At 32.5% G+C, this 72089-nt stretch overlaps 7 protein-coding genes across 9 annotated transcripts; 5 read left to right on the top strand and 2 right to left on the bottom strand.

Annotated features, from left to right (window-relative positions):
• Positions 1 to 14688: 14688 nt before the first annotated feature.
• LOC126781646 (low-density lipoprotein receptor-related protein 6) lies at positions 14689 to 29285 on the top strand. The gene is made up of 23 exons (XM_050506589.1): positions 14689 to 14950; positions 15033 to 15256; positions 15456 to 15646; positions 15731 to 16021; positions 16147 to 16328; positions 17012 to 17241; positions 17669 to 17839; positions 18058 to 18291; positions 18978 to 19125; positions 19723 to 19887; positions 20412 to 20556; positions 21123 to 21250; positions 21833 to 21986; positions 22260 to 22534; positions 22957 to 23190; positions 23591 to 23729; positions 24145 to 24420; positions 24665 to 24847; positions 24924 to 25098; positions 25204 to 25376; positions 25458 to 25613; positions 25728 to 26030; positions 27034 to 29285. The coding sequence occupies exons 1-23, from the start codon at positions 14860 to 14862 to the stop codon at positions 27281 to 27283; spliced, it is 4518 nt and encodes a 1505-aa protein (XP_050362546.1). The 5' UTR covers positions 14689 to 14859; the 3' UTR covers positions 27284 to 29285.
• A 1924-nt stretch (positions 29286 to 31209) lies between these two features.
• On the top strand, positions 31210 to 42700 carry LOC126781641 (cubilin-like). The gene has a single exon (XM_050506577.1). The coding sequence runs from the start codon at positions 31234 to 31236 to the stop codon at positions 42418 to 42420; it is 11187 nt and encodes a 3728-aa protein (XP_050362534.1). The 5' UTR covers positions 31210 to 31233; the 3' UTR covers positions 42421 to 42700.
• A 1985-nt stretch (positions 42701 to 44685) lies between these two features.
• On the top strand, positions 44686 to 47610 carry LOC126781712 (dolichyl-phosphate beta-glucosyltransferase). Its single transcript, XM_050506699.1, has 6 exons — positions 44686 to 44951; positions 45393 to 45567; positions 46086 to 46294; positions 46423 to 46637; positions 46894 to 47031; positions 47333 to 47610. Exons 1-6 carry the CDS (start codon positions 44880 to 44882, stop codon positions 47523 to 47525), a joined length of 1002 nt encoding a protein of 333 aa, XP_050362656.1. The 5' UTR covers positions 44686 to 44879; the 3' UTR covers positions 47526 to 47610.
• Positions 47611 to 47688: 78 nt separating this feature from the next.
• Positions 47689 to 52275, bottom strand: LOC126781754 (programmed cell death protein 6). Of its 2 annotated transcripts, XM_050506786.1 has the most exons (6): positions 52146 to 52275; positions 51778 to 51839; positions 51593 to 51699; positions 50924 to 51192; positions 50268 to 50363; positions 47689 to 48983 (listed from the first exon to the last, which is right to left on the bottom strand). In XM_050506786.1, the coding sequence occupies exons 2-6, from the start codon at positions 51831 to 51833 to the stop codon at positions 48972 to 48974; spliced, it is 540 nt and encodes a 179-aa protein (XP_050362743.1). In that variant the 5' UTR covers positions 51834 to 51839; positions 52146 to 52275; the 3' UTR covers positions 47689 to 48971. The 2 variants fall into 2 exon arrangements, with proteins under 2 accessions (XP_050362743.1, XP_050362744.1); XM_050506787.1 differs by having other exon boundaries at positions 47689 to 50363.
• A 3207-nt stretch (positions 52276 to 55482) lies between these two features.
• LOC126781690 (uncharacterized) lies at positions 55483 to 57616 on the top strand. Of its 2 annotated transcripts, none has more exons than XM_050506659.1 (2): positions 55483 to 55567; positions 55969 to 57616. In XM_050506659.1, the coding sequence occupies exons 1-2, from the start codon at positions 55483 to 55485 to the stop codon at positions 57264 to 57266; spliced, it is 1383 nt and encodes a 460-aa protein (XP_050362616.1). In that variant the 3' UTR covers positions 57267 to 57616. The 2 variants fall into 2 exon arrangements, with proteins under 2 accessions (XP_050362616.1, XP_050362617.1); XM_050506660.1 differs by having other exon boundaries at positions 55507 to 55698.
• Positions 57617 to 58094: 478 nt separating this feature from the next.
• Positions 58095 to 59431, bottom strand: LOC126781891 (60S ribosomal protein L27a). The gene is made up of 5 exons (XM_050507012.1): positions 59315 to 59431; positions 59076 to 59139; positions 58848 to 58945; positions 58454 to 58606; positions 58095 to 58251 (listed from the first exon to the last, which is right to left on the bottom strand). Exons 1-5 carry the CDS (start codon positions 59429 to 59431, stop codon positions 58123 to 58125), a joined length of 561 nt encoding a protein of 186 aa, XP_050362969.1. The 3' UTR covers positions 58095 to 58122.
• A 367-nt stretch (positions 59432 to 59798) lies between these two features.
• LOC126781665 (protein SPT2 homolog) lies at positions 59799 to 69619 on the top strand. The gene is made up of 9 exons (XM_050506622.1): positions 59799 to 60017; positions 60329 to 60502; positions 60786 to 61008; positions 61918 to 62028; positions 62183 to 62476; positions 63080 to 63934; positions 64643 to 64763; positions 65744 to 65832; positions 66743 to 69619. The coding sequence occupies exons 1-9, from the start codon at positions 59958 to 59960 to the stop codon at positions 66826 to 66828; spliced, it is 2013 nt and encodes a 670-aa protein (XP_050362579.1). The 5' UTR covers positions 59799 to 59957; the 3' UTR covers positions 66829 to 69619.
• Positions 69620 to 72089: the final 2470 nt, after the last annotated feature.

Here is a 72089-nt window from a genome sequence, read left to right as displayed (position 1 = left end):
AAATTTGTTTTTGATAGATGCTCTATGAATTCTGAACTCTACTGCGAACAACTGGATAAATTGTACGTTAAATTATCAGAGCGTTATCCTGCTTTGACCAACCGAAAAGGAGTTTTGTTCCAACAAGTTAATGCTCGTCCTCACACTTGCCGTCGAGCCAAAGAAAACCCCTACCTCATCTACCATATAGTCCAGACCTCGTACCATCAGATTACTACTTCTTTCGATCCATACACCATTTTCTTCAAGGGAAAATATTTGATAATTTTGCATAAGTTGAAATTGCGCTCCAAGAGTTCTTTGACAGCAATCCCAAGGAATGGTATCAACGTGGGATCGTGCAATTGGCTAGCAGATGGCTAATGACGGTTGATAACAATGGACTAAACTTCAAGTATTAATTTTATTTTATATCAAAGAAATAATAATACAAATATTTGGTTAAAAAACGGTCATTTTTTCTATTAAAACAAATGATATATATTTAATATTAAAACTATATATAGTTAATATTAAAACTATATTCAGAAACGACGTATTTATTGACAGACCTCGTACTCGTAGTAAAAGTTTACAGTAAATAGTTTAAAATAAATATATACGTAGTAAGTAACAGCCTGTGAATGTCCCACTGCTGGGCTAAGGCCTCCTCTCCCTTTTTGAGGAGAAGGTTTTGGAGCATATTCCACCACACTGCTCTAATGGGATATGTATTACCGAATTAAAAATGCCAATATAATATGTTTTTTCAATATAATCTCTCTAAAGGTTTTGATGCAATATTGAAAAAAAAATAGATACATGCAAAATACACAATATTACAGACAATATCTTATACCATATTTTCAATAGTATTGAATATTCGTATAACATATCGTAGCTATAAACTTTTAAACTACATAAACGAACAGTTTCGTTGAATATTATTATTTTAAATTGCGAAAAGAATGAATATTTATCGGTAAAATATTACAAAATTAAATAAAAAAACACAATGAATTCCTATTTAATCGATAATAATTCGTAAATGAAATAACTACGGAAAGGCAAACGCAATGATTTATTCGAACCGATTTCGATAAACGGAAACTAAATTAAAGTTATTATATTTCTCTTAGCAAATAGTTGATGGATTTACGGAATTAATTAATAAAACAATGTATATTGAGAAGGCAATATAATGTACACGGTCGTTCAAGAAATTAATAAACTTAAGAGAACCCAATTGTTGGAATATGTGGCTATACGCCATTGCGTTCTATGTAATTACTTTCGTTCATGAATATTACATAACCTGTACTCCGTGGAAAAATGGTTGGTATTTAATAGGTGATTGTTGATAGCACAGTAATAAGTACGTAAATGCCTTTAAGTATATTTGGGTCAAGTTGTTTTTACCTTCAACAAGTATTTCCAATTAACCCGTTTATTATTTCTCTGCTTTTAAAAGATATACATGATAAGGGGGTAACCGCTAACCCTTATTATTAAAGTGTATCGGTTGTATATTGTTGTAGTTATACATTGACGGCCTTACTTATAAGCGTTGCTTAGTAGCTGTTTAGTTAAACACTGATTTCGCTCTTTTTGTTATTATACATATATATATATATATATATATATATATATAAAACAAAGTTAGGTATATTAGTCTTATATACCTACTCTGAAGCAAAGTAAGTAAGGCCGACAGTGTATATATAGATATATATACAGAGCTCTCGAAAAAACTGCCATGAATGATAGGCTCCTCATAAACAAAGCAAAGACCAAGTACATGAAGGCGTCAAAAGAACAAATGCTATTGAATATTGAACATATGATATTTTCACTCAAAACTATTCTCAAGAAGAATAAAGTTGTTGATATACAAGGTCCTACTGAGACCCATATTAACGTACGATTCGGAGCGCTAGGCTGTAACCAAAGTAGACGAAAACCCACCACTCAACGTTACCTATAACCTATGTCGGAGAATGACCGATGGCGATTCGATACAACAAAGACCTGAATAATCTGAACAACGAGCCGAGCGTAAAGACAGATCGTTGGCGTATTTAGCAGCAACGCTTCGTGCATATTATTATCATTATTAATATATATGATCATTATTTACAAGAGTATAAATATTTAGAAATAGAAAAAAAATAAATATTGAGCGGTAGAGTAAATAAATCATGCAATTTGACAAGATACGTGACTTGGAATGTAATTGTGATAATGACCTTAGGACTTATTTATAAACGTTACTTAGCGACTGTTAAGTTCAAGATTGATTTCGCTCTTTCTATCATTATCGATTTCACATACGAAAGAAGAAAACACAGCATTGTTTAAATAATCACCCGCTAAACAACATTTATAAGTTAGGCCGTTTAATTTTAATACGAAGCTTTTTTCGTAAAAGCGTAGAGCACACATATTAAACAATTTTGAAGTATTTTACCAAAAATTGGAGACTGTTGCGAGGAGGTAGGACAGAGATAAAAATTATTATTACATTCAAAAGAGGCATTAAGTGAACCCATTTCAGATTAAAAATGTGTTTCTAAATTTAAACTAAAATTGACCGACTTAAATCGCTCTATCTCCCTAACAACAGCATTGAAAGACCAAATGTATTTATATATTATTATTTATATAAATTCATGAATTTGTATTATAATAACTTAGATAAACGTAGCACAGTGCATTATGAACATTAAAATAAAGAAACCCTTTTTAATAAAATAAAGCAAATGAACAATGAACTACATACCAGTATACATATCTGCGTGCCTATTTGATATTTTTTTAATTGCATATGCTTTATATTCATAAATACATTTGAAAGTTGTTAAAATATCTTTGGTAAATACAAAGAGCTTCGTAATAATATGTCGATATAGTTCGATATGTAATTGAAAATTATATGGCATACGGCTATTCGGTGAGTGGCTGCACTCCCGTTAGTGCAAATGGTTAATTAAAATACATGACGTAATACGTGTCCTCGCGCTATGGAATCATATCGTTGGTACCGTAAAGAGCCAATGAAAGCCAGTCGGTTTCTGAAGGCGAATTTTGCCTGTTAACAATGAGGATAAAAATAATTTTTGAATAACAATCCAATATTGATCAGATTTTAATTACTTTATCTGAGGATATAAAACCAGAACTATCAATACAGCTTTATAGATATTAAAACATATTGTCAATACATTGTTTAACAGAAACTGTCTGTGTGGATAAATTAAAAAAAAATGCTAAGTAACTTTTGTGTGCAAGAAGTGTACTATATTTAAAAAAAATAATCTTATATATTTCATATATTTATATTTTTATAAACTTCTGTATAACTAAGCCTACCCATATTTACTGTTACAACAATAATTTAACACTATTCTATATTATATTCAAAAAATAGATTTATATCGAATAATTCAAACACAGTAATAGCTCATTTTGTTGATGTTAATTAACCAATAGCACCACTTCGAGGAAGACAACTGGCATACGACATTATTGGTCCATGAAAAAATTATCGTTGTTTTGTCCAAATAAAGCATGTGTCAATAGTACCAATAATCTTAAAATTCTCACTGTGAATAAAACCCGTAGACACGTTAAAAATAATAAAAAAGATGAAAGAAAGCCACGGACAGAACATCTGTGATAATTTAATTATTTGCAAAAAAGAGCTGTTATTGTTAATTTATACAATACCATAAGTAGGAATGTTTTTATGACTTTGTAACTTAAGTTTAAATTTACCCGTTCAGAACGTTCTCGTAGATTCTAATCAAAGGAAACAAAAAAAACGAAATTATCCTTTCGCACCAGTTAAATGAAATAGAGAAATTTAAATTTATGAATTAATTGTCAAAAAGAGATTGCACTTCAAGGCCAAACCTGTGACCTGAAGTAGCGATCAACAGTACAGGATGTGGAATGATCGTTCGTCTCAGGTTTTTCCGGAGTTTTTTTTCCAATATTTTGCATGTATCTAGGGGCTGCGATGACCATGACCAATTACCATCAGGCCTCTTTAATTTTTACCCCCTGATGATATTTAAAATATGTATTATTATTAAATAACTTTATTACACACTCACAACGAAAAAAGAAACGACAAACACAAGTAAAAAAGAAAAAATAAGAAAAGCAAAAGTTCAAGAGAAGCGATGTTATATAAATAAAATTGTGGACCTCAACATGATGCGTGCAAGGGCGGTCTTATCACTCAAGTAGTGATCTCTTCCAGACAACCCTGCATTAAGATGCTGGCAGGACCTAACGGGCGAGTGCATTGTACATACATATATATAATGTAAACAATACATACACAAAGATACATATATACATTTATAAACCATATTTATTACATATGAAATTGGCGTTTTGTACGGGAGGAATATAAAGACAATTTTTTTTTGTAAAATATATTTAATTTATCAAAGTATGCACCGTTATTATCTATACACTTTTGCCATCTCATAGGTAGTTCATTGATCCCTTTGACTATGGACCACATCACATATAAAATTACACACAAAGATTTTGTGAAACCTTAATTACAAATCTAAGACGTATGAATATTATAAAATTAGTTTACTATAGAGAGACTATATATATATAGGATAGCTGTTACAGCTTTTAATTCGTTTAAAGACAACAGTTACAACTAATTGCTTTCCTCGTGTATCTCCATGGAGGTTTAATCTCAAATCACATAAGGAATGCCATTCAGTCGTCGGTGTATAATAGCGTAATTCCCCGCATTGATGTTGAATTTGCTCCGTCGGTACTCACTAACGAAATACGACAACAAACCACATTAACAGATGTTTTTGTTATTATTTCATTTATAATCAATCCATAAAAAACGTTTTATTGTATATCTTATTTAATTATTATTCCTTATCATATTAAAAAAAGAAATATTAACATTAGGGACTTCAATAAATCTATAGTGCGCTTTGACATTTTATTTTGGAATAATGCAGCCCTTCAGAAGATGACTAATCGCACAATTTATAACCTAGGCCATAAAAAAATATAAATTAATTAAAATATTAACTGTCATATGTTGGTAAAAATATAAAACAAAATCTGAAAATTGTCAAGTACAAACATTCTATTAATATCAACAGAATCCCATAAAACGTAAGGAACAAGTATTTTTGTGGCAATTAATTTTACAAAACGAATGACTTTTCAGGAGATATTTTATCGACGACGTCTATATTCTTTTCTATAATAATTTCAGAATAAAATCTTATAACTTATCTTTGTATAATTTTCATAACTAGTAATCGCTCAATTGTAAAACAAAAGACCGTAATCATTATTGATAGTTTGAGGAAAACATGTTATGCGAATTATCATTTTTGAACATTTTCTATTCTTATATCTGTTTTTTCTTAGAAATACTAATCCTCGTTAAAAATCGGTTGACAATCAGAGGAGAAAAGTTACTGAACTGTTTCGTCTTTACCTATAAAATAAATAGTTTTACAATAAACCTTGTATAAGTTTTATTGAACTAAGTGATCACTAAAACAGTTAAATCTTGAAGTACTCAGCGGTACCGTATTAAGTAAGCTGTATGTATATGAGCCTATTTTCCGGTTCGGTTCACACCGTACGATCCAGTTTCAAAATTAACGGTCTGCCTATAACCAACCAATAGAGAAGAATCGATTAGTATTTTCCTCTACATATATATATATATATATATATATTCCATTCCCACATATATATATACATATGTGTACCTGATTATTGTCAATTTAAATTTTTATTTATTTGTTTAATAGTTTATTGTACATTACATAATAAATATATTTCAAAAGGTGATTTCATGCTAACAGCTTTATAACCCAACTTTAGAAAGTGCATTATGGGACGATTGTATTGTGTGGTATATGAGCTAACTAAACAGAAATAATATTACAGAAAAAAAATTTAATCGTACTCATACATATAAATATATAAAGAGATAATATTTATACCAACACATACAAAAGAAATATTAAATGACAAATAAATTTATCATTTAAAACCTACAATTGTCCACAAAATTCCTAAATGCAGTACACATTCGGTCACAATTCTTGTATAACTGCACACATTGTGACAATATTCACAACAGATGTCTAGACTCTGCGCAGCATAAATGGTAGTTTTTTGTAATCTGAAATTTTACGAGCATGTCTAGCGGCAACATACAAATCAGAACTGTCACCCTATTAGCATTAAACTAGCTTTTGTAAGCAAAATTCCGTCGTTTTAACTGATTCATAGTAAATCTAATTCAAAGTACTTTTAAAAATAAATATAATAATTCATCATCATAATAATTAATATTAAAATTAATAATAAATTAATATCATATAAAATCATTAATATAATGATGATTTTTACTATTTTAAAGTGCAAAAAAAATAACTGAGCGAATTAAAAATTCCTTTGTTCCAGATATTCTCGATAAAAAAGTAATTTATGATTAACATTACTATTAAAATATGTATATCAAATTTGGATTTCATTCCCGTTATTTTTTTGCACTATTTGAATTACTTATAAGTTACACACATTAGTATCTTATTTCGAAAAGTAATGAATGAAATGCATTTGAATTTATTTATACACGTATCACAATAAACCTGTACTAACTTTTAATTAACAGCACCATTAGCCAGTAAGACGTTCCTTCCCGGCTATAATCAGCTATAACTAGCTACAACCGGTCATAACCAACTAGACCGTTACTGGATTAGTCTTGATGAAACTAATTCAAACACATATATATAATGGATAAACACATAATCTAAGATGATGTAAAGTAAATAACAATAATGATTTTTATCGTTGTAACATATATATTATAAAAAAATTATAAATATATTATTAAAAATATCATCCGTCTTCTTATATTTAATTTTCTTTTATATGCCTAATTTAGTTATGAAAATATAACTTTAGAATCAGACATATTATTGCCAGGTTAAATAATTAGATTTATATAATAAATATCATACAAACTAACAATATTTATAAAAAGTATACATATTTAAAAAATACATAGTGATTTTATCGCGCTTAACGAATCAGTTATACAATTTCCTAGCATAACTCAAGCGGGAATTTCGTTGCTAGTATTACTGCTCAAACTAACTCAGTAATTCCTTTACAAACATTAAACTTATGATAGATGTCTTCCCCGTCTCGTAATGACTCGGGATCTCTAGTCGTCTTAGGCTGTTTGTACCTAAAACACCCATTACTATTTTAATTAAATAACCACTCGCTTAAGATACAATTCCAAGCTGATGAATATAATGAAAGTAAGATAGATAGATTCTAACCTTTTTTATTTTGTTTAAATAACTTTCTCAATAGATTTTAAATAAGAACAAACGTCTTAGAGTTTTTCGTGTAGATTTGTGCATTTGTGCTTTTATTTCATCACTCGGTCGTTCACGTGGTTGGTGCTGAAGGACCTTTTGCATTTGTCAATGTCAAGTTCTAACACATGCAGAAAGGTATTTACCCAAAAAAGTAGAAGAAAATCGCCCAAAGCAATTTGGGCTCCAGATAATTTTTATTTGTTAGTCCTTTTTTTATTTATTCATAACATACAAAATAAATTAAAATTTATTGGATTTTTTTTTCAAATACTTGTAGGTAAATAAAAACAAATATTATATAAAAAAAGTAATTACAATAGCAAATATCATTCACAGTTCGATGTATGTCTAAAGTATTTTGATGTGCAAATAAAAACATTTAATATTTCGTTTAATCTTTTTTTTCTCTTTTCATTATTTTTTTTTATCTGTCTGTTAACAGTTAGTGACATACATAAAGTTATACTCTATTATATTCTAAAATATGTATTCAACAACGTAATTTAGATTGGAAATCTAATTTAAATTTTCATCATAGAATGGTCAATCTCACCCAATAAATAACCAATAGCAATTACACAAATACAAATGATAGGCGTCATTGTTAAACGATTATTACTGTGGCTCCGAATGGACTGCGATTATTTCAGTAGTTACTGGATTTAGTGAACATATTCCGCTTTAGTATACCACACTGTAATCTCGCATAAAACATTTATTAAAATAAACCCACTTATTCAAAGCGACCGCATTGACCCTAAAATATTTCATAATTATGACATGCCTTTTGAACTTGCAATATAACATTGAAAATTTAATGACGCTATGAATTTGCAATAAGCCTAAACATCGCACTGCCACGCACGACCTATATAAATTGTCAGTTAAAATTAGTCTGTGTATGTCGCTAAGCCTAGAAAGTGCTCAGTTGTTAATCTCCTATATAACTTCCTAATAATTATGTTACTCCCTCAAAGCGACTGATTTGAATAGTGTCCTTGTAAATTCCATAAAGCTTAAAAAACTATAAAGTTAAAATAATATAACTTTTCTCAACGTTTAGGCGGTTTTAATATACACGATGTAGCGATCTCTGCAAAAAAAGTACTTATATCGTCATATATTTTATATTAAGTTTATCCAATAATTACTTTTTGACAAAAAAATAAATCTATTTACCTTTTCCCTCCTTTATAACCTATAATAATATAAAAACACGTTTTCCTAAAATATCGCAAAAAACTTCGTTCCCTTACGAACTTTCAACGTAAAACTATATACTTTATGTCAATTAATATCCTAGGAGTTATGGCAAAATTAAAATTCTCGCGAAAAAAAATATTATGTCCACCACACCAACGATGCGATGGCGAAGTAGCCGGCGCAAAGATTACCTATGTTCCATTCGTATGTACCATGTACATCACATATTCTACCGCCAAACAGCAATATTTAATACTGTTGTTCCGGTTTCAAAGGCGAATGAGCCAGTGTAACTACAGACACAAGCGACAATTTAGTTCCCAAGGTTGGTTGCGCATTGGTGGTGGTGACCATTTACCAAAATTAAAAAGAAAACAAATAACGGGCCACCTTTACCAAAAGGCCAATCTCATAATGTGGGACGAATAAACGATGAGCCACCACTCACACAGAGAAGCCATAGACAGAACCTAAGAAAACATTAATAAATAAACGCATGAAAGAATACGCAGAGCGGTGCTTTATGTATTATTATTATATGCTCCTAACACTTTACTGTATGGGTGGTGTAATGGATCGATTGGCGAATGTTTATACATTTGCGGGATAAAATCCTTATTTTACGCGTACGAAACCTGGGCGGGCAGCTAGTATTAGTATAGAAATGTTAATACAGATCGCTGTATTTTACTATAAAGTCGTTCGATAATGCTACTTGTGTTGAGCTTCGTTACGTCATTTGAATGTTTCGTGAACAATAAAATGCATTTAATTCAAAGTCTTTTACTTAGAATTTGTCGGATTCACGAGCGATCTTCCGTGAAGTCGCATTGTAGCATTTCTAATTAACAGCTTAATATTAAATTCTAAAAATAGTATATAAGATCACATCAGAAATTGACGCCGAAGTCAAGCTACATATTATTTAATATGAACCTTTCAACATATTATTTAATGTGACCTAACCTTTACCTTTCAATTTATATATATATATACATACACATATTATCTATATATATATATATATATATATATATATATATATAGTTTGTAGTAGTAGTAGTGCGCCCGCAATTTCACCCGCGTATAATATTTCAGTATAAACAACATCTTTTCAATTTTTCATTTCACCCGGAAATAGATAGGGCATAAAATTTGAATCATACATGAGAAACACAACAATCCCTTAAATCTATTCCAACATACTTGATTGAATGTCTTTACCTGTGCTTTATTTATTGTGAATGCAAACGTTACTTTTAATGGAAATTGTGTCCTTTTACAACTAAAACGTAAATCTGTTTTTTTTTTAATAAGTACTTATTATCAACTAACCGACTAAGTGGTTCATTTTTCGCCTAGAGAATCGGAATTGCGATGCAAAGGGGAAATGTTGCTAGGATTCTTACCGCCATTCCACGCGGTTACGATTTATACTATTTTTAATTTTTATTTGTATTTATTTAAGAGTTTACTTCACTTGTCAAACTAACGACTTCAGTTCAACTTACATTGGAATTATCTAAATATCTGCAAGTTTCCGTTTTTTTCCTATAAACTTTCAATCATCATCATTTTACAGACTATCATTTAAAGGTAGCTAAACTTTCAGCCAATTCAACTAAACAATCATTTTATAGCAATTTTATCGAATAAATGTTCGACGTAATTGTTTAAATTGACATTACTTTGTTATTTATGAACCGATTGAAATAAAAGAAAATTTTAAAATAAAGTTAGACAAAATTGAAAACCGCATTCAAATCCGTTAAGCCGTTTCTAAGACTAGCGTGCACAAACGCACAAATAAGCAGTCAAACAGACAAAATTGTAACATTTGTGTTTTGGGTTTTATTGCGTTGATAAAGGCCCCCTGTAATAGTTTTTCTCATATATCCTCCATGTACAACAGTGATCTGTTACAGATTTATTTGTTATATATTGTATAGATATTTATTGTATAGATAATTCAGCAATATTAGTTTAACATCAACATTAGTGGTTTTTTGTGTCTCTTACAAATATCACCAATTTTTTTATTAAAAAAAGTCTAAATGACACGATAACGATACATCGTTAAATATATGTATTTATTATTATTATTGTAATATTTATATAATCTAAATTCGATTGGGTATTCAGTTTTCATAGTTTTCTTTACTATACGATTATAACTTACAAGGAAACATATTATATTGTATATAATAAGATCAGATAAATAATAAACAGACAAACAAGTCGTAGTCAACCCAGTATCTAAAAAATATAATGAGGTGTAAATTAAAATGTATGCGAGCGTTGTCATAAAATCACCCTAATGACTAATGTTAAAAAAAACTTATAAAATCAATGTCGGCAATTTTTAATTCCTTTTTCAAATCATCTATTACATACATTCTCCCGGTAACATAAAATCCCTCCCAGTATATTTGTATTTTTTGTTTTTTTTTTACATTTTTATTCTTCACGTCAAGATTTCACGGCTTGAAAAGACTGTCGATATGAGGCTGCATATAACATCTGTATAAGCTCAATGAAACTAATGTATGCAAGGTATATTGAAAAAATAAAACAATTTCGTTAGATCTTTTACAATAACACAAATTTAAATATTATCTGAACACTGCGGTCACTATTAACCCGAAACACCGGTGCGTTGTTATAAAATTTACAGCAGATGCGAGCTACATGCAAATGTCAGTTTTTGTAATCTACAGTTTTTACGAGCATTTTAAGCGATGTCTACTGGCAGCACGTGTAAATCAGAATTGTAATTCACTTGCATGAGACCTTACTGTTTATAAAATTCATACATATATATATATATATATATATATATATAAGTTTAATTCAATGACATTATTTTCAAAATGTCTCAGGCTCAAGGGACATGAAATCTAATCGTTAGTTCCTAAGAAATATTTAATATTTATTACAGGGACAATATCTATGGACGAAGATTTCCAATCACCATCAATTGGCCCATTTACCAGCCCGGCTATATATTATAAATACATATGAAATGTGTACATATAAAAAAAATATTAATGTCTGGTACTGAATTTACAAAAATAAAACTTAGTTTTACGCGATTATGTGTAGTACATTAAACTTAATTGGTAATATCTGTTTTTATGCAGACCATACAATTTCGTTAAATTCTGTGAATGCATATCAAAATATCTTAAAATTAAAGGACATTGAGGTAACTAGTATTGTTGTCCCTTTATAAATTTCCATCTGAATATTGCCATAAACACATCATACTTAGACCCCTAAGTATGATGTGTTAGTAGTGTGTTATAGGCAACTTAACACTTGTCATTATTCTACATCTTACGAGTATATACCGTACCTGAAAAGTATGGAATCAACTTAAACTACAATATGGGGCTAATGACATTGACAATTCCCCTGGTTCTACAAATGCCCATGGGCGGCAGTAATTACTTAGCATCAGTAGACCCTGCCTTTTAACCTACTCGTTTGCTCGAAAATAAAACCCGCATTGACAATTATATTACTTTTAAATTTTACTTTTTAATATCGTTAGTTACATACATACTCCCTTATTTTATTTCCAATATTTTAAAGAAATGTTTTTATATATTTTAGTCTGAATGAATGGCTTTAAATAGTAAAACAACTTTGTGCGGTCACTGGTATCCTAAATTCAAAATAACCAATTTATATATGATAATTATATATGATGTCTGAATTGGACTTTCAAAGCAATACTTGAGAAAACAATAAAATAAATTTTATAATACCACAGGGAGATATCAAAATGTGCCTGTCTCCGTTTTATCTTTTATTCTAGGAATATACTGCGTCGAAATATATAATACTGCTACACAATCTATATTTATTATATTAACAAAACTTATAGTTTGTTATCTCGAATTCCATTATTAATTACCGATATTAATTTTATATAAATCTATCCAAGATACAGCGTAACACTATCAAGTTCCAGAGTGCTATTGAGAACTTCTTGTTCAGAAAACTTAAGCCTATGAATTTGAATCCAGGACCTCGAGCCTCTTAAGCTTGCCACTAGGTCAACGAGGTGCTTAAAACAGTACATATGTATATATATCCATACAAAAACTTTTGGTCATATATACATCCATCCATTTTAATGCTTAGACGAGTTTTTTTGCCAACAGAACGATAGCATCAGGTAAATACTGTAATTGGCTACTATTTTGAATTTAGACCACCAGTGACCGCACAAAGCTGTTTTACTATTTAAAGCCATTCATTCAGGCTAAATTTCAAAAGACGCATGGATCTGTATTTTTAAAAAAATATATAAAAACATTTGTTTAAAGATTTGAAAATAAAATGAAGGAGTATTCATATATATATATACGCATTAGGTGTTACCTGTGATCCGCTAAAACCAACTCGCAGTCTCAGTTTTCAAGCGACCGAAGTAACTATGCCAGGAATAGTGAAATAAGCTTACTAAATTATACAAGTTTTCACTCGACTAAAATTGCACGAGATAGCATATAGGTAACTTTGCAAAAATATGTCGAATATGAACTGAAAATTTGACAAAACTGTGCATAAGATGAGCGCCGCAATTACTCACATAGGTCAAAAGAAGCATCGTTAGGATGTTTTGAACGGACATATGGCAAAGTTTCCTAAGCTTAAGCTTAGTTTCAATCTTCATTACTACACATTTAAGACAAAGGGACATTTATAACTATAGATCAAAAGAAGAAAGCAAGGACTGTTTAATCTGCAGAAAAGGTCTTGGTGTCAGTTTTCTTGGAATGTACCTACGTAAAGTTTTCATCAAATTATTTGTATAAAGGAAAAAATAATCAACGGTACGAAATCTCGTCTTGAAGACGACATACCCTTGTCTCACTTCTCTGCGCTCTTGAATCTCTACCATCTTTTTAACTTTAGATTTGAACAGTAACTTTGGCAGCGTTATACAGACATCCCAACAACTCAATATGATATGCAGTCAAGCCATTTCAATTACTTAATATCGGTGTTTATCTTAATAATATATACCTACATAACATTTATAAATATTGTACAGATAAGATGATAAGGGATGATATATCCTTTTAAAAGTATACTGATATAAATCAGTTTTAAAGATAAACGTCTATTATTAATAATATTCTTCGATGGTTTTCTCAAAAGTCAACTCGCAATATCAAACAGCTTGTTGTTGTTGGTTTTGCTTCACGTGTTGTTAATTGTTACAAAATTTTATTACAGCGTCAATATTTTATCTGTCCTGAAGACACTTTATACATCTTTCTTTCTTCGAGTGCCACTCCGACTAGCGAAAGTTGGCAGTCAGCTTTGAATACTCCTTCTGGTTCTTCGCGAGGCGAAAGAGTTCGGCAGCACTCGCAATTCCCGTCCATTCTCGGATGTTGCATACATACAAATATACTATAAATTACTTTATACATACAAATATAATATTATTATTGTCAACTATGCACAGCTTTGATATTCATTTCATAATAAAAACATAAGAAAAAAGTACCAAATGTACAATATATATATATTTTTTTTTTTTTTATTTTTTTTTTTTTTATCACACACGGCCATCTGATCCCAAATTAAGCTTGTACAAAGCTTGTGCTATGGAAACCAGACAACTGATATACTACATATACTACTTTTCTATTGTAAATACATACTTATATAGATAATTATACCCAGACTCAGGACAAACAGACATGTTCATGCACACAAATGTCTGTCCTGGGTGGGAATCGAACCCACAACCATCGGCGTGAAAGGCAAGTATACTACCAACCACGCCAACCGGCTCGTCAATATATTACCATAAACTTCGTAGGTTAGTGACATAGATGGCGCTTTGGTAACAGTAGAAATAATTTAATGGTTTTTTCGACTTTCACTATATTAAATAAATATATGATATGCCATAATTACCTCTGATACAAAATGAAAGATTTAAATTTTATTTATTTATTATATTTTATTTTGACATAATAAATAGAAAACTTGTTTTGATTTATTTTTACTCTGTAGCGTCATTTCAACAAATGCATATTTATTATCTATTACTAACTACTTTGTTGATCTTAAAGTAGATTCCAAACTCGTTAGTTCTTAGAATATCAGTTATTATAATAGCAAAAAGATATCAACTAATTTACGATGTGCTAAATTCCTAACAGTGCCTTAAAATTATAGTGCAATATTATCAATAACTCATGAAGTGTTATAAAATCGGACGTATTTTGTTTTCATTATGACGAAGCGCCGAAGAATAGTTCAAGCTGACAAAATAATACAAAATGTTATGAATGTATTTTGTTTATTAATGTTTTTACAATTAAAAGGTAAGATTTTATACTTATAATTACAATTTCATTCATGATGGTTGACGAAATAAGTCACTAACTTTATTTGTTTATTTACCAGGTTATTACTCGAGCGTAAGTAATCCAGTGTTATTATATACGACAGCTTCTGATATTCGAGTAACGAATACTTCAAAATTAGGTAAAATTAATGCAATAATTAAAGGCTTAGAACAAGGCTCTGCTGTCGATTTTTTATACAGGAAGAATTTAGTATGCTGGTCTGATCAGACCGCGGAATTGATACAATGTATGGAATACAACAACACGCATACTGGAGAAAAAGTGAGTATATTATAGTTTGTATACGAAATGAATGTCAATGTTCTATTAAAAGTTGAAACAATGTATAATATAGTTAATGTTTTTAAATTAAAGTGTATTTTAAAATTTGTTTCCTTATTTTATTTTAATTTGGTAATAAATAATGAGAAATATTTTCGAGGCTTGTTATTTTTGGTATATACATAAATAACTTTTACAGATAAAGCTAGTATCAAAAGGCTTAATCACTCCAACGGGCATAGCAATCGACTGGTACACAGAGAAAATATATTGGACAGATGGTGAAACTAATAGAATAGAAGTGATAAGTATAGATCAAAAGTATAGAAAAGTTTTGTTCTGGACTGATGTTGACCTTGCTAGAGCCATTGTAGTAGTACCTAAGGAAGGGTAAATAGTGTTCATATGATTTAAAATATATAATATAAAAGAACTTCTATGATTATTTTCAAGTCATATCATTTTGAATTACAGATTGATGTTTTGGACTGATTGTGGTGAAATCCCAAAAATCGAAAGAGCCGGTATGAATGGGGACTCGGCAACGCGCAAAGTTATTGTAAAAGATGATATTTTCTGGCCGAATGGAATAACGGTCGACTATAATAACAATCTCATATACTGGGTCGATTCCAAGTTACAGTTTTTTGATGTTATGGACTTCAATGGCAATAATAGAAAAAAAGTTGTTAGGGAGGGTTTGAAATATCCATATGCTTTAACATTTTTTAATGATAGGTTATTTTGGATTGATTGGAAAACTTTGTAAGTTGGGCTTATTTTTGGTATAGTTATAAACAAAATAAAAAATATTTTACTTAACAATTATTTGACATATTACACAGCACTACATTTTTGGCTAAAATTTTCATATTCAATTATGTTTTCAGGGATATATACACAATGGATGTTACAACAAATGGTGCTATTAAGGAACTAATCAAGTCAGATTCAGTCCCAGTTGATATTAAGGTATTTGACAACAGCAGGCAACTGATGCCCACCGGAGATTATCCTTGTAAAACCAATGAGGATTGTTCACATTTGTGCCTTTTAGCACCCAATCCACCTGGTAAGCCAAATCGAAACAAAATAAATACCTAGAAATATTAATGTAATCAAATTAGCTACTGAATTCTTGAAACATAAATTACTAAATAATATATATAATTCAACACTTTATTAGAAGTACCAGAAATAATAATAATATCCTAGGACATTATTCACACACGGCCATCTGATCCCAAATTAAGCAGAGCTTGTACTATGTAAACCAGACCACTGATATACTACATATACTACTTTTCTTTTGTAAATACATACTTATATAGATAATTACACCTAGACTCAGGATAAACAGACATGTTCATGCACACAAATGTCTGCCCTGGGTGGGAATCGAACCCATAACCTTCAGTGTGAAAGACAGATATCTATCTACCACGCCAACTGGCTCGTCAATAAGTTAAAGTTAAAAGGGAAAAAGTATAAACAGCATGGTTATCACTAGAAGAGATTTCTTCCAGCACACATTATATTGAGTAACAAATCTCTCATATTTAGCCATATTTACAGATAATTATCATTTGCTCAAATTATCTGGCCTTTGATTTTATTTTAAATAAATGGGAATCTTGTCTGGCCTTTTGATTAATGTAAATATACATTACAGATTTTTGAAATACGACATCTGATTTGTTTTAGTAAAAGATTTTAATTTTAGAAATAGATTATAATATTGTTTTTGTCTTTTAGGATATGTGTGTGCTTGTCCAACCGGCGTAAAGCTAAAGGAGGGTAGTAATACAACCTGTTATGATGGCCCACAGTCATTTCTGCTAGTAGCTCAAAGATCTGTCATTTCAAGGATATCGCTTGACACACCAGACTTCACACCCTTTACATTACCTCTGAAGGATTTGAAGAGAGCTCTCACTATTGACTTTGATCCCAAAACTGAATATATATACTGGGCAGATAGTTTGGTAAGCTGCTTAATTGATTTAGATATTTTAAGACACTTTTTTAAGCTTAAATGGACCAATGGATAGATTAATCTCGAGCAAAATTGATCAACTCGTATTCATACAAAGATCACCTTCATGTTCTTTATTATTGTGTATAATTGGTGTCATATTCAGTGGTGTAGGAAAACTTTGAGAGGAATATGTGTATCTTCCTCAGGTTGAATTCTGAGTGTATGCCTGTAGGTTGCGAGCTTAATAGCATTATATTACATTGATTCCATTTCTTTATCGTATTGCAAATTGGAATCAATTTCAAATTTAGACAAAACTTGCTGTTTCTTTCACCGATCCCACCCAGGCCAAGATATATTGGTAGTTAGGCCAGATATAGTTGTAGTTTATCAATAAGGAATAAGCTTAATGCTTCTCTATTATACGCGTGCAGTCCAAGACAATATCGCGCGCGCGCCTGGACGGCAGCGAGCAGAGCGTGGTGGTGCACAGCGGCGGCGTGCCCGAGAGCATCGCCATCGACGTGCTGGCGCGCAACCTGTACTGGACCGACCCCGTCGCCGACACCATCAGCGTCGCGCGCCTCGACGGCAGCGCCACCAAGGTAACGGCTCGACCCCGGCAGGAAAAGTAACATTGTGCCAACACCAATATAATAAGTAAAATATTCAGAGAATGTACATTTAGACGTATTATATAAACTTCATTTGTTTACAATACAGATTAATAAAATAATTCTTATCAAAAGTTTACAGAGAGTCGATTCTTCACGAATTAGTGTAAACAATAACTCACACTAACCGCTAAGGTCACTGTCATCAGGTCATAATCCACGACGAGCTATACAACCCGCGTGCCATTGCACTGCACCCGACTGCCGGCTGGATGTTCTGGTCCGATTGGAACGAGAAGAAGCCCAAGATCGAACGAGCCAACTTGGATGGAACTAACAGAATTTTGCTGATCTCGGAGAAACTCACCTGGCCTAATGGAATTGCTTTAGATACTGTGAACAATAAATTATATTGGGGTGATGGAAGAACCCACAAAATAGAGGTAATCTATTCAATATCACTGTTCAAAATTTTTGCATTATGTTATTACCATAAAAATGTAAACCAAATTATTGAGAAGAAATATATATTTTTAATAAATTAATTTTGCCGGTTCTCATGAAATATGAGGTATTTCTTCCTGAATTTTTCTGAAGTTATAATAAATGTATGTCAATAAAAATCAATGATTTCTTCTTTCTGGATTATAATTATTATAAAACTAGTGACTTTAAAGTCAAAATCTTTATTTAATATAGAAATGGTCTATACTGACTTTAAAATCAGTAGCTTTGTAACAATCATTAAACAAATATAAAAGTAAAACTAAGATCATAATGAGAAGTTTATTATATACATAAAACTTGTTCAGACATTTTTATAAAATACAAAATTCAAATAAAAAGAAGAATACACATTACAAATTTAAAGCAAAAACACGCCGTCTAAAAGTTTTTCCTGTGGCATTGTACCCAAGACGCTGACACTATTGCCTCTGCACCGTTAGCCTTTGGGCTAAATAAGCGCCAGCTCTTGGGTCACCAGAAGTGTGAAATTAAGATAATTTTTTTCTTGTTTAAATTAATTTAAAGTTTAAATGATGTCATTTAAACCGAATGTCATGATTTTAAAAAATATAAATAGTAAATATTCTTTTATTATCTTTTAAATAATTAATATAATTTTCAGGTATGCAATATGGACGGATCGAACCGGCGGGAATTACTATGTAGTTATAGTGATATTTTACACATTTTTGGGTTGACGCTACTCGGCGAACATCTATATTGGACAGACATGCAAAGAAGGACGTTAGATATGATAAACAAAGATACAGGTATGTTGTTTTTTTTATAGTATAGGTTGGCGGATGAGCATATGGGCCACCTGATGGTAAGTGGTCACCAACGCCCATAGACATTGGCATTGTAAGAAATGTTAACTATCGCTTACATCGCCAATGCGCCACCAACCTTGGGAACTAAGATGTTATGTCCCTTGTGTCTGTAATTACACTGGCTCACTCACCCTTCAAACCGGAACATAACAATAACAAGTACTGCTGTTTTGCGATAGAATATCTGATGAGTGGGTGGTACCTACCCAGACGGGCTTGCACAAAGCCCTACCACCAGTAATTTTTTTTAAATGTTTGTGGTTTATTACAAGATTAATACCGACAAATTATGCTTTTTTTATTTTCCATTGCAAAATGTAATGATAAATAAATAATGATGAAAAATGATATATATAGATTGGCGATAACTCAATAAAAGTTAAAAAGGGGATTGACATTTTGGAAAACTTCAAGATTTTTTTTTATCATTATTGCTTAAAGATGTAATAATATAATATCAATGTATATATTACAGTCTTGTACTTGAGTTTACAAAATTAATTACTTAACTACATCAAAAAACCTTTCAATTTTCAGGTTTAGAAAGACAACCTGTTGTGGAACAAATGGCTAATATGATGGGTGTCAAGGCGTTTCGTTTGGGAGAACCACTCGGACATAATCCGTGTGTAGACAATAATGGAGGATGCTCGTATCTCTGCTTTAACAGACCTAATGACTATGTTTGTAGCTGTCCACTTGGTAAGTTACCGTACTTAAGGTACCTTTTTTTATTGTGGATTTCCAACAACTGTATAATCTGCGCGCAATCAAAATAAGATACGACCTTTTTCGACTAAAATACGCGTGGCCCGCCCGGTAGCGGTGGCGTCAGCATGCTCGCGTCGATACTTGTTTTTAGTTATGGATGATTGGATTAGAATAACAATAGATATTTTTCATACATACCATAAGTATGGTGGACAACATTGTCCTGTTTAAAATATTTTTCCTGTTAATATAGTTGATATCTTATAAAGCTTAAGTCTCACAGCCTTGGTTATTGATTTATTTTTTCAAGCGCCGCCGACTAAATGCCTGAATAGAGAAAATTGCCAGTATTACACTCTCGTGCTTAGTATGTAGATGTAGCAACAATAGAGAGTGTAAATGACTCGCTTAGATTAACCACTGTGACCACAGATATTTATAAAACATACTACAATCCCTACTAATATTATATATTTCTTTCCTATATTGTACTTTATTAAAATTAAAATCCAAAGGTTTGGAGCTCGCTAGCGATCGAAAAACATGCATCGAGCCAGAAGCATTTCTCATATACAGCAGAAAAAACGTAATCGGTCTGATCAGTATAGAAAATGAGAACAACGACGCTGTGCTTCCGATACGAGAATTAAAAGAAGTCAGGTGAGTTCGTTATGATAGTGTACTATTGAAAAGCGAATCTTGAGACACCGCCCTGGTGCCAAGATCACACGTGCCTGATCCTGGCATGAGTTGTTCTAAGTAAATATACATATTGTGCTGCAGAATTTTGCTTAAAATTGTTTAAGAGGAATATATAAATGTTAATTGCAGAAGCTCACATGGGCCACGATTGCTCGATCAATCGTATTGGCCAATTAGCTCGGTTTAAGAGCCGAAATGAGTCAGTAGTTAGAATTACTGAATCTTAAATGAAATTTGTGGCTTAAAACCCAGGCAAGCACCACTGAATTTTCATGTGCCTAATATGTGTTTATAATTCATCTCGTACTCATCAGCAGCGAGGAAACTGCATGTGACAGATAAAGATCGGCCATGAGAAATCCACCCACCGGTATTGAAGCAGTGTGGTGGAATAAGCTCTAAACTTCTCCTCCGCAGAGATCTTAGTCCAGCAATGGGATATTTATAAACTTTTGTTTATTGACTAATTTGCAAAAAATATTTATGTGATATTTATTTGATAAAAATTACATTTATATTTCTAGTGCCTTAGCTGTTCACGTATCAGGCTCAAAGATATATTGGTCCGACAGCAAAACCAAAACAATAAATCGATGCTCTGTAAATGGTTCGGATACAGAGAAAATACTTGAATGGACGGGTCTAGTGGAAGGTAAGAAAATCAAACTATCAATCAAACTATATAGGGATAGTATATATATATATATATAAATAATATTTTATTATATATAACATATATATATAATATTCTTTCTATATATATATATATATATTTTCTTTCTTCTTCCAAAGTTCCAATAACAATTTTCACGTCCATTATATAAACCATACATTATTCATGACCCCGACCAATGATATCATGTCATTTCAAGTTCAAAGTTGTTTATTTGTCTCTACTCCATCATTCGAATAAATTATAATCTACCCATGATCACTGAAAAGAGTATGTAAAAAAAAGCTTCTGATTACAAAATTTAATATATCATACTACACATATAATTTTGTCTCGTTACATTCACTCAGTCATGATGGGTGTTGCTACAACCCTATTTGGGGATCCCAAATAATGTGGGATGAAATCACAATCAAAATATTTAAAATACAATGATCATTTTAAAAACTTAAAAAATTAGGCACAATAAAGGAATTAGCATTTTTTTTTTCAATATATTTTATTATATATATCATATATGAAAACGTTTGGGTTAATCTCATATATATATTCTCTAATTAGGCTTAGCAATTGATTGGTCCGGTCAGAACATTTATTGGACCGATACAGCAACTCAGCGGATCGAAGTGGCGAGGTTAGACGGATCGAGCAGGCGGACTCTCATCTGGCAAGGTCTCAAAAAACCTAAAAGCATCGTGCTCGACCCTCGCAAGGGGTAAGTCCTAATATTCTGATTTACAATTTCAAATTATTTCTCTCTGTAAAAGCATTTATGATGGCGTTAATCGAATTCGGCACTTTTCTGAATCGCGCTGCCTAGATTCGCCACCGAGTACATATAATGTGAAAGTGATTATGTTAAAATGATCAAATAAATTATAGCCGCGTGAACATAAACACTCGCCCAGCCCCAGCCCGGCCGCGGGACGGGTACGGCCCCACGTACGCATTAATCCCCCGATCCCCTCTCACGGTGCCCCGTGCGCAGCTTCATGTACTGGTCGGAGCTGGGCTCGCGGAGCATCAAGCGCGCGGCCATGGACGGCTCGTCGGGCGGCGTGCTGCTGGAGGCGGCGGGGCGCGCGCACGCGCTGGCGCTGGACGCGGAGGCGCGCGCGCTGTACTGGGCCGCGCTCGACCCGCCCGCGCTCGAGCGCGCCGCCCTCGACGGCAGCGCGCGCCGCCTGCTGGCCGCCGACATCCCCATGCCCTACGCGCTGGCGCTGTACGGCGACCGCCTCTTCTGGGGGGACTGGAACACGGGTCAGTACGCTCTCCGTTTGAAACTGGACACGGGCGGAAGAATTGTTTAGATTTTATAATTAATAAGACCACTTTCAGAGTGATGGTGAAGTGGTCTTGCGTAAAATTCCAAAGGGCGGTCCGAACAGTGGCAAACTTTATATTGAGTCGATAAGAGTACGTTTCCTTTTTATTTTGGTGTGGACGCTATCCGTAAATTGCATCACAGAAAAATATTCCTCTGCCAACTTATGGGATATTAAGGATATGAGTTAACAATGGTAACGCTATATACCTATAATACAAAAAATCCCCTAGAGGTCTTTGGTGGGTAAAACCCCGCACATAAACACCCAGGGTTAGCTTTAAAAAGGGCTGGCTATATTCTACTATACCAAACGTACAAGTTTGAGGTGGTCTCTCAAAATAAAACTATGTTTCAGGATTAATAGAGGTCGCGCAAAAATCGAACGGCACGAACAGGAAGACGATTCATACACGACTGGACTACATATCGGACCTGAAGGTGTACCACCGCGGCCGCGACTCGCTGCCCAACCAGTGCGGAGTGGACAACGGGGGCTGCACCCACCTGTGCCTGCCGCTGCCCAACAACGACTACCGCTGCGCCTGCCCCACGCACTACCGCCTCAACCGCGACAACCTCACTTGTTCGGGTTCGGCTCATTTTACAATATGAACCATATTGATACTACTTGGCTAATTTGATATTCGAATACTTATGATATTTATTATAGTGTTCTACGATTCTTTATGTACGTCGATGTCGATATGGATCAACAAATGCATTCATTGAAGTATTATAGAAATTCACATCATCAGAACAATGAAACAAAGTGGCTTTTTTAAGTTTGACCTTGAGTAAACCAGATGGTTTCTGGCCATGAATGAAATAATTGTTTAATTATTTCATTCATTCAATTAATTCATTAGTTCAATCAATCAATAGTTCAATATATATATCCTTAATTGGTTAGTACACTTAAACGCGATTTACTCTTTAATGTAAAATATTATTCGTTATGTGTTTTAAAATTTTAATTGTTTTATTTTCAGAACCTGAAGAGTTTTTGTTGTTTGCACAAAAAAACGCCGTAGGTCGGATTGTAGTCGCGAACGGAGAGTGCAACGACGCGTTCATACCATTAACCAGTCTTAAAAGTGTGCGTGCCATAGAGTATGACCCTGTCGATAGGTAAAATATAACAAATAATAAAATAAATTAATTTCCGTCAATATCTTTTTTATAAAGTTATACTTAATATTAAGAAATCAGACTGACTAATGAACAACCTAAGATGACACTTCAACCCATAGATTAATGTCGTACAATAAAAAAAAAATCTATACGAAAAAGTCCCAAATATTTTATAAAATGGCTAAGGCCAAAGTTATAAATTAAAAAAATATATATTTTAATTGTTATTATTATGAATATTATTTATATTTATGTGTTATATTATATATTGTAAACATTATGTCTGTAACTGTATATACTATACTGTCCTCGACATACTGTATATACTGTCCTCGAGCCAAAGATCTCCTAGACGAGATAACTATTTACGAATTTTTTGACATTTATCTTTGTATGTTTAATTTCTCAATAGATATCTGTATTGGATGGACGACGAATCGCATTCAATCCGACGAGTACCAATCTCGTATTCGACCACATCCGCCATCACAGACTCCACGACAGTCGTCACAGGTCTGTCTAGACCGTTTCACATGGTCCTAGACGTGCTGGGGCGAGCCCTGTACTGGACGTGCCTGGACACGGACTCGATCAATGCAACCTCTATCGACAACAACTCGTCAGTCGGCGTCATATTAAGGGGCGAGAAAATGATGCCACGACACTTGGCATTCCATCAGACTAAGAGGTTAGTAGACATTAGTTTGAGCTCGCGCTTAATTTCTATGTCTATTTATTAATAGAACCAGAGGTAGGGTAAGGTCTAATCATCATCGTCTTCGTGACGAGACCGATATGCATGATCATTCGATATATCGTCTCCATCAACGTCGAAATCCTCATATTTAACTTGAATGTATACTTTTAAAATCACGTTTATTTATCCCGAACACACTCCGACACCGCGTATAAGCGTTCCGATTGCGACCCAGGGTGCTGATCTGGAGTGACGCGGGCTCGGGCGCCATCATGCGCGCCAACGTGGACGGCACCGCCCGCAGCGAGCTTGCGCGCGTGGCCAACGTTACCGCGCTGGCCGTGGACCAGGCCTCCGCCACCGTGTACTGGGCCGTGGCGCGACAGATACACGCCATCGACCTCGACTCCATCGGCAGGTGAGCCCGGATCCCTTCGCCGTAGGGTTGTTGCTCTCGTCGGCACGTTCGTCTAATACGTTTCTTTTGTCGACAGCAAACGAGTGGTGTGGCAGGGCGGCTGGGTGGGCGCGCTGGCAGCGTACGGCGGCTCGCTCTACCTCTGCGGGAGCGAGCGCGCGCCCATGCGGCTACCGCTCCACCGGCGAGACGCGCCGGCCGCGCCGCTGCCACACCTCGCGCGCCTCGTGGCCGCCGTGCCCGTGCACAGGGTGAGTGGACGTACTTCGACGAGACGCACGTGGACAAGAGAGACCGACGGGTCTCTCGGCCGCAGTCCATCCGTGTGACCCCCCGCTGACCCGCCTCGGCCGCAGGTGGCGCGCGAGCACCCGTGCTTCGGGGGGCGCGCGTGCGGCGGCGCGCCGGGCTCGTGCGGCGCGGGCGGCGCGTGCGGCTGCGGGCTGAACTGCGCCGCGCGCCGCGCCTGTGCGCCCGACCACTTCCTGTGCGACACGCCCGACGCGCACTGCATCCCGCTCGAGTGGAAGTGAGCCTATACTCTTATTTAGCTATTCTAACTCACTACTTGTAACCGTTCCGTTGAACTGAATGTTTGTGGATGTGACAGATGTGACGGACAACGCGACTGCCCCGACGGGTCGGACGAGGCTCGCTGCGACGCCTGCGCCGGGCTGCGCTGCGCGGACGGCTCGTGCGCCGCCGCCCTCGGGGCCTGTGCCACCGGCGCCTACTGCGCGCATAAACCGCTCCCCGACGCGTTCAGGTACAAAAGAAGAGAAGAGCAACGAACGAGTCTGTCGACCACGTTCAAACCATTTACGCCCTCCGCCCCCCGCAGGTCGTCGCTTAGTTTTAATTTTGAGATATTCTCATTTAGATGCGACGAGCGCCTGTGCCTGGCGCCGCGCCTGCTGTGCGACGGGCGCGCGCACTGCGAGGACGGCGCGGACGAGGCGGGCGCGGCGTGCGGCTACGTGCACAAGGAGCAGGCGGGGCGCGGCGGCGGCTCGCACGCGCTGCTGGCGTGCGGCGCGGCGGCGGCGGCGGGCGCGGCGCTGGCGGGCGCGTGGGCGGCGCTGCGCCGCGTGCGCCGCGCGCGCCGCCGCCCGCCGCCGCCGCGCGCCTTCGCGCTCGTCAAGCCCGCGCCGCCGCGCGCGCGCTCCGACCGCACGTCCGACGAGTGAGTACCGCTACGAGATATTTCATATTAAAGAAAAAAATAAACCTGTCCAATCTCTTTTCAAGATACTTTTTTACACAGTTTGATATGAATTATTGATGATATGAAATATCGTTTTAAAATTGACAGAAATTGTTAAGTAAATCCATAATCCAATTAAATATTTATTGAAAATTCAATTCAAATTTCGCATATTCTTATACGTATTTTAAGTAAAACTATATTTTTACATTTATATATTTGAGATGGAATAGATGGTTGGGAAGTGTTAATGCATCCACCTTGTAGTCCTGGCCTTAACCCTCAGACTTTCTCCTGTTTTGATCTCTTCAAAATTCTTTACCTAGTGTTAGGTTAACATCGAGAGAGGACTATCAAAATGACTTGTCTCAGTTTTTTTAATCAGAAGACCCAAAATTTCCACGGCAATGGAATTATGTGACTACTAAAATGGCATATAATCTATTTAAATAAACTATGATATAAAATATGAAAAAACTATTTTTCCCGAACGCTTTTCAACAGCATCCCAAAAAAACTTACTACTTACTTACAAAATTTTACAATAGTAGAGTTCAAAAATCATGTTGGAACCGATTATACTAAAGGTTTTTATAAAATTAACGACTTTAAAGATTATGTGCTATATAAATATAATAATAAACCTAAGTAAGCAATGGCTTACTTAGGTTTGCTTTGTACAAATACATCATATTTATTGCACACCGTGCGAATAAAACGATCGCCCCCAAGCCATGCTATAATCATAAGCACTAAAATAAAATTATTTATTAGAAAACCCACCGACTTTCTTTCGCCAGTTCTTCTGAGGTGTTTCTTTCCAAACTAGTGGTAGATTTTTGACACTCAATAGGAATGCTTTTATGTAAAATAAAGATTATATAATGAAATTATCTTGTAATTTTAAAATAAAACCTATTTAATCTGTTGACTCATATCAATACGTGTGTCGCCACAGTGTTAACTCCGTCTCCGCCCGCAGACTGAGCGCGACGGGCTCCGGCTCGTGCTCGGGCTCGGCATCGGACAGCCTGTGCGGCCGCTACCCGCGCCCCACCGCCAACCCCCCGCCGAGCCCCGCCACGGCGGGCGGGCGCCGGCGCGCCTACCGCCACTACCGCGCCTGCAACCGGCCGCCGCCGCCCACGCCCGCCTCCACCGACGCCAACGAGTCGGAGCCCGAGCCCGCCGCGCGCGCGCCGCCGCCCTCCCCCGCGCCGCTGCTCTACTGACCGCCACCCGTACGCCTGCTTGAGACACTTCAATGCTCGATGGTTTTTTTTATGGTACTGGGAGGCGGAGGGGCAAATGGGCCACCTGATGTAAGAAATATTAACCATTCCTTGCATCGCTATTGCGTCTCTAATCATTGGAACGACGTTGTTACGTCTCTTGCCTATATGTGGGTGGTACCTACCCAGACGGGTTTGCACAAAGCCCTACCACCGAGTTTTGCTAGATAGATAAATGCGCTTAACAAAATAATCCCTTTGTCGGCTCCTACAAAACCCAGGGCTCGACCCTTGGGTTAGGGTTATAGGATTCTATTCTACTTTGTCAGAACCACATATCGTAGCTAAGAAAAACTATATTCTTTGATTATTAACGACCATTATAATAAGATTTGTTGCCGGTTGTAGAATGTGAAGATATAGTCGAGAGGTGCTTCTAATCGAGTCAACTTATGTGACATTCTAAATTTCTTCGAAAACATACTTTGTTTTGATGGTTCGAGTTTGTAGGTCAATAGATCGATCGCCGAGTCAAATAAATAGTTAAATAAATTATATTTAGAAGTCCATATATTGTGTATTCTAATACATCTGTACAAAAGTCTTGTTTTGAGGAAGTTCAGGGGGCGGATGCAATTATCAAATGATAATAAAAGTGATTGATGGTATGCAGATGTCATTTGAAATTGCTCCGATTACAAGATACGCCCTATGAATTGAACATACGCCCATTCTGTATAAATAAATATGTTTTCTGTAGGTATTAAAATGAAAATAATCATGAAAACAGTTTTTATTGTTACACCTGGGTTTCAAACTATGTATAACTATCGAATTGCAAGATAAGTTGCAACCATCTACTTGTATTTTAAGAAACTTATTAAAATAGAAAAATTTACTAATAAACAAGTTTAATGACAACTTCTGAAATTTGGAACATATGTTTATTTTATAAAGTAAGTATCCGCTAAGAAAAGATTTTTGGAAATTTCAAATTTAAGAGAGAAATTGGGGCGTAACTTTATATAGGAGTAGCTATATTAATTTTACTCGTACGAAGTTGAGATGGGCGAGCTATTATAACAATACTTACCATCGAAAAAAAATTATGTGTGAAATAAATACTAACATTTTTTTTTACGAAATTATTAAATTCACATAATTATATATATATTCGTAAGTTAACTAACTTGAAAGCCTATTAACATATAAAATAGAATATTGTAAATATATGAAAATGAATATCGAATCACATTGATAAACTAAAATGTTTTGTTATAATATAAAAGTACAAATTATGTATGGTTATAACAATTTGAACAGAAAAGAGCTAAACTAAATAACTATCAATAAAGATACTGTGTTATATATTCTAGGAACTCGGTCATGAAATGTTTACAATCATCAAAATATAAAATGCCTGTATGTTATTAATATAATTTGTGTTTGTAATTCATCTCGTGCTTGACGGTGAAGGAAAACATCGTGGGAACACCTGCATGTGTCTAATTTCATTGAAATTCTGCCACATGTGTATTCTACCAACCCACGTTAGAGCATTTTGGCGGAATAAGCTCCAAACCTTCTCCTCAATAGGTAGAGGAGACCTTAGCCCAGCAGTGGGACATTAATAGGCGTTACTGTTTATATGTTATTATTATTATTGATATGTAACATATCATTTTTTTTGTCATTTCTATGGTGTTTTTTAGTCAACTTTAGAGGTTGTTCTCACAGAACTGCTCTACAGTTACTGCATCCAAAAAATTACAAATACACTCATTTTCAATATGTAAATCTACTCAACAGTCATATTCATATTAATGTTTTATCTTAGAATATGGCCTTATACATTAAAGATTAACTTAAAAAATAATCATAATTATATCAGATTCGATAAATATTTATAATAAAACAAGTTGTTTTGTTATTTTTTTTTATATAATAATACACCATTAATGTATGTCTTAGTTGATTTTAAAACTGTTCAAAGCATCAGATTTAATTTGTAATATTTAGAAGTTTGTTTTTTTATTGTAAATACATAGGTATATATAATATCAGTACAACAATTGCATGCAGAATAAGTTTGTGTTTTTAACATATATAAATATATATATATATATATATATATATATATATATATATATATATATATATATATTATAAAATTATTATTTAGTATTGTTTGTTTACCATAGTCAGGTAAAATTTTCAAGTATTGAATAGATTTAGAAATGTTGGTGCATATTAAATACACCAATATTGTGAAAATAATTTCTTGTGTCAATATTCAATGTTATCTTTGGATTTGGTGCTATATCAATGTTCGTGCCTCAAATTTAGATAGAAAAAGTAACTAAATCTTGTAAATAGTTTTATATATAAATTGTAAATAAAATATGTATTATGCACTTAGTTAGTTTGTAAAATAATATCTGATCGTTATATTATAAACACTTAAATCAAAAATTATATTATGTATATATTTAAAAACCAGATATACTTTGCTTTCGAAAAATTCTGACGCATTTTATTATATATATTTTTAATAATTTTCATGACACTAGAATCGCATTATATATAAATAGAAACGATATACAATGTTTTTGTAATTATTCTTAGTATATTTTTAAAATAAATTGTGTTAAGCAGTTTAAGTTTATTTTATACTGGATTTTAAAATATACAACACGTTTCAAAGGCAACAAACAAAATATAGATTCAACAATATACAATGTAGTTTAACAGTATTTATTATTATTAAATATAGAATATAGAATCACCAATTCACAAATGTTTCTTATTGTCACAACTGTGTACAAATATTTGTATGCTACTAACATTAAGCCATTCTTACATATATTAGCCGGTGTTTTATGTTTACCTAATTATAAATGTTTAGTTTGGAATTATATATATATATATACTCAATTATATATTTATTAAAAATTAAGTAATGTCAAGTGTTATTAATTTTTTCATAACAAATTTATTTAACTGTGATTAGAGCCTTAAAGTTAAAGTGAATTTGCAGTTTTATCACTTAATACATACCAGTGGAATATGCATTTTAAGTTGTTAATAAGCCGGCTTTTATTTCTGATTATAATATTTTATTCCAAGATAGAAATTACATCCTATATCCATTTGTGAAAAATAGACTTTACTGGTTTAAACAAATATGTTAAGAATATACATCAACAAAATTACTTATAAAATATTGATAACCTTTCAAAACGCTTGCTTGTGTATATTAAATATTATTCGTTATAATTGAGAACCAGTTTATTTTTGTGAAATTTTTATTCCATTATTAAATTATTTCTGTAAAAATGAAAGCTACCATTACTGCATTTATTTGTAAAAAGCAACTATAAATTATATTATTGCCTAGTGTGTATAAGTTTTTATACCACTGGAAAACTTAATTATTATTACTATACTAAAGATGACTGAGTTTGACATTTTGGTAATAAACTTTGTACCTGTTAAATGTGTTTTATTTTACCTTATATAAGACCTTAGGCTTTGTAAGATTTTTTAAAAGGATGAAACACTGTATTTTTGGTTATATGCAAAAATAACTTTTTTTTTCACCTCTTCTATCTGTTCAGAAAGACCCTTAGGTTTAAGAAGAATCGATAAAATAAAAAATATAAAATTAACTGGTTTATATATTTTGTCTGCACAGCCACTGCTGACTAATAATTTTTTATTAATTATCCTAGCGATCTTCCCTATTTATTTTCAGTAATCTATTGCAATTAGCTAAACGGATTGAATGTCAGTTTTTGTAAAATTAAAACGTATGATAAACGTTTTACATCCACATGGCCCGATGTTAGATATCAAACATAACATACGCCCCTTGTATGGTTTATGAAACATGTTATACTAAGAAAGTAGGTCCAGTCTGCAGTCATTGTCCGTCGGGATATGTGGATACAATGTTTAAATTTTTATTTCGTTCAACCGTTTGGTTTTTGTATGTTGAACTTTTAAACGGTGAAGTGTATAAGGAGAGACCCAAAATTAAAGTTTCGGATGGTGACCTTATATTTGAACCAGCATACGACAAGAGTATTTATTTACGACCAAATGGACCTAAGTCTACCATATATTTTGATAACACGGATTTTAAGAACTTATGGAACGTTACAAAAGGCAATCAAAATTTTATAGCTGGAAGTGAAACCAACCAAAACTATCTGACACAGCCTGATGAGTTACTAAGAAGGATAGAAAAGATTGAGTCTCTTACTGCAACTTTAACAAGCAATTTTAATTTTAATATCACAAGATTAACACGACGGATTAATACCTTAAATAATAGATTACTTAATTTACTTAGCAACAAAAGGAAAAACGAATGTCAATCCCATCCTTGTGAAAACGGAGGAACCTGTCTTAATTTAGTTAATGGCTATCACTGTCTCTGTCCTTCGAATTGGAAAGGGACTAACTGCGATGAAGACGTAAATGAGTGTCGTAACTTCGCCGGCACTGATCTAGGTTGTCAAAATGGTGCAACTTGTATCAATTTACCAGGATCATATCAATGCGTATGCAAACCAGGATGGTATGGGATTGACTGTACCAGAACGGCTAAAAATTGCTCTCAGGGCGATTTCGAAATGTGTGGCCACGGGACATGTATCCCCGTTGAATCAAATTTGGGTATTAAATGTCTTTGCAACCAAGGCTGGAGGACAAATGGAAATGATGTCGCATGTTTAACAGACGTCAATGAATGTGAATCTGGGCAGGGCGCCAGATGTTCCGTAAATCCAAGAGTGGAATGCATTAATCTGCCTGGATCATTCCGGTGCGGGCCATGCCCTACAGGCTATGAGGGTGACGGCTTTGCTTGCTATGACATTGATGAGTGCCTAACTATACCAAATGGTGGTTGTAGCACCAGCCCGATGGTTTCTTGTCATAATACTATTGGCTCCCGCATATGCGGGTCTTGTCCACCAGGCTATCAAGGTGATGGAATTACGTGTACTTGGAGGGGTTCCTGTTCTTTTAATCGTGGAGGTTGTCATCCATCTGCGCAATGTATCGACAATACATCACTCGGTGGAGTTACACAATGTATGTGCCCATTAGGAATGGATGGCGATGGTATCGGATTGCAAGGATGTTATGTTCCAGCAGCAGATAATACTACACAACGATGCGAAAGCAATCCATGTGGAGCTCATGGTCATTGTCATCAGCTTCATCAAGGCTATACGTGTATTTGTTACCCAGGTTATAGTGGTGCCCACTGCACTAAAGAAAATAATTTCTGTACCAATAATCCATGTCTTAATGGAGGCACATGTAGGCTGGATGAAAGATCGTCAAGAGGATACAGATGCGAATGCACTGCTTTTTATTCTGGTGATCTATGCCAAGTACATGCACAACCTTGTGGCGGAGTTCTCGATTACGAAGAAGGTAGTATAATATATCCAATATCTAATACGACATATAATCATAATTCAAGATGTGCATGGGTTATTCACACAGTTCCAGATAAAGTTATTAATGTTACATTTAGTAAGTTTAATTTAGAATACCATTCTGACTGTCGGTATGATTTTGTACAAATTCACGATGGTAGAAGTTCGGCTAGTCAACTTATAGGCAGATTTTGTGGAAACACTTTTCCGAAAGGTGGAAATATTATTTCAAGTCATAATAATCTATACTTTTGGTTTAGGTCAGATCAATCCGTTGCCAAAGATGGCTTTTCCTTACATTGGACTAGTATACCACCAGTTTGTGGAGGGGAAATAAACGCAACTACACATGGTCACATACGTTCGCCTGGTTCTCCTGGCAATTACCCGCCGAATCGAGATTGCTATTGGCATTTATCGACAGTATGGAGTAAAAGAATACAATTGCATTTTTTCGAACTTGATATAGAAAAACATGCAAACTGTAGTTTTGATTTCTTGGCTATATACGATGGAAGTCACACAATAGATCCACTAATAAGTCAATATTGTAACTCGACCCAACCTGCACCAATCGAATCGGCTGGATCTGATATGCTTATACATTTTCATTCTGATGGATACGGTGACGGTAAAGGTTTTCAAATTACCTATGCCCCTGTTGAAGGCGTTCCAGGATGTGGTGGCTTTTTTACTAATGATAGAGGCGAGATTGTCTCGCCTTCGTATAACGGTGCTTATTTAAATAATTTACTATGCGAATACAAAATAAAAACTCGTCCAGAAACAAGAATTCGAATCGAATTCAAGTCTTTTAACCTTGAAAGATCTTTCAGATGCAGATACGACTATTTAAAAATTTATGATGGTCCTAATACAGATTCACGCCTGGTTGGAAGATTCTGCGGAAATAACCACCCAAAATCCTATACATCTTCTTCTAATAGTCTTTTCTTTTTATTTAAAACTGATCATTCCACAGGATCTGAAGGATTTAAAATAACATATGAATCGACTTGCTTAAAAACGATTTCAGGAGATAGTGGAATCATCAAAACTCCTGGATACCCACTAAATTATCAAAAACGTATGGTCTGTGATTATATTATAAGTAGTACGCCTGGCAAAGCAATAGTTTTAACATTTCAAGATTTCGATATTGAAGACAATAGATATTACAATTGTCAGTATGATCATGTTGAAATCAGAGATGGTCCCTCTATAAACGATACACTGATGGGCAGATTTTGTGGTGGATCAGAATTTACTCCACCAACCCAAACGTCTAGTCATAATTATATGTATATAAGATTTAAATCAGATATTAGTGTCACAGGCCGAGGTTTTTACGCTAATTACACTACAATAAATACAGAATGTGGAGGAATTTATAGACAAAATACTGGCATTATCAATCATCCAATGGACACTGGCACACAATATTCTAATAGTCAAACCTGTACATGGATGTTAATTGCATCACAAGGAATGCATATTAAGTTGACTTGGAATCGATTTAAACTTGAAAGTACGCCATTGTGTAATAGTGACTACGTTTTGATTAGTGAAATTGATGAAAACAACGAGAACAATACATTAGGTAAATATTGCGGAAATACTTTACCACCTGCTTTAACTACTTTTTCGAATCGTCTCATGATAAAATTCGTGTCAGACGTAAACGTGCGTCGCGATGGATTTTCACTATCGTATACATTTTTAGATGAAAAAACACATTGTGGTGGACTTTATGTCAAGACACATGGATATATATATTCTCCCGGCTGGCCACAAAATTATGAGTCTAATCGTGATTGTACTTGGACAATAACCGTGCCAGTTGGTCAACAAATCATGATTAATATAACTGATTTCGATTTAGAGCGACCGTTACGCAATAATTGCCAGTTAGGTGATTTTCTGACAATAAGAGATGGTTCTTCGGAAAACTCTGCTTTAATAGGAACATTTTGTGGGTACTTTAAATCTAAGCGTATAATAACCACTGCCAATAGTGCGTACATACGATTCCATTCAGATTTTTACCTAAGTGGGAATGGATTTAAAATTGAATGGGACGGAACTATAAGGGGTTGTGGAGGAATATTAAGTAGTGCACAGGGTTCGATATCATCACCAAACTATCCTCAGAATTACAATGAAAACGCAGAATGTTTTTATAGGATTGTCACGAGCAGTGGTTCAAAAATTAGAATAACATTTGTGGAAATAGATTTAGAGCGAACAACAGACTGTAAGGACGATTATGTAGAAATATTTGACGGTCGTGACAGTAACTCTTTTAGTTTTGGAAAAAACTGTTTTAAGTCTTCTAAATTAGAAAATATCGAAACTTCCAGTAATTACGCATTTATTAAATTTAGATCAGATATATTTATAACTGGTAAGGGGTTTCTTCTCAATTACAATACAATATGTAACAATAATATTAGTGGTAGTTACGGTGTCATCGAAAGCCCAGGGTACCCTGCTAATTATCCATTAAATATGAATTGCCTTTGGACAATAACTGTTCCTAAGGGCAATAAAATAAACGCTACATTTACTAAGTTCGAATTACCTCCAAGATTTTCCTCGTATAATCGACGATCGCCCTTCAACCATTCATGGTATTTTCGAGGTCTTCCTTGTGGAACAGCTTATTTGCAATTTAAAGAACCACGGGACAAAGAATATTCCAATAAACTATGTGGCACTACTTTGCCAAAACAAATAAGTACTAAGAGTAATTCTTTACAAATCAATTTTGTTTCGGGAAATTATTTTCTTCGCAATGGATTTCGTTTGGAATGGATTAGTTACGGTTGTGGTGGTCATATTCAAAAGCGTTTTGGTACTCTCGCGATGGATCGTTCTTTAAGTGCAATGGATGAAATAGAATGCGAATGGATCATTGAAACGCCAATAGGCACAGCTGTATCCATTACCTTTTCGGAACTTTATATGACTGAATCTAAAAATTGTTCAATCGATGCAATAGAACTTTTCAATGGTCAAAGTAAAGATTTTCCTTTGATATCAAAAATTTGTCATCGAGTAAAAACTACTGTAAAAACGAGCTCTAATTTCTTATTCATTAGACTAGTAAAAAAATCATCCTCACGAAATATTTATTTTAATTCATATTTCACTTCCTTAAAAGAAGGTTGTGGTGGTGAAATAAATGCACCGTCTGGATTAATACATTCAAAAAATTACCCTAAAAATTATGAAAACAACATGGATTGCTTCTGGTCGTTATCGGTTCCAAAATATCATCGTGTTGAGTTAGATTTTATCAGTTTTGATCTTTACTCTGCAAACGAAGATGATTGTGGTGATTCTATAAAAATTTATGATCATTTTGATAAATATAGTTCTAATTATACTACTTTAATGTGTCCTAAATCAAATAAAACTCAAATCCTATCAGACAATTCTTCTCTTAAGTTACAATTTCAAACTGATGCTTATGGAAATGCCAAAGGCTTTAAAGCAAATTTTTCTATGACTTGTGGAGCAGTAATTAAATCAAAATCTGATGGAATAATTTCAAATAATCAATTTATTAATCACAATAATAAGAACTGCACCTGGACAATTATTGCACCAAATCCAAGTGAAAAGGTAAAATTAACGATTCAGCACATATCGTTGCCAAAAAATGCTGATGTTATAACTAACCGTAAGTGTCCGTCTTCTTATCTTAGGGTGCTCGATGGTAATGACGAAAATTCTCCCTTGTTTGATGAGTATTGTGGCCGTAAAGTCCCACCTACAATTGTAAGTCATGGAAGCGCGTTAACAATCCTACTAGGATCATATGTAGGTGACATAAAAGGACAGTTTTCAGCACACTACTCGGTTTTAACAAATGTTTGTGGCGGGAAGCTATCTTCAGAAGAAGGTTCTATCGCTTCACCAAATTATCCACTTTCTTATCCAAGTAATGCTGATTGTGAATGGACATTAGCAACATCGCCTGGTAATAGGGTTTATATTACATTTGAAACTTTTGATTTATTTGAATCCGAAAATTGCAATGAAGATTATTTGGAAATAAGAGAGAATAATGGCGGAGGTGAACTACTAGCTGTTTACTGCGGTCATGATATTCCCGTGAATACTACAACAGGAACAAAATTATATATCAAATTTCACAGTGATGAAAAGGAAACAAGTCGGGGATTCGTCCTTCATTATGGATTTATTCATGGAAACGAAATCACTGGTTTGCTATACGGTGAAATAGCATCACCTCTTTATCCGTTCCCATATGAAGGCCAAGGTGAATACAGTTGGCGAATTATCACTGAAGGGTCAACTATTATTAGTTTAAGTATTGATCGTTTGGAAATACATAGAAACAATGACATTTGTGGTAGTAAATTACTTGTCTACGATGGCTATGATGATGAAGCTCCAATTTTGCAAGAATTTTGTGGATTATTAAAAAAAGAGCATATAAATTTACAGACAAGTTCCAACGTTGTTTACTTAAAACTTATATTAGACGAAGAAAACATTGGTTCACTATTTCTTATCAAGTGGTCACAATCAAACACAGATATTAAAGAGGATAACGATAAAATAAATTGCGGATCAAATCAAACAAAAATTTTATTACCCAATAATGATTCTGTATTCAATTCTCCAAATTATCCGAATGAATATGATCCTGATTTGAAATGTGTGTGGATATTTGATATAACCCCTGGTCGCCATTTAAGTCTAAGTTTTAAAGAAATAGCTTTAGAGGAAACTCCTAATTGTTTCGCAGATCATATATCAGTTTTTTCCTCAAATCAAGCTAATTGGATCCCAATAATAGAAAATGTGTGCCTTGCTGAAAATGTAAATAAAAAAAGTTTCGTAAGTACAACAGCTATGAAAGTGGCATTTCAATCTGATTCATCTATTGCGCGAAAGGGATTTCAAGCAATAGTAAAATCAGTTTGTGGCGGAGTATTAAAATATAAATCAGGCGTAATTGAAATTACATGGTTAGATTTCCAAGACAGATCTCTAGATAAAATAAAATGTAACTGGACCATTAAAGCCCGCCCAGGACGAACTATAAAACTGCAGTTTATACATTTTAATATAACTAATGATAATGAGTGCACAACATACGTTATTTTGAGAAACGGCGAAAGTGTCGAATCTCCTTTATTGGGTGATGGAAAATATTGTGGATACTCTCATGAAAATCGAGACCAAATTGTTTCATCTAGTAATGCCGTATATATAAGTTATGTCGGAGATACTAGATATTTTCGTATGTCTAAAATATTTTACTATTTCAAGCTACATTATGAAGAAAAAAATATCGAATGTGGAGTAACATCTACTTTAGACGCCGACCATAAGTGGGAAATTATTACATCTCCTAATTATCCTTCGGTACCGACTCCATATACCGAATGCATATGGACTTTCACAGGGCCTCCGGGAGAAATCTTGAGGATCGATTTCTTGGAAAGATTTGATTTAGAAGTTTCTGAAAAATGTAGTCTTGAATTTGTTGAAATTAGAGATGGATCATCTGAATTGGCTCCACTTAAAGAAATTGTTTGTGGAGAACAACCGGCTACAATAAAAACAAGTAGTAATGCAATGTTTATAAAATATTCAACACAAATAGCAGAACCTAGAAATGGATTTAAAGCTAAAATATCTATAGACGTGTGTGGTGGAACAATTGTTGCAAATTCAGGTGAAGTCTTGTCTCCTGGGTATCCGCACATGTCTGTTTTACCCGCGGGTACGGTATGTCAATGGCAAATAATATCTTCACCAAGGTATGGTATTCAATTAAACTTTAAAGACATAAATCTTCCAGAGTCCGAAAAACCATGTGAAACGAAAATAAGTATAGAAGAAACAATATTTCCAAATAATACATCTGGATTAGGTAAAATAAAAGAGTTCTGTGACAATAGCATGGATGATTATACAGTACCAATTAAAACATTTACTAATAAAGTAATAATTAAACTACATATCGGTAAGCCAAGTCAATGGACACAAGTTTCAGAAAGTAGAGGCTTTCGTTTTACTTTTAATTCGTCTCAAGCTTCTTGCGGTGGTGATATAACAACTTCTGAAGGATACTTAACGACACCTGGTTACCCGCGCAAAACTACTTTGTTCTATTGTCAATGGACTATTACAGTTCCTGATGTAACTCGAAGAATACGTTTAGAACTCATAGACTTTGATTTAATCCATGAAATGGGTGTTTTTAATGGCATAACTTTCACATCCAGAATAGAAGGATATTCGAATTCGAATTCTTCTGAAACTCCAACAATCTTTGAGTCAACCGGAAATAAATTATCCTTATTCTTTTTTCTTACTAACACACGCAAAATACCACATCGTTTTAAGGCTAAGTTTACTTCTGATGAACCAGCATTATGCGGAGGAAGCTTGCAAGGTCTTGAAGGTGAGCTTAAATCTCCAAATTTAGAAAATTCTTACTTTTGCGAATGGGATTACAATGGAATGCCAGTGACAGACAGCGATATAAAGTATAACACTCTATCTGTTAACGTAAATATAACTTCTTCAGGACGAAATATATGCCGACATATGGATTCACAACTTATTATAAATTCAAATATTGCAAGTGCTGCAAAATTTGTACGCTATATTTGTGGCAATAATACAGAAGCATCATATAGTATACCTGCCGTAAACATGTATATTAAAGCAAAGCAGTATAAACGCAGTCCTATAATCTTTGACCTGAATTGGAAGTTACATCAATGTGGAGGTGTGGTACATGCAGGACAAACCGCAATAAATATTTTAAACATACCTGGTGCTCATAATACAACTATTGATTGTGCATGGCTCATTATAACTCCTTCAGGGGTTAGAAGCGAATTGAAATTAGAAGGCTTATTTAATTTAGATTGTGCTAATGAATTTTTACAAATAAAACAAGGTATAACTCAAAATTCTCTTATTATAGGAGATTACTGTAAAACAAAAACACAGGAAACAGCACTTTTGACATCATTTATGAATACGTATGTTCGATATCATTCAAAACCTCAAAATAATACTAATATTAAACTTTCTATAAAGACAGCTAGTGTTCAATGTGGGGGGTATCTTACGAAATACGATCGAATATTTACTTCTCCAAACTATCCTAAAAATTACCCAAACAATCAAGAATGTACTTGGGAAATCAACGCAGAAATTGGATATAGAGTATCTCTTAAATTTGAAGATCGATTTGCTGTGGAAGATAAAGCTAATTGCACAAAAGATGCTATTATCATTTTTGATTGGAAAGAAAATAAATACGAAGAAATTGCGCGAATTTGTGGTCGCCGTATCCCACTTCCAATCAATTCAACATCAAATCAAATGAAAGTGATTTTTCGCACAGATGGATCAACGAATTTAGACGGCTTTAAAGCGCATTGGAAACCTATATGTGGTGGAACACTAATAGCAAAAGCTAAAGAACAGTACTTATATAGTCCTGGGTATACGTACGAATATTATCCATCCCTGAATTGTGAATATGAAATAGTAGCTCCTTCTAATAAAATATTACTTAAGTTTTTAGATTTCGATCTCGAAGGATCATACCCTGAATGTGAATACGACAACTTAACATTAACGTCGCAAAATAATTACAATTATTTTTATGGTCTCTATTGCGGAAAAAATTTACCACCTCCACTATATACTTCCGAAAAAGTTCAAATAACATTTAAGACGGATCGATATGGACAAAAAAAAGGATTCAAATTATCTTACTCTTTATATGCATGTGGGGGATCGATAAAGGATCCCACCATGTTAACGTCAGGACCGTTAGATAACTATGTTGAAGATTCAAATTGTACATGGTCTATTGAAAGTCCGAAAAATAAGGTTATTATACTTAAATTCCTTTATATCGATTTGGAGAGTAGCTACAACTGTTACAACGATTACATAGCAGTTTATGATGGTTCCACAATCGATTTAAATAAACGATTATCTTTAATGTGTGGTCACATCAACAGCACTACTGTTTTAAAAAGTACTAGTAATAAAATGTTACTACAATTTGTTTCGGACAGTAACATAAGTTATAAAGGATTTCGAGTAGAAGTTTATTTTACTTATTCAGAATCAGTCGGGTGCGGTGGACAGGTTGATCTGAAAACTACATCTAATAAGAAATTAAAATCTCCGCTCATTGGAACCAATGTTGTTTATGAAAACTATTTAGATTGTCATTTTGAAATAAAAGCTCCAACTGACCACATTATCAAAATAAAGTTCACTTCCTTTCATATAGCTTCCTGCGTGAACGTAAACCAAACAGCGCTAGGTACAAGTAACTGTAATTGCGACTTTGTAGAACTAAAAGACGGCTTGAATCCAAATAGTCTTATTATTGGCACATATTGTGGGCACTCATTTCCGCCACAATTATCATCTTCAAGTAATACGATGACAATTAGGCTTGTTACCGACGGGGAGGCAACAAGCTCTGGGTTTGAAGCACTTTTATCAGCTCATCCTTCTCAATGCGGTCCATCGATTTTATCGATTTCAAACACATTGCAAATATTAAGATCACCGAATTATGAAACGGGGTTAATACCTCGAGGATTACATTGTAGTTACTTTTTTGATGCCAGCTCTGAACCATATTCTACAGTCCATATTATAGTACGAAATTTGGATCTTGATCCTGGTACAGAAAATAGATGCGACAAAGATAAGATTATCATAACTAGTTATTCACAGCCAAGAAATATGACTAAAGGAAAAGATTTTATAATAAATGAATCGTCAGATGATTTCTTGTCTCGTACTATGTTTCCATATGACTCAACTTTAAAATCTCCCAAACGCTTTGAATTATGTGGCGTCAAAAAGTCGATCGATTATTATGTATCTGGTAGCGTCAATATTATTTTACAAACAGCAGCAGCAGAAACTACCCAAACCCATAAAGGTTTTGAGATTTCAGTATCATTCGTTGGTTTATGTGGCAGAAATTACACTGAATTATATGGTAGAATACAATCACAACATATGATTTACAGTGAAACAAGTACTAGAAATTGCTTCATTTTAATAGCTGTGCCAGAAGGTTATACTATAGCGATGTATTTTCTATCAGCCAACCCGGTATATTGGAATGATCAAGCGTTTTTAGAAATTTTTGATGGCAACACAACTAATGCACCACTTGTCACAAAAATAGCAAAGGAATATCAAGAATATATACAGATATTTTCTAGTAGTCGGTATTTACTTATGCATAATCGTATTGTAGATTCAGAGGCAGTAACTTACGATTTAAATTACGTTGCAACCAACAAGAGCAAGGGGTGTGGTGGGCATCTTCTTAACGTAGCAGGAAGAGTAACAAGTCCTCTTTATCCTGAAATTTATAGGCAAAAATCTACTTGTGAATGGGAACTAGAAACACCAGTAGGAACAAGATTGATGTTACATTTTGCTGTATTCGACATTGGCCGAATATGTAATCAAAACTACCTTAGCCTTGTTGATAGAAATGGCAACATTATTTCTTCATATTGCTTAGAAACTCCTGCAGATTATACAAGCGATGACAATTATGTTAAAATTGTTTTTACGACTACCATGAATAACGGTGGAACAGGGTGGGTGGCAGACTTTATTGCGTTTTCTTAAGAAAACTTTCTCTGCCTTTTTACCACTATTCTACTTAACGATAATTAGATGTCACTTCATGTATAGTCTTTATTTATTATTAAGAATGAAACTATAATAGTTCGCTTACATTAGTAACATTTCGAAAATATTTTAAACGTTTCATATCCTTTAACTGTAATAATTATAATATAAAGTTACTAATAGAATAATCACTAATCATATGTGTTTGTACAAACCTCATTTCTTATTAATTATCAACTGTCACTGATGTATAAATATTGTAATAAAACTAAACCAAAATTACCGAGACGTTTATATTTAAGATATTTTGGTAAAAATGAAAATGTATTATTATAATCATTAAGTCATAACATTAAGCTTAAACAATTATAAAGTTATAAATTATTGTTTATAATATTCTGTCATTTTTATTTTATTTTATTATTAAACTTTTATATTTGTTCTTGTCATTGCTATTATAATTATGTTGTGCAATAAATATATATACAGAATTTTGTTATTTAATTTCTTATTATTATACCAATTGTTACCAAAAACAGGAATATTTATTAAAACCGATATGGTTATGGTATCGAAAAAATTATAGTTAATCAAAATGTATACATGCAGAAATCAAATCCACTACAAAACAACATTCACTCTCAATCCAGAACATTACACTGTATTCTAATCTAAAATCATACAAAGATTATCGTATACTTTTGTATATACTTTATATTTTATAATACTAATAGAAGTGTATTATTAGATCCTTACATATGAAATTGGCGTTTTGTACGGGAGGAATATAAAGTCAATTTTTTTTGGAAAATATATTTAATTTATCAAAGTATGCACCGTTGTTATCTATGCACTTTTGCCATCTCATAGGTATTGACCCTTTACTAAAAAACCATGGGGCCGAGAATCAATAAACTCTTTGAAGGCGGTTTGGACTGCCGCATCGGAGTTGAATTTTTTTCCTTGTAAGAAGTTATCCAAATTCCGGAAAAAATGGTAATCTGTTGGAGCAAAGTCCGGGGAGTACGGTGGATATCGCAGACATTCCAATTGTAGCTCATCTAACTTATTGGTTGTTTGTTGTGCAGTGTCTGGTCTTGCGTTGTTGTGAAGCAACAGTGGCCTAGAGCGACTGACCAATCTCGGTTGTTTAGCAGCTAGTTCTTCCTTCATGGTTTACAGTTGCTGACTATAGATATCGGCTGTAATCGTTTGGCCAGATTTTAGAAAGCTGTAGTGAACGACACCGGCGCTAGTCCACCAAACACTCACAAGTAAATTTTTCTGAGTCAATTTTCGTTTAGGGCAGGATTTAGCTGGGTCTCCAGGGTTCAGCCATTGCGACGAGCGCTTCCGATTATCGTACAGTATCCACTTGTCATCACAAGTAATGATTCGATTTAAAATCCCTTCATTATTGTGTCGGTTGAGCAAAGTAACACAGCAGTCGACGCGTGTTTGCAAGTTCGATTCACTCAATTCATGAGGTACCCATCGTTCAAGTATTTTTACTTTCCCGATTTGCTACAAGTGGATTAATACAATTTTATCACTTACCTCGAAGCCTGCAGTTATCTCTGAAGTGCTTTGTGATGGATCCGCTTCGACAATAGCCTTTAATTCTTCATTTTCCACTTTGGTCTCCGGCCGTCCACGGGTTGGTTCTGAAGGTCGAAATTTCCAGAACGAAAACGTTGAAACCAAAAACGTGCCATGCTTTCTTTTGTGACACCAGCGCCGTACACATCATTAATCCTTCGAGCTGTTTCTGCAGCAATGGTGCCACGGTAGAACTCGTATTTCGTGTTTTCCATTGTGCGGTAATAAGCGACGCCAAAGAAAAAAATAATGAGGAAAAAACAAATGAATGACTGTTTTCAAAACTTACGTGTACCAGCTAAATAAATTTATTAATTTGAATTTAGAATTCTTAATCAAAGAGGAGATATTTCAGATCAAAGTGGTCAATACAACAAAACGCTAATTTCATTTGTAAGGATCTAATATTATGCACTCGTACATTTACGAAAATACTCAGCTGCATGTACTGTACGTACATTTAAAATCGCTTACTATGATATTAAATTGTTTATTTGTATACTCGCAATCACACATTAGTGTCTAAATTCTAAACATATAATGAAATGGTGTTTCAAAATTAAACGTTATTACATACTTCAAATTTGACAATTATAATTTCAAGTGTCGACATTGACATTGTCACAACACGTTGAATTAAAGAGGACTTATAGTCGCTTGCGGACTGACGATCTGTCATGCGTCAATTCGTCAATACTCAATATCAGTATTCAACTAGTCACTGGTCAGAATTTGTATTTTACCAAAACTTCTCTAATCAAATCCTTTCATTTTATAATTTACTCGTAGTTTATTGTAACTGCGGCAAGGTGACAGAATAAACTTATGAAACTCAGGAATTGTTATTTTATAAAAAAATGGATTTTATTTCAATTTTATTTACACTTATTTTGCACAGCATATTAGCAGCTGCAAGTCTTTTTGTGATAGTAAGTATAAAATTTATTGTTTTTCATTGGTTTCTTGTTGTGCAAGCCGGTCTGGTTGTGTACCACACACACACCACTTACAAATAATTCTTACCGCCAAACAGAAACACATTGTATTTCTATAATCTAATATGATTGGGGAATTAGCCTGTGTAAGTACAGGTCAGCAAGAGTGCATTTGCATTGACTGTGTAAGACATGGTTTGTTTTTTACATTGATAGTCTTTATGAAAAAAGTGGACATTTACTTATTCAAACTAATAGACGTCCTATTGATAATATGAGGTGAACACAAGTTCTTTAAACTAATGATGATCAACTAAAAATATTAATGTACTCATGTATCAATATTTATATTTTTTATAAATTATTCTCTGTAATTAGCATAAAATCAGGTGGTTTTACAAAGTTTAAAAATTCATGTTTATTTTTAATTTACAGCTAACAATAATAATATATTTGACAACAAATCCATATCCATTGGTAGAGAGATTTACCGAAGAAGAGACTTACAATAATCCAAAATCAAAATGTAAAGAAAAATTTCCCTCTATTAATGATCAACACAGTGTCCATTTAAGCATTATAGTGCCTGCGTTTAATGAAGAAGAACGAAGTAAGATCTCTTTTTATATTTATTCAATTTAAAAATATACATAAGAGAGGCCATTTTAAATTTGAATATATGAAATCAATAAGATAGCAGGAACTAATTGGAAAAGATCAGCCTTGAACACAATCAGTTGTGGAGGCATTTTGAATAGGAGTTTGTAACACATGGCATACATATACAGACTTACATAACAAATTTAAGTTTAATTGTTATATGTCAATATATATATTCCTAAACAATTTTGTTACAAAATATACATATTTCTGTTTATCATAAGATAAAAGGCTAATACTATTATGTAACTACTACTTCCATGAATAAATATCATCTGATTTTGTAATTTCCAGATTTTCAAACTTGTTTTAAAATTATTCAATTATTAAATTATATGATATGATCGTATTTTAGAAGATTACAAACAAAATTTATGAATAAATTAGCTAATTAAGATGCGCTTAATGGGATTTATAAGTAATGTCTACCGATTTTTGTAACAAAATACTTTGAGACACTTTTTTTAGTATCTCCTATGTTGGATGAAACTATAAATTTCTTGGAGAGAAGAATCGAAGAGCACACCACATACAAATATGAAATTATAGTAGTTAGCGATGGAAGCAATGATAACACAGTAAAAATAACTGAAAGGTACATTCAGAAATATGGCAGCGACAAGATAAGATGCTTAAACTTAATCAAAAACAGGGGTAAAGGTGGAGCTGTTAAACTAGTATGTATATTATTATGTACAATTATATCAAATCATGTATAATACACATTTACTGTGTCACATAATTGAAATAAGAGTCCTTAATCATAATTTCTCATGTTATTATTAAGAAACATTGTTTTATATAGGGTATGTTTAGCTCAAGAGGTGCATCATTATTATTTGCTGATGCAGATGGAGCATCAAATTTTGAAGATTTAGTTAAACTAGAAGATGCATTTGAAAAATTAACTAATTATGACCCAATCAATCAACCACAAGAAGTAAGTCAATGTGAAGCTGTAATTATTGGCTCCAGGGCACATTTGGAGAAAGAGTCTTTAGCTAAAAGAAGTATTTTTCGGTAATTTACATTTAATTGTTATGATAGCCATAAATGTAGTTCTATAATTTTACTATTCAGCCTTTACTATGAATATATGAAAATGTCGATCCCCATTATTTCCTCTTGTTTAAGCAGTTAAAAATGTTCACTAACTTAATAGAATTAAAAAATATTGAGTAAATTTTCATCTCTTAATACAAAATTAACTTGACTAAAAAAACATTTAGAATAACTATCACAAGTTTTTATTTTTTAATTTGTTTGGGTTTTTCAGAAATATATTAATGTATGGATTCCATACCTTAGTATGGTTATTTACTGTGAAAGGCATTAAAGATACCCAATGTGGATTCAAATTATTTTCAAGAAAATCAGCAAATATGTTATTTCAAAGTCTTCATGTTAACCGATGGTAATCAATAGTTTTTTGTTCCATACTCTAATCTATTTCATTGTAACTGTCAATTTATTATCTATAACTTATAAGCTAATGATATATATACTGTTTATAAGTAAGTTTACTTGATATGATATGAAACTAAAATTTGATTCTGTAATCATTTTTAAGAATTGTTTAATTATAAACATGTTCACTTATATTAATGTATTAATTGCTTTAAATTATTCTAAATATAAGAAATTATCTCTATATCATTAAGAGGAATTTAGTTATTTATGTCATATTTTCAATTAATATTTCTATTTATTTGCAGGGCTTTCGATGTAGAGTTACTGTATATAGCGCAAAAACTTAACATTCCAATCGTTGAAATTCCTATAAGATGGACCGAAATCGACGGTTCCAAGGTTACGCCAGTAATTTCTTGGATTCAAATGGGTTGTGACTTGGGTTTAATTTGGCTAAAATACAAGATTGGTGCATGGAAGATAAAATATGTTAAATAGGAATAAGCACAAATGTATTACTATTAAATTCCATTTATATTATTTTCTTAAAGAATATTTAATATAATAAACTATAAAACAATTATTTCTGTTATTGAATGATATATAATAAATATATGTCATATAAAACCATATAACATTATAAAATTAAACAAAATGAGTATTTGCCTTTAAACATTTATTTAAAGAACAATACAATTATATAACAGTAAAATATATCAGACTCGCTTCTATGTAATAAATGAAGTACAGAAATATTAATTCAATTTTGGAGTAAAATTTGTATACAATTATGAAATCTAAATAAATGAAAATGTATACAATAAAGCTGAACATGTATTCTCATAGACATTGAGCTCAAATTTGAGCAAACTTTAACCATGACAAAGATTCCAATGTATATATATAAGTTTATGAACAAAATGAAAACTAAAACAATTCATCAAAACAAAATTAACATTTGAGCCTAATTTGTTAAAATTAAAATATATATTAAAATTTCTATTACATATATTTGTTTGTTATGGTTATATTAAAATAAAAATTAGTGATAAACAGTGTTATGTACCTTCACCAATAAAAGACAATATTTCAATACTAGCAAGGTATACCATTAGTGTTAATGATTTCTAATCATGATTGCATCGAACAAACGAAAGAATACGACAAAAACAGTAACTAATAGCCTCAGTAGACTTAAAAATTATACATAGAATTGCAACACAATTTAAAAGTAAAAGAAAACATTCCATAAAATTTTTAAACTATTGAATTAAAACAAAAAAAAATACAACAATATACCTTGCAGCAATATATAAAAAATTGTTATTTATAAATTATTTATCGGCGGTAAGTGAAAGAGAAAAAAGAAAAAACAATAAACATGCAACATCTATATCTAAACATTTGAAAAATATATGACAATGCATATTTGGCACAAAAACAGTATACCAATGCAGAGTACATGCAATTCGGAGACAGACAATAGCAGACTGCTTATAATTTCAAGTTAAAACAGCTAAGAACTGTCTTGTACAGACTGCTTTTTTGTATTTAGAAAAAAAAAACAATATTGTTGAATAAAGTACTTTTTATTTGAATGGAAGTTTTCTGAGTGTAAGAAATTCCAAATAGTCAAAAGCATTTTATGAATGTAAGGAACACATGCTTATATAAAAAACAGATCTGTACAAGGCTGTTCTTGCAAAAAATACATGAGAGCTAGATAATTATGATTATTTGTAATTTCTACTCGTGATCTTATTGAACTATATTGACCATAAGAACTAACTGATATTGAAAATATAATATCCGAACGACTGAATAAAAATAAAGTTAAATAAATGCAATAAAACCCGATATATAAAGAAAATTAGAAATAAATGTATATTGGTCTGAAGGTACGCATTTGGCCAAACCTTTAAGCTGGTTATCTGAAGCACGGCGTTACGGCCAACACTGGACGGAAGAGAAACACGCGGTTAGACAAATAACATCTCTGTTAATTACAATTAAACTTTACTACAATATTTATAGAAACGACGATATAATAAATAGTTTGACATTTATAGATGCAGAATCATGATAAGACCTCATACCTTAACAGAAACAAAAAAATAATATATTTTAAAAAAATGAATAAAATTTTAAAACGAAAACCTATTTTTCTATAATATAATTCTATAAGGTTTCGGTTAAATGTTGCAATTTGCATGCATGTAATTTTTATTTTAATAACATTGGCCCTGTTGTAGCGGTTATAAGAATCTTAAATATACCAAAGTGTAAGTGCAAAACTAGATAGACCAACAATTTGGTGATTGGTTGAACTGAATAGAAGTTGTTGTGCTGCAGTGCCATTTAATGGCGATTTACAACAAAGTTGTATGCAAGTTTTTAATAGGATCCGGTATTGTGTTTATTAGATTTACAAATTTAGTATAATTAAAATAGATAAATATATTATGTTCTAATTATATTACAAAATTTTAAAAGCACCAATTAATTATTAAGCAATACTAACAATTTAATTTTGCATAATAATGACATTACATAGAATGTATTAAATGTAATCATATTGATATCATAAACAAAGCTATAAAAATATAAAAATTTTTACTGTCTAAAGATGATTACAAGAAACATACTTCACTTTTAAAGCCACGTAATCTAATATACCATATACATTGTCTTTTACATATACCAATGCACAGTCAGTTTAAAAAATGTATAATAAAACATTTCCAAGTTGAAAGTATACATGTCTGATACTGTTAAAATGTATTCAGAACCATTAATTACAATCAATATACATATATTAAATAGTTTTCTTACATATCAAAACATTATAGAAAGTGTAGCCTATTCCAATGACATATAGATAAATATACAGCAATGACTTTGAAATTACATGACATCATTTGCCGAGATCTAAATAATTTGTGGTATTCATTCATGAAAAAATGACATTTTGAATGTCTGCAAAGTCAAACCATTGGAAATAAAAGTATATAACTGCCAAGAACTGTTTGTAGTGTACAGAAGAGCTACTAGCTCTCATAGAATATATAAGACCTTACCTTATGTCTGGTAAATAGGCTATACTCATATGTGCAAAAACTAAATTGTTACAATTAATGCTTCAATTTGATAAAGTTGTTACATTTAAACAGTATCAAACTGAGAAATATCAACTTTTATGACTAAAATAAACACCGTTCCTTTGCTGTTACATTATTATACCTTTAGTCCAAACACCATTTTGAGAAACTGCTCGTAGTGAATGGTTATCACACCATCTTGATCTGTATCGTAGTGCCGAAAAGCTGAAGTTAGAGTCTGAAAGATATATAAGTAAATTTTAAACATTTATTAAAAAATGATCTTATCTTTTACAGCCTTAGTCACAGTCACAGAATTGATAAGAAGTATAGATAATATTAAGAAAATATATTTTCTTGAAAATAGGTATAATACAGTAATTCTCATTTTACCGGAATTAATTCTTATCAGAAATATTTATGGCATGATAAATAGACTAATATTTTTTTCTAAGCATAACATAAAAACAACATTATAACTTTAAATTGGCATTATTTTCAAGTTATCTACTAATGAGGAAAAATCTTGAAGCTTAGTTGTAAGATTTTTTCTCACACACAATCAAAATTAAGAGCTATCATAGATTCATAGAATATGGTGTTGACATCCTTACTAATATTATAAATGTATTAGGGAGTTTCTTTGTTATACTTTCACATTGTAAATAATCAACCAATCATCATGTAATTTTGCATACACATTGTCACCGGTATAGAAAAGAACATAGGATGGGGATACCTAATATCTAGAACATTCCATCCCTCCCTGTACTATTATAGTAAAAAAATACCACTTACATATAAAGTTACACAGCATTGAATAAAGTCATCAAAAAGTATTGTTCCTCGTCCCAATCTATCAAATTTCTGCACCATTATATTTACAACTTCATCAGATAATCTGTAGCCAAAAGCAGCAAAAGCAGTCTTTAACTCCACTTTATCTATGTTTCCCGAGTTGTCACGATCAAATGATCGGAAGCAGTTTTGCCAATCACTAACATATTTCCAAAGAGCTCCAAAATCTTCGAAAGATATAGCACCTCTATTTTGTATATCAAACATGCCTGTAAATTGATATCAATATGTGTATGCAGTAAAACTTTCTTAGATCAATGAATACATATCATAATATCATGTAAGCCAATTAATGTCATTATTAAATATATATACAATTATTAATTCTTCAATTTTTTTTTATAAATGCAATAAATTTGTTTACACAAGAAAATTGTGGGTTATTATTTCATATAAAATATTTTATTTATGATAAAAAAATAAAAAACAATTTAAACAGAATGTAACATACCATTTTTTTTTAAATATTGAAGTGACATTGTTAGCAAAAGTACATAAAAAGCAACTCTTTTCTATATCAGTATGTACAGCTTATATAAGTTGTATAAATACACTTTTTAACTCTAAATCTCGTTATACTATAACTTATTAAAACAATTGAAAACATACCAATCATAAGTCGCACTGTTTCTGGATTAAATGGATTCCATGTACCATTTGAAAGTGCTTGTTGCAGTTCATCAGCAGATATATAGCCACTTCTGTCTTTGTCAACCCTATATTTAAATTTTGTATCAGTTAATTAATTCTTTAAAAATATTCGTATTAAAACAAATAAGGAAAAAAACAACTACCTTCTAAAAATGTCCCACAGAAATTCTCGACTCGGCATTGGCGATTGGAAAGTCATTTTGATCTAAAACAAATCGTCAATAAAATATTGTTTCGATGATTAATAAAACCAAAGATGATTCAATAAAGTGTAATCATTTTAAAAATTATATGGTGTAATAACTATTTATTGACGTTGACGACCAAAGTTGACGATTACGAAATTTAGTTTCTTTGTAACTTAATAATAGAATAGCTTTAATTTTTTTACATTGAGAATTGTAAGATGGGTAAACGAAATTTCCATCAACGATATTTTTAAGTAGGTAGGTATTAAACTTAAAAAGTTTTAGTTTTTACGATTTAATGTAAGTTTTTTCTATTTACTTACCTAGCAACTAATTAAGCTGATTTTCTTAGAAAAGCTGGATGGTTAAATATTTTTCCAGAATGCCTTTAAACGAGAATATAATAAGAAAAACAATTAACTCCGTTTCCTACCTATCAGCTATCAATAAGTGTCATCAGTGATGCCAACTCCTACAGAATATTTACCCTAGGACCAACTTCAAATTCGCCTAAATATCGATTAAGAACCCCAAAATTTTTGTTGTACGTTCGATTTGAAAGATAATTACAAATACAAATTAATAATACATTCAAGTATTATAAAATAGCTGTTGTATTTATGCGGGTGTATTTTACATACATTAATTAATGACCTAAAAATATTAATGATAATAGCAATGAAATTAAACCATATTTATTTTTATTCGTGACCAGAAATCGAAGCTTGGGTCTCCTACGTTATGTACAAACACGCTGACCGTTGAGCAATAATTTCAATCTCCATATATTATAGTTTTTTAATATTTCAGTTTATATTTGGTTTATTTTGTTGGTTCGAGGCTTAATATAAATTGTATAGTCGTACGTTTTTTAAGATTTTTTTTTTAATAATACCCCCTAAAAATCTTAAATAAATGTAACCCCTAACAAGACCCCTGGACATCTTGATTCCCCCCAAATTTGGGGGGAAAACCCCCAAGTTGGCATCACTGAGTGTCAAAAAACACATTCACCGTTTGCGTTGTAGACGTCAAACTAAAAATGAAAGTCTGAACTGATCAATGTTGCCAAGCGTATTAGAATAGCGGTTGTATGTTGGGTAAAAAAGACCATTCTTAAAACCTTTGCATCATTAATGTAAAAAAATGTAAAATGTAATGTAAAAAAATGTTACTGGTGGTAGGGCTTTGTGCAAGCTCGTCTGGGTAGGTACCACCCACTCATCAGATATTCTACCGCAAAACAGCAATACTTGATATTGTTGTGTTCCGGTTTGAAGGGTGAGTGAGCCAGTGTAATTACAGGCACAAGGGACATAAAATCTTAGTTCCCAAGGTTGGTGGCGCATTGGATATGTAAGCGATGGTTGACATTTCTTACAATGCCAATGTCTAAGAGCGTTGGTGACCACTTACCATCAGGTGGCCCATATGCTCGTCCGCCTTCCTTTTCTATAAAAAAAAAAAAATGTTTTGTATTTATGACCCATGTTTGATGTGAATGATTTTATTATTATAATTATTATTATTAAGAGGCCATCAAAATATAAATTTTACAAAATTAGGTATTTATGCACGAGGAAGATTCAACCGCGGCTTCCTTTGTGTATTATTGTACAATACCCTTGTTCCATACCTTTGTATATTATTATAGTATATTTTTTTTTAAATAATAGTAAGACCCAAGGATTTTACTAATATTAGGAGTTGAAGTAACCGTTACCCCTCCTTAAACATAAAGCTTATCTTGGGAATTGTGACAAAAGCCCAAGGTTCGAACCTGGGACTTGTGTGCGGTTCGTAAACCGTAGCGCTATTGATCCTTATATGTAATCCAAAACGTATTACGTTTGTATTTTCGTTTTTGTATTTTTACAACGTTAGATAAGTATTTAAAAAAAAATCTTTTGTTTGATCTTCCTTGTATTTAATCATTTACCTTTATTTAAAAATTAAATGTTATATTATACACTCTATCACATTCATGGTCTATCGTTTGGTGTGGTTTGGAGCTTAAAAATTCTGCATGGATGCATTTTAGATGTTGTAATTATGTATATATATATATATATAACGTTACTTCATTGAGATTTTTTTTATATTAATAATAATAATTTATTCAGGAGAAATTCAAGACTATTTCAGAGCGTTTTTAGTAGTTTTATGCCTTTTAATGTGATTTTTTTAATATTGAATTTTTACAAATATCTAAACTTTGAAGCCGCTATAAGCTAAATCACCGTTGTATTTTTTTCATTCAATTTGGTCAGCAATGTAGTTCAATCTACGAACTCAAAAACGTGTATTCGCGTAACGTATAACTTACTTTGGAATTTTAACTTTGTGTAAATATCTAAGGCCAAATTAAGAAAATTGAAACCGCTATGAGCTGTACTAATAACTGTTATTATTTTTTAAATATATTCAAAATTTCAAAGTCTTTAATTTCTTGTTTAATAGTCTTAGGATACGAACACCTAAGTTTACCGTTTAATGAAAAAGATACGGTTGAAATATAATACCTCTCATAATAATTCTTTCAGTAAACAACCAAAAGCACTTTATTAAGAATACTCAATCCTTAGTATTTTCTGTTCATTTTATCAAGCATTTCCTTGGTCGGAGCGAAATTAGCAAAACATCCACTGCATTTGATATCTTACTTTGTCTATAGCGTTTGGTCCGGATTATTTATATTACCGAGCTTAAGGAAAATCTGGTGTGTAATAATCATTAAATTTTTGTGTATCCAACACATTCTTTGATGTCCACAGAAGAGTTACAATCTCAGTTCTCTTAGCTATAACATTTACCAAATGTTGGAAAAATACATAATTTAACACGAAGTATTAATCGTTATCAAAACAAATAACTTTTTTTTTATAGAATAAGAAGGTGGACGAGCATATGGGCCACCTGTTGGTAAGTGGTCACCAAACGCCCTTAGACATTGGCATTGTAAGAAATGTCAACCATCGCTTACAGCCAATGCGCCACCAACCTTGGGAACTAAGATTTTATGTCCCTTGTGCCTGTAATTACACTGGCTCACTCACCCTTCTAACTGGAACACAACAATATCAAGTATTGCTGTTTTGCGGTAGAATATCTGATGAGTGGGTGGTATATGGATAACCTACCCAGACGAGCTTGCACAAAGCCCTACTACCAGTAAAGACCTTATCTTTATAATAAAGTATAGGTAAGGCTTGCAAAATCATCGGTATTTATATATTTCTAGCTACCTGGTTCACACGGGTTACAAAAAAGGTTAATATTGAAGGGCAAACAAACAAAGAAAAAGTTTCGTCTTGTTTAGGGCCAGATCTTTATACTTATTTATTGCATACGTCAGATATGCAGAACATCTTACCAACTCACATCAGAATCGGATGAATCAATAAGGAACCCAATAAGTATGCATATATATTTTATTAAAAGGGAGAAGTTAAATATTAAAAAAATAAATAAAGAAAGTTATCACAATATGATCTATTTTTGCTTTCTTCTTAGACATTTGATTTATATATCTTACAATATAAGAAAAATTGAAACACGAAAATATCTGTCTTTTTAAAGTAGAACGGCTGAATGATACACAATCTTTAGAATATATGTGCTATGATTTAAAAAAAAACACTAACTTTCTTTGATATTAAAATGGCGGATGTCTCAAGCGATGACCGAAAAGTTAAGTTAACTAAAAATGGTAAAGTTGTGAAAAGACGCACACGAAACCCAGAAGGTAATTTTGAGGTCTTTAACTCAAAATTTATGCATACTATCATTCATAATATGCCAATTCCTATACGTTTATTTCCATTGTTTGACGTTTAGGAAAGTATAAAATATTTGACTCTTACTACTTTTTGATACGTAAGTTGAATTACAAACTGTTATTACGTTGTTTTGAACATTTATGTTTCTTAATTTTAGTGATTTTTATACTTTTATATACTATATATCCAAAAGCGAACCTATTAGTTATAATCATGTAGTTCTAAGATACGTATCTATGAGACTATTAACATATAATGTATTTGAAATGTGTATTTATTAAATTTTTTCTTCATCAACATTTTATTTTACTTTGTGCTTACGAATATAGTTTTATATTTTTATTAAAGACTTTCTTTAATATTCTAGAATGGCACAAACAGAAACAAAAGCGGCTCAGGATTGCTGGACTAGAATACATAAACGCAAATGGGAAAGTTGTTCCACCGAAACAACCCGGTCCAGATTGCAACTGTCGCCGTAAATGTTTTCAGAAAGTTCCTGACGATGTGAGACTCAAAACTTTTCAAGGATTCTATTCCATGAAAACACATGATGAGCAAAATGCTTACCTCTTTGGTCTTATGAGACAAGTAGATGTTAAACGAAAAAGGGTAAAATCAAGTAGCAGGCGTACTTGTACATTTGAATACTTTGTAAGAGTTAAAGGAAGAGAAACTCAAGTTTGCCAGACTGCTTTTAAAAATATTCATGCCATAACGGAAAGAAAAGTCAGAGTACTATGCAAAAAGATGGATGATGGTGTGATGTTCCCTAGTGATAATCGAGGGAAAAATAGTCATAGGCGTTCTGGTGAAGTGCGTCTTCCAACAACTGTCATAGAACAAATTAAAAATCATATCTATTCTATAGTTCATACACACAGACTAAAAGATTTTATAAGACTTGATAAAATTGCTGGCTTAGAAATTAACATATCGAAGATGTGGAAAGATTATATAAAAACCTATGATCCTGATAACATATCTGCTACAATGCCCAAATCTAAGAGGCATATAGATTTAGAATTACAAAATGAACACAATCATCAAACACAACATCCAGCTCAACAGGATACTTTTACCCCTATAGCATATCCAGGAAGTGGGCATCTTGTTAATATTGCAGAGAACTACTTTGAAAATCAGTACCAAACAGCTTTGGCCACTACAACAAATTCAACAAATTTTTATCCAACACAAAATGGTCCTCAAGGTATGGGAATACTTTTACAATCAACGGTAACAAGAGCAACCCAACCCACAGCTTTTATTTTACTACAGACGAAACCAGAACCTCAGCAAGATAATACATTAGCAATAGCAAATGCTCCATATAATCAAGAATCTGAAATTCATGATAGTGATGAGAAAAGTGGAAAGAAACTTAAAAAAGAAAGAAAAAAGGGACCTATCGTAAAACAATGGAGGTACACAAATATATTTCATGATGAAATCAATGGTGCAGCTTTAGCAGCAATCAAAACGAGACTTGGTATGTATTATGCTGAAAGCGATGCTGCAAGAAAAAAGGCCAAGCAGACTCGGCCACAGGAGTCAGCACAGACGCAAACAGCAAATGACCAGACTCAAATAAGAACAGACCTGGCTCCTATTAGACCACAGCATCAACCGATTAGATCACATACTGTAACAATATATACCTAATATAAATTATTTGACTGATACACTAACAGAATCAAGTTACTTAAATCATGTAATATGCTAGTTTAGGTGAGCAAACTATATAGTTAGTAAGTTTTAAATAGCTTACGCTATATATCCATTTCAATCTTAAGTATATAAATGTACTCTTTATATCCTGTAATTTATTTTTGGCCTTAGTGTGCATGAATGTATGTATGTAGTATCCAAGGAGTATTATCAAGATACCAGTGCATAGTTTTAATAAGAAACTTAATAAAAATAGATTTCCTTTTCTAATTATCTATATTGAAATGTTATTTGAATTTTAACTGGTGTAATTTTTTTATGTAATTAAATTGCCTTATTTAAGATTTATATAATGTGGTTTTAGTCATTATTTTTAAGATTTTAATTAGAAATTACAATGTATGTATTTATAAGTATAATTATTGCAATAATTTTGCATGTTATTTTTAATAAATATGAAATTTATTTTACAACTATGTATTACAATTTTTATGTAATATTAAATACTTTATTTAGTAGATAATGAAGTGTTATTTGTATTTTCTCATCAATCTCACCTTTAAAATAAATTAATTTGTATCAATTTAAAAAATGCATGAAATGGTTAATATATCAGATTCCTCAAAATCAAGTTTTTTTTTGAAAAATAAATTATCAGAGGGTATTAACTAGTCAGTTACTTCTATTCTTCATGTTTAAAAATTGATGTCATTAATGACTTCATAACATATTTTTTACATTATAGCATAATGTAAAATATGCACAAGGTGAAATGAGGTATGTTCATATGTACATTTTTAGCATTAGATAGAAAAGCAAACAATATTTTTAAAATTTTATTAAACTTAAATTATGCAGACAAAACACATGCCCCGCCAATTTCTTTGATTTTCTTTTCGGCTGTTTTTGAAAAGAATTTGGCCTTCACAATTACAGGCTGTTTGGGTAGCTTGCCCTTTCCGAGCAATTTGTAGTAACCCTGTAAAATAAAATTTTAAAATTATCAACTGGCATTAGTAAGTTCAGATGAATAGAACATTTACAAAAAAATTAAAATAAAATTAAAAAATGAAACAGATAATGAAATGGAAAAACATTCTATGTGAATTTCTTTTCTTGTGGAAGAGTTTTCTTTGCATTTATTAAAAAATATGTATTTGTTTAGCTCGTAGTGTACTTACAGCCTTCACAATGTTAATGACGGGAACTTTTCCATCTGTGGCATTAGCATATTTAAGTCTTGACTGTTCAGAAACCAGAGTCCAAAGTTTGTCCAGGTTCAACACAGGACAAAACTCTTTGTTCCTTCTTAAATGGTAATTTCTCATACCCAGCTACAAAAAAACAAAAAATATTTGAGTCATTAAGTAGTGATAATATAAATACATAACATACAATGCAATTAAAATTTCAAGAAAATTTCATGTAAATATATAAATAAAGTACAATTTTAAAATTTACATTATATAGATACAGATTATAAATCTTAATATATTATATATTACTTAGACTATACGTCTTGATTTCGGCAATAAGGCATAGGTTATCTATCTAGTTTAACAATTTTTAACTTACTTTGCCAAAGTATCCTGGATGGTATTTGTCCATGTTTATTCTGTGATGATGTTCACCACCAGCGTTACCGCGACCTCCAGGATGTTTACGGTGTTTACCTGTAGAGCAGAATATATTCATGTAGTTCTAAAAAAATTTTAACGAATATATGAAAAATCACATGAATGTGCAGTGCGTGAATATTTTGGGTGAAGGGGACTTTACGGTTTTAGTAATAAAAATATTTACCGATACGTCCATGACCGTGGCTCACATGCCCTCTTAGCTTCCTAGTCTTCTTCTTAGAGGTTGCCTGTAGAACGATAGTAAGGTTAACATTTTGTTTTATCAACAGTAAAATTTAATCAAAAATACAATTATCGGCATCACTGTATTCACCACTAATATACAAAAATGAACAAAATTTTATTTGATTAATAAGGATTATTAAGAAAAAAATAGATAAATAACACAATCTAAACACGAACCATATTTCCACTCTTCAACAAGAACTTTAAAAAGAGAGAGAAAGACGTGAACAATACGTCAACGTCAAATTTTTTAGTGCTGGCAGCACTAAAAATAATATTTTTATTGAGTTTCATATTCATTCAATGTATGCTATTTTTTTAATAATGTACATTATTAAAAAAAAATAGCTATAATTTAGTAGGAAAAGACATTTTATTCTATGTAATTAATAATAAAATAATGTATTTCTCAAATATTGTCTTTCATGTTTGTTTAAATTTTTTGTCAGCAAAAGTAATTATTTAAGACTACAAAAATTTAAATTGAATGGATTATTTTGAACCAGTCTTTAAAATCTGTGAAAAATTATAATTTATGTTGATAGTTAAAGTACCATAGAATTATTGTTACATACACATGAATCGTATATTCAAACATAAGAAACATTAATTATCTGTATAACTAGCTAAAAACTGACATTAAGTTATAAACTCTCAAATCTAATGTACTCTGTGCTTAGTATGTTTCCAGAAAATGGTTGGATAGTGTGTCGAAGTCTGACACGTATTTAGCGATAAATCGTAAAAACTCTTCGCAAAGTTTATTATGTTGTTATTTTAATTGAGTGCTACGAGTAAAAAGTTACTTAATTATTCCAAAATGGAGTTTCGAGAAACTTTGCTGGCTGCTCAACGAAATCAACAACAAAAGTCATCTGCTGTAAGTTTATATACTTGTACTTACTATGATTAAGTAATTTTATCTATTTATTTAATTGGAATAAACGAACATTGATATTTAAATTTTCTAATTACTAAAAAGTTTAATTTTAGTAATCTTTATAATGAAAAAAAAGTTGGTTAGGATGCATTATGTATCTTATTTATATAAATATTGTTTTTATATGTTACTTCATAATTATTTAGGAATGTTTATGGTACCGTTATTAACCTATTATTATTAAAAACATTAATAGTTATATTACAATATGTTATAAAATTGTTTGCAATATCTTTATATTATTATTTTAGGAAAGTATGTATTACAAAGCCCGCTTTGATCCTCCAAAGAAGGAATTAAAACCAAGAGATCGATTGTCAGCCAATATCCAAAAGTTTTTGGCTAAAAAGGAAGAAGAAGAAAGACAGAAAAAATTGGATGCACAAAAGAAAAGAGATGAGCTTCTTGCAATGCGAGACCCAAAGGTTACTATATAATACAATATATTATACTATTAATTATTATAAAAATAGTAATATTATTAATTATTATAAAAATTGTGGACATAATACTACCTTACTCCAAAACTATAATGCATTGTAACATGAGGATAACAGATTATGTAGCAAGCATGTAAATGGTATATTGATTGATTGTAATACATAAGATTGTCTTTCACTTGGTCTCTCAAGTGCACTATGGACTTAAATATAAGCCTTATTACTTTTTATTATATGTCAGCCACATCTATATTTAATTTTTTTTTAGGCATTAAGAAAGATTCAAAAGACCCTGAAAGTGATTAAGTCTGCTAATAAATCAGTGTTAGCTGATGCAATTGATACAGAACACACTGCAGTGACAAGGGAAGGTCCTGATCAACCAGACCAGGATGATTATGGTTATGAATCACAAGAGGCTGCTGCACTGTATGAGAAAATGATGCAAAAATATAGCAAAGTGCCTGATAAGCCAAAATTTGCACCGGGTAGTAAGTAACAATCACTTTTTTAATTAAGCCTTCACAATGTGTTAGTTATGTAAAAAGGATAGTTAATTAGGAAGAAAGCCTAGAGATTAGCTCTCCAAGACAAAAATGACGTTTACAAACTATTTACTTATCAAATACAATATGTTTGTATATATAGACAATAGCCTTAAGCTCCCATCAGCACCCCCGATTAACTTTTATCCTACCAACTTAGATTGCACATATTTTAATCTAGCCAAGAGTAATAAAAGTTCACTTTCGTTTTATTTATGAATGTCGTGTTATGTGTGACATATAGAAGTATACTTTTAACTACTTTTTCATCATCACAAGTGTTCTTCTAGTATTTGTGAATAATATTCCAAAAATTATTTTATAAAATTTTAATTTGTAATTACATAATGATCAATATTTTAATAATAAACTATCACTTATTTTACTGGTGGTAGAGCTTTGTGCAAGCTCGTCTGGGTAGGTACCACCCACTCACCAGATATTGCACCGCAAAACAGCAGTACTTGTTATTTTTGTGGTCCGGTTTGAAGGGTGAGTGAGCCAGTGTAATTACAGGCACAAGGGACATAACATTTTAGTTCCCAAGGTTGGTGGTGCATTTGTGATGTAAGCGATGGTTAACATTTGTTACAATGTCAATGTCTATGGGCGTTGGTGACCACTTACCATCACTTCCAATTTTTTAAAGAAAAAGAGAGCAAAATGATAAATGAATATTGATTGAAAATAAGAATATAATAGATGAAAGTCTTCTACATTCATCATTTGCAGTAATTAAACTCCATACCTGTAGAAAATAAACTCCATTATTATTATTTCAATGTCTCTAACTTGAAATATGTGCAAGTATGCAGTAAATTAATATAATCTTTTTTTATTTTAAATAATCTCCAGGTAATAATGTAAGTAAAGATCTAAATGGTACAAGAGAAAGAGTAAAACACGCTCTGCAACATGAAGAGGAGCCAGTTCCTCATAAAAGAAGACGTCGGACGGAACATGATGGTTAGTACGATGTTTTGACCAGGCTTAATGCACTTAGAATAATGACAACATCTATAGCATTTGCTGAATATAATCATAGTTTATTTTTAATTTAAAAAAATTATAGCTATACCATACGCTTATTTGATTCAATAATATTTGTTTATCATTTTAGATGGAGATATAAGTCCACCTCAAAAGTATGAACCTGAAAAGAAAAAAGATGAAAAGCCCGAGAAACCTAAAATAAGAAAGCCAGCTCCACCTCCTTTAGATTTTAATCAATTATTAAAACTTGCCGAACAAAAAAAGAGTGTTCCCATTGAAGTAGCCGCAAAGAAAGTTGTCACAGAGCAGGAACCCGATAGACTCATGACGAAGAAACAAAAACGCGAATATGAAGAGGAAATGGCGCGTCGTCAAAGGAGACAGGAACGTATCGATGCTGAAAAAGCGGGTGGCCGTAAAGGTATTTAATATTTGATATTATTAATTATTTATTCATTATTAAGTTACGAATGTAGAGTCTTTAACCTTTGTCAATAAATCGGTTATTAAAAAAAAAATTAAATCGTTCTGGATTTTATGATTAGGGTATACAAACAAACTCTTCAACCTTATAATATAAGTGTATATTAATCGTATGTACATTATTTAATTAACAATAAATATACATAATTCATTTTTGACTTGACTTTGTCCGTGCCGGTTAAAGTTAGTCGGTTTTATTGAAAAAATAAATGTATTTTTGTGTGCTATTACTTCTTTTTCTATCGCCCAAACTCGTTTTTTTTTGATAAATTTATTCAATGTACACAGTTTTTTTCTGCTTTTTTATATGTATAGATGATAATGGAATATGGTTTATCAGTTTTGTCTCAATAAAACCTATCATTCTTGTTTCATATAAATTATTCACAAGTTTATAGTTTCCAATTTATAATTAATGTTTCCTGTTTATAGTTCCTTCGTTGTGTTTACACCATTATTTTTTATTATTTTTCTGGTTAAATAAAATAATTCATATTAATAATGTTTGATACTTTTTTGAACTTGGTACATTTCTTTACAGCTCCTAAAGAGGAAAGAACCGTTGAAAAAACCAAAAGAACAGAACCCTCAAGTTTCGGGCGCATTCCAAAACTAAGCGATAAAAATTCCAACCAGAAAACTGATGCACCGCCTAAAACATACGAAAGAGAAAAAGACAGTGAACGAGAAAAACATGACGATTTACAGAAAGAAAGAGAAAAATTAAGATTGCAGAAAGAAAAATTAGAACGGGAAGAGAAGAGGTTAAGAGATAGAGAAAGGGAGATATTGAAAGCTGAAAAAGAAAGAAATGAACGTGAAATGAAACTAAACAAAGATAGATTAGATAAAATTAAAACTAAGTTAGAGAAATCAGATAAAAATGTAGATAGAGCTAAAGTCGCTTCAAGGGAACAAGAAATTAAAAAAAGTATAGACTTGAAGAGTCAAAACACATACAGGATAGATAAAAACTCAAATGAAAAAGATATCAAGAAAACAGGTGTGCCTCAAAAGTCACATGATCAAAAATATATGAACGGACTCGGTTCACAGGGTAAGCCCGTGCCAAAACTAAATAAGGAACAGAGCATCAATAAGAACGATAGAGATAGGATCGGCTTAGCGAAACAGAAAATGAACGAAAGTTCTCCTAAATTGAACGGCCACGCTAGGAACGAGAAACGGCCAGAAGTTAATAAAGGTCAACCTCAAAAACGACCCGACGATAAACGGCCACCCAATCCAAAAACACCGGGTTCGAGTAAGCCCGCAATGTCGAATAGCTTTGATTTTGATAAACACGTGAATTCTTTGGGCAAGAATGGCACGAAGCAGTTCCCACCCAGCAACGTCAGGAGGAAACCGCATCCTGACGATAGGAAAAGACCTAAACGTGAGTATTAATAATAATAATACGAATAACATTTTTAAATAATGTATGGACATGTTTGTGCGATATTATCTAACTCATGAATTCAGGCCAGAGACTTATCAGCTTATATGATATACTTCTGTTATATAGTATGTTTATATATTGCAAAATGATTAGTTTAGTGGTTGAATTGGTTTCGGTCCCAGAGGCAGGTTTTTGAGTGTTTCTGTTAGGAATTACACGATGTTAAGACGTTACACTCCTGTGCCTCGGCCATAATGTGGGAAAGAGACAAGAGAAAGTTTGTGTGTGTGTTTGCTCACACGCTACACATATATAATATCTCGTGTGTAGACAGTTCGTTTTATAAAAATCATACAAACGTGTACTCACGCGTACAACCAAATGTAAAGTCAATATAATAGTTTTAATACATTAAATTAGTTTGACGAGCCGGTTGGCGTGGTTGGTGGATGCTTACCTTTCACGCCGAAAGTTGTGGGTTCGATTCCCACCCACGACAGATATTTGGGTGCATGAACATGTCTGTTTGTCCTGAGTCTGGGTGTAATTATCCATATAAGTATGTATTTACAAAAGAAAAGTAGTATATGTTGTATATCAGTTGTCTGGTTTCCATAGTACAAGCTCTGCTTAATTTGGGATCAGATGGCCGTGTGTGAAAAATGTCCCAGGATATTATTATTATTATAATATATATATTTGTAGGTCGCATGCTCGATTCTGACTCTGAATATGATTCGGAGATGGACGACTTTATCGACGACGGCGACGAGAACATGGACTACTCGAAGCACATCAAGGAAATATTTGGCTATGATAAGTCAAAGTAAGTCATTATATACAACTGACTTATATATATCAAGAATATCGGTGTTCAGATTGTACCTGATTATATTCAATTTAAATTTTATTTTATTTATTTTTATATTTTTATTATTTATTTTTAAAATATATATATATATATATATATATATATATATATATATATATATATATATATATATATATATATATAGGAGTATTACTTTCGGCTGCTGAATACAATATAAACTAATAATATAGAATTATATTTTTTTTTGAAATCAGACGAGGAAATGGTCTAATATAAATCATTCATTTCTTTAATGCGCTGGTAAATACATTTTGTGAACCGAAATGGCCCAATGGTTAGAGCGCGTGAATCTTAACCGATGATCGTGGGTTCAAACCCGGGCAAGCACCACTGAATTTTCATGTGCTTAATTTGTGATTATAATTCATCTCGTGCTCGACGGTGAAGGAAAACATCGTGAGGAAACTGCTAACCTGCATGTGTCAAATTTCACTGAAATTCTGCCACGTGTATTCCACCAACTCGCATTGGAGCAGCGTGGTGGAATAAGCTCCGAACCTTCTTCTCAAAAAAGGAGAGGAGGCCTTAGCCCAGCAGTGAGACATTCACAGGCTGATACTGTAATGTAAATACATTTTCTGATATTATGGAACTGGCTCATTGAAACTGCTTCTGTTCTGATTGTATTGAAAAACAGAGCTTTAGACTAATAATTATATAATAGACCTTTTATCAGATCACACGGAATGTGTTTGGGTTACGTTTTGTTGATTGTCAGTTTGATTATTAGCTTCTCCCGCCATTGGAATACATTTTAACGTATCGTTATACTATTAACCTAAATTATATGGTTATGGTAAACTAAATTATATTTTTTTATTATATCATTTCCCAGTTACATATATATAAACATTAAACTAAATTATATGGTTATGGTAAACTAAATTATATTTTTTTATTATATCATTTTCCAGATACCGGCATATAGATGATGAAGACGATCCCATGATGGAATCGAGTTTCGCGAGACAGCAGCGCGAAGAATACATTAGCAAGAAAATAGGTAATATTTTTATATTTACAATCTTAGTTAACAATATATACTATAAGGTCATTTCAGCATCGAAAATTGTCGTACAACTTTTTAAGTATATGTTGAACTTTTATCGTTCGAAATTGAAATTGTATGTACATGTAAATATGACGTAAAATTTTTCGCGTAAAATTTTGACCGCTAAGCTGCTTCGAGGGTGGTGGCAGAATGTGGCATGTTGGTGGCAGATGTGACCGAATTTCGAATGTTTTCCTTCACAAAATCTGAATTATAAATACATTTACGACTAGCCTAATACAAACCAGTAATGCCTGTTTTTTAAAGCACAATCTTCGGGTAAGAATCGCGTGTTCTAGATGCTGTACCATCTCATTTATGATTGATGGAACCATTTATGTACAAACACTTACCACTATTTTAATTCGGAAAAGGAAGGCACATTAAAATATATTAATGATAAGTTACACCAAAGGCACGGACAGCGTCTGTGGACATACAAATATAAGAAAAAAATTATAATACTTAATAATTAAAATAAATGTATGGCGTTAGTAAACATATGCAGTTGGCGGTTGGCGTGGTTGGTAGATACTTGCCTTTCACGCCGAAGGTTGTGGGTTCGATTCTCACCCAAGACAGACATTTGTTTGCATGAACATGTCTGTTTGTTCTGAGTCTGGGTGTAATTATCTATATAAATATGTATTTACAACAAAAATAGAAATATATGAAGTATATCAGTTGTCTGATTTACATAGTACAAGCTCTGCTTACTTTGGGATCAGATGGCCGTGTGTGAATAATGTCCCAAGATATTATTATTATATAAGATTACAAAATGATCTTGTTATTTTCTATAGTACTGAAAGTATTGATTTTTTAATTTATTTTGTACAAATATTAATGTTTTCTATTTAAGGTATAATGGAGGACCTGGAAGATATGAGAATGGAAGCGATGGAGAAGAGCAAAAAGAAGAAATCGAGACGGCTAAGTGACGACTGAACGAACTGCTCACACAATGGACCGATTTAATTATTATGTGTGGCTTGAAAAATGGCTTGATGATTTATTTATCATTTAAATGTATACCCAAGCTGGGTAACCAAAATAAAACAAAGCTGGTTTAAAAAAAAAATAAACATCCTGTGTTTAACGTAATCAAGATAATATATAACTTTGTAATTGTTATAAATTTTATATGTAATAAAGATTAAATTGATAATTTTTATATAATAGATTCCTTTATAGTGTCGAGATTGTTGAATTTAATTTTAGATCTTGTGGAGCAAAGCGTTATGCTATGTGATGCGATGTCTCTGTTTCCATTCGCAAGGAGACTTGTTTAGACATGATTTCCGGGTAATTCCGGGATACTAAGGCTGTGAGGTCTGAACCCTAGTTTGGCCAATCGAAAGATATTGGGGTTTCTTTCAAGGAATTCTCAGTTGAATTTAAGAAGTTGTTAGTCTTACACCGTGCTAGAACAGTGTCCGTTCATGCCGAAACACTTTTGGCTCGTGTCCTATCGCTATATGAGAGCGAGACAATAGATAGTGTGACTGCTTGCGCACACGCAACTATAAAGTCTATGCCTATTTCAAGTCAAGAGGTCGCCCTCCTGAAACAATAGTCATGTCATCAGACCACTGTCACTAGATCCAGCACCATTGCCCCAATCAAATACGCTTGCTTCAAGGCCATATTTTTTACGACATCGTTATAAGACTTTTGTAACAGAAAACTGTTCACTGAGAGCCGTGTTTGGAGGTTAGGGACCCAAGGCAACAAAGGATTGGAGGTTATTAATTATTTTCCAAATAAATTAAATTCTGTTGACAAACATACAGATTACCGTTAAATTACAAGAATCATTCTTGTATTTTACCGTTATCTGTAATTTACTCGTCGGAATTGGGATGTTTTTTTGTTTATGAAATCTCTATTGTGAAGGTATTGGGGATGTAGCGCTGGATGCTAAATCGCCTAGATCCGGTCCTGGTTGTGTTCCTATTCACTCCTCTTTTCTGTATTAAAGTTCAGCTTGCGATTGATTATGCTTGCACTTACAAAATGTCGTTTCAATTGTGTATCAAGTCATAATCTGTCCAAGTGATGTCAAGTGGTGATAAGTGTGTTGGTACTCTAAGCTCACCGCTCGTGACCGATGGAAGCTTTTCCTCACAGACGTTTCGTTTCAAAACGTAAAATATAGCGTGGGTTCCTCTTGAAATTTCAGTCTTATTGTCCTAAGCGAAACAACTTCAAATCGACAAAAATATATCAACATTGCGTTTTCATATTATACGAGTATTTAAAACTATGCGATAAAACGAACTCAAATGTGATAAAAAACATTTGTTTTATTCTAACTTGAAGATTTAATATTTCGTTCTGATTACATACGATTATAGTCAAATTTGCACTTCAATAATAGTTGCACTGCATTTTTTTAAAGTTTTTACATTTTAAAAGCTTTAAATTCGCGGCGCGTTCGCGCTTCGTGGCGTTTCCGGGTCGGTGACGGTTTTAATCCCGCTACAAAGAGAGTGAGCGAGTTAAAAGGCCATATTTCTTGCACTGAGACCACGCATGAATCGTGTTTGAAGTTCGCGGCCGACATTTATGGGCATTCTTCAAATACATCGAATATATTTCAAAACATTTTTATTTAATAGTGCAATGAAGTATTAATAACTTGTATTTGCAGAATGAGACTTGCCCACGTTTAAGCTGCCAGCCTCTATGTAATCTTCAATAATAAGACATTTGTATATATTAAAATATTATCTGAAATATAAATTTGTAAAGTTACCACGCTTTTTAAGAACCAATAGATTTTAGTTTAATAAATTGTCATAATAATGATATAATATATTTTTTGCTTATTGTATATACGTATCACACAGCCATAGCATAGAATGTTTTTTTTTTGTAGATTTTAAACTTTATGCCACACGTCAGTTCTTTCACTGCAATCCTTATACTTTGTCTGTTCCACAAGATCTTTTAAAAAAAACAGTTGAGCACAGAAAGCGAGGTTCGTTGTCAATTTAAATATTACATCGTGTCTTACTAGCTTTGTAAATGTTATAAAACCTGGTTTTTATGTTTAAGAACATAATTTAAAGTCATTATTGTCTAAAATTTTACAATATCTAATGTAATTTTCATCGATATACACTTTGTACTTAGTGCGACTTGCGATTGTATAGCCTATTCCAGATACAAGATGAGTAAATGAGTAAACATCTTTAGACATTGAATTGACGCTATACGATATCTTGAATAATCTGTGAAATTCATTATGGATTCACGAAAAAATGGCGTTTTGGAATTAAAATTGATGTAAATGAATGGAATAGCGTTGTATTATAAATAAAGATATCTTAATCAAGAACTATTTGTAGTGCAAATTATAGTAGAGTCATCAGCAATTTGCATGGAATATGAAAATCTAAGCGTTGTTTATATATACTCCTTGGATTGGAATAGGCTATATAATGAAATCCCTATTCCATATACAGCTCTCCCTGCGTTATAGATAATATTTCAAATAAAAGTTTGTTTATTTCAGTCTCCTTCTAACACGATGTTTGCATTAATATGGTTTTTATAGTTATTAAATTATGATTACCATTTACAATTTCATCAGCACAAATAACCTATAACATATATATTTTATTAAGGATTCCTTAAGTTTATTCAAAATAAATAACTGCCTTTCTCCGGTTGTTTAAAAATAGTTTGTACTGGAAAGTGTTGTAACCGTAGTAATATTTGATTATTGTAATTATTTAATTGTTTTTTTTTTGCAATTAATTTTTCGTGTAAGTTGAAGATGTAATTTTTAATTTAAGAAATAAGTTCGTTGATAATCGATAAGTATATAAATAATTTAATAAAAGGTCATGTATAGTTAAAATATACAAACGTCTTTAAAGGACAAATAAAAAGTCGCGTCTAGGGACTAAATAGTTTATCCACTTATCCGACCAAGTATGGTCTTATTTTTTTATTTATAAGTTAATATATAACTTGGGGTGATTTTTTTAATACACAACAATACGAATTAAAATATAATAAATATCTCATGTTTATAAAGAATGAATGAGCTTATGTTATGTCTAGTGTATACCTGTCTAATAACGTGTAATATATAAATATTATGTAACATGTAAAGGGAAATCAGCATGACAGTAAAAAAATAAAGATATTTATAATGAGCAAGTGTATAATATGTTTTATTTTGTTCCCTTTTTGCCCGATTGTCCCAAAATTGTGTAAATTTATAAAATAACTAAAATTTAGTGAGGAGGATAGGTGTCAAAATTAAAATAACTATAAATTTATTGGTTTTTAGACCACTTCAAAAATATATAACTCTTGCACCTAAGCAAAAAGGTTATTGAGATCAAATTGAAATGCCAAAAAAAAAATTATAACATATATTTATTAACATTTTAACAAAAACATTTAATAATAAGATGATTAAAAATATTAAAATATGTACAAGTAAAGCGACACTCGAAACCCACCGCATATATATAATAGTCGTGAAATCCGAAAGTGATAAATGCTACATTGACAATAATAATACAAGTATAAACGCATCATAATTGTGTATTACCATAAGTTTACTGGTGGTAGAGCTTTGTGCAAGCTCGTCTGGGTAGGTACCACCCACTCATCAGATATTCTAGCGCAAAACAGCAGTACATGGTATTGTTGTGTCACGATTTGAAGGGTGAGTGAGGCAGTATAATTACAGACACGAGTAATGAGTCATGAGTAAATGAGGCATTGGTGATGTAAGCGATGTTTAACATTTCTTACAATGTCTATGGGCGTTGGTGAGCACTTCCATCAGGTGGCCCATATGCTCGTCCGCCTTCCTTTTCTATAAAAAAAAAAGTTTACCATGAGTTCTTACAGAATAGCACTGCTGGTGCCTAATTTGTTAATATATACTAGCTCGGGTCACCACTTCCCAGTACCGCACAGACAGTGCAAACCCTTAAGGAATCGAGGAAGCTTTTAATAGTTTTCTGGATTTGTAATTGGTGTTCCACAAGGAACATTTTTAAGTCCTCTTCTATTTTCAGTAATTATATATAAATTATTTTCCTTTGTATGTTAAAGTTATTTGTGATTTTGTATAATAAGCTTACAATACTTCGTTACTTTTTAAAGTGGACAGAAAGGAAATTAATTATTATGAAACACATATTAGTAATACACATTGATTTACTATAAATAATTTAGTATTAAATGCTAAAAAGCAAAATTATAATATATATGTATATATATACATATATATATATATCTGGAATATCATTCTCTGCCTAAGTTTCAGCGAAACATTTTCGATTAACTCATGCAGGATTTCTCTAAGCAAGCTTTCATAACTTTCACCATTTAAGTTATCAGGTAGGAAATGTGGCCCAATAAGATACCCCGACAAGGTTTTATTACTCTTATTCCTAAAAGAAATGAGATAAAAGGAAATTAGAAAAAATGACGGTAAATTCAAAGGAATTGATAATAGTATTCCACAAACAGCTCTGGTTTATCTCTCCTTTTTTACCTATTACCCCTATTAAAAATAATCTTTAACTACTTTGCATTGAGGTCCTTTTGTCTTTGATTCAGATTTAATTTCTTAACAATAGCATTTCTTAGAATTTCCTACCTGGTCTCTTTGTTATCTAATTTTCTCCTGAGTTTATGATTGTTACTGTACTTTTTATGTACCGATGGATAGCTAAGGAAACGCAGATGTTTTTAAAATGATCCGCACGATAAGAGCCATAGTGATTTTTACAAAAAAATTGCGAGTAACTTAAAGAATCAAAATTAAAAATCGAAAAGTTGTACAGTTTTGGATCTGTAATTTAAAAATGCTTGAAGATTGTTTTTGTTTTATAACTGGTTATTATTAACTAGGATGTGCCCTAGCAAGAAATACAAAAAAAATAGGGAAAATACGTTGATTTTTTTTTTATTGAATTTTAGAATCTTATACATCCTTTAAATAAAAAAAATATTAAAAAATTAATAACTCGAAAACGATACACTTTTGCATAAGCATTTTGGGGGTCATTTGATAGCTATTGTCCTGAACTATAACCCTTTAAAAGGATCGTGACATATTACCCTGTAACCCTGTATAGTATTGAACAGTAATCATATACAATCTTACTGTGATTTGGTACTATAGTGCTTTAGGAATAAGGTAAGATTCAAAACTTCAGTGCAATCTAATT

This window comes from Nymphalis io, chromosome 4, assembly GCF_905147045.1.
Source record: "Nymphalis io chromosome 4, ilAglIoxx1.1, whole genome shotgun sequence".
NCBI lineage: Eukaryota > Metazoa > Arthropoda > Insecta > Lepidoptera > Nymphalidae > Nymphalis > Nymphalis io.
Note: the sequence above shows the minus strand (reverse complement) of the source record. Positions and strands in the feature narration are given on the sequence as shown.

Coding starts and splice junctions, on each gene's coding strand:
- LOC126781646 (XM_050506589.1), top strand. CDS start 14,860: ATGACGAAGCGCCGAAGAATAGTTCAAGCTGACAAAATAATACAAAAT. Junction 19,126..19,722: donor TATGATAAACAAAGATACAG/GTATGTTGTTTT, acceptor TTCAATTTTCAG/GTTTAGAAAGACAACCTGTT. Junction 25,377..25,457: donor TGCATCCCGCTCGAGTGGAA/GTGAGCCTATAC, acceptor TGGATGTGACAG/ATGTGACGGACAACGCGACT.
- LOC126781641 (XM_050506577.1), top strand. CDS start 31,234: ATGTTTAAATTTTTATTTCGTTCAACCGTTTGGTTTTTGTATGTTGAA.
- LOC126781712 (XM_050506699.1), top strand. CDS start 44,880: ATGGATTTTATTTCAATTTTATTTACACTTATTTTGCACAGCATATTA. Junction 45,568..46,085: donor GTTTAATGAAGAAGAACGAA/GTAAGATCTCTT, acceptor CACTTTTTTTAG/TATCTCCTATGTTGGATGAA. Junction 46,295..46,422: donor AAGGTGGAGCTGTTAAACTA/GTATGTATATTA, acceptor TGTTTTATATAG/GGTATGTTTAGCTCAAGAGG.
- LOC126781754 (XM_050506786.1), bottom strand. CDS start 51,833: ATGACTTTCCAATCGCCAATGCCGAGTCGAGAATTTCTGTGGGACATT. Junction 51,700..51,777: donor CTGTGGGACATTTTTAGAAG/GTAGTTGTTTTT, acceptor ATTTAAATATAG/GGTTGACAAAGACAGAAGTG. Junction 51,193..51,592: donor AACAGTGCGACTTATGATTG/GTATGTTTTCAA, acceptor ATCAATTTACAG/GCATGTTTGATATACAAAAT.
- LOC126781690 (XM_050506659.1), top strand. CDS start 55,483: ATGGCGGATGTCTCAAGCGATGACCGAAAAGTTAAGTTAACTAAAAAT. Junction 55,568..55,968: donor ACGCACACGAAACCCAGAAG/GTAATTTTGAGG, acceptor TTAATATTCTAG/AATGGCACAAACAGAAACAA.
- LOC126781891 (XM_050507012.1), bottom strand. CDS start 59,431: ATGAAACTCAATAAAAATATTATTTTTAGTGCTGCCAGCACTAAAAAA. Junction 58,946..59,075: donor CCACGGTCATGGACGTATCG/GTAAATATTTTT, acceptor TCTGCTCTACAG/GTAAACACCGTAAACATCCT. Junction 58,252..58,453: donor TCATTAACATTGTGAAGGCT/GTAAGTACACTA, acceptor TTTATTTTACAG/GGTTACTACAAATTGCTCGG.
- LOC126781665 (XM_050506622.1), top strand. CDS start 59,958: ATGGAGTTTCGAGAAACTTTGCTGGCTGCTCAACGAAATCAACAACAA. Junction 60,018..60,328: donor AACAACAAAAGTCATCTGCT/GTAAGTTTATAT, acceptor TTATTATTTTAG/GAAAGTATGTATTACAAAGC. Junction 62,029..62,182: donor ACGTCGGACGGAACATGATG/GTTAGTACGATG, acceptor TTATCATTTTAG/ATGGAGATATAAGTCCACCT.